General features: G+C 34.4%; 1 protein-coding gene and 1 long non-coding RNA gene across 11 annotated transcripts; one reads left to right on the forward strand and one right to left on the reverse strand.

Annotated features, from left to right (window-relative positions):
- Window positions 1-5,010: 5,010 nt before the first annotated feature.
- On the reverse strand, window positions 5,011-15,005 carry LOC148619155 (uncharacterized). 2 transcript variants are annotated; one of them, XR_015921546.1, is made up of 3 exons: window positions 14,920-15,005; window positions 9,270-9,415; window positions 5,011-9,106 (listed from the first exon to the last, which is right to left on the reverse strand). It is a non-coding gene; the product is annotated as an uncharacterized LOC148619155 (long non-coding RNA). The 2 variants fall into 2 exon arrangements; XR_015921547.1 differs by having other exon boundaries at window positions 14,911-14,992.
- Window positions 15,006-17,144: 2,139 nt separating this feature from the next.
- Window positions 17,145-51,189, forward strand: LOC148619156 (protein phosphatase 3 catalytic subunit alpha-like). 9 transcript variants are annotated; one of them, XM_088578755.1, is made up of 16 exons: window positions 17,145-17,323; window positions 22,195-22,287; window positions 23,538-23,738; window positions 28,730-28,854; window positions 30,411-30,522; window positions 35,295-35,440; window positions 35,884-36,023; window positions 37,282-37,359; window positions 38,381-38,475; window positions 39,149-39,274; window positions 39,807-39,884; window positions 41,358-41,402; window positions 41,781-41,798; window positions 42,572-42,656; window positions 45,078-45,175; window positions 47,775-51,189. In XM_088578755.1, exons 2-16 carry the CDS (start codon window positions 22,275-22,277, stop codon window positions 47,897-47,899), a joined length of 1,485 nt encoding a protein of 494 aa, XP_088434881.1. In that variant the 5' UTR covers window positions 17,145-17,323; window positions 22,195-22,274; the 3' UTR covers window positions 47,900-51,189. The 9 variants fall into 9 exon arrangements, with proteins under 9 accessions (XP_088434881.1, XP_088434877.1, XP_088434880.1 ...); XM_088578751.1 differs by lacking the exon at window positions 22,195-22,287; XM_088578754.1 differs by lacking the exons at window positions 22,195-22,287; window positions 41,358-41,402; window positions 41,781-41,798 and adding an exon at window positions 40,137-40,169.
- Window positions 51,190-70,157: the final 18,968 nt, after the last annotated feature.

Below are 70,157 nucleotides of genomic sequence, written 5' to 3' on the forward strand. Positions count from 1 at the left end.
ATTTTATAGCTATTGACAATATCGGTATTCTGTACATATGTTTCGATGTATAACTTTAATATGAGTCTTTTTCTTTTGTTCTTTTATCACATTTTGATGTTTCCTTGAGAAAACAATTGTTGTATTGGTCAGTTATGGGTCGATTGTCACCTCTATTCCTATCTTCGTGTTTGATTTCTTTATGTTTTGTCATTATCATACTAAGATTTTTATATGCACCAAAATTAAAGAACGTGATCACAATGCGATCCTCCCTTTATTAGCAACTGAAGCAAAAACGATGAAGAAGTTAAATTGCTCAAGTTTTTGTTCACATTTTTGATAACATTTTCAAAAACATCGTATAATTGAATCCTGAACAACACTCTTATCATGGCTCTCTTTATTCCAATGAAATCAAAACAAATAGAATCTACTAATTTAAGTTTAAAAAAGTTTAAGAAATACAGGCATGTACAATATTTTTACAAGAAATGCAATGTATATGTGGAAATCTCATATACATGTAACATTATATGACACTCAGTTTCGCTCTAGGTCTTATTTCCTTTCATTACCATATCATTGATTTCTTGTAATTTTACCATCGTGAGTTAACCCCCACGCAAATGAACTAGATTTTAGACGCAGCTAGTTGGGTATGTAGAAATTCAGAAATATCAATTTCTGATATCACCAAAATCTAGTTTGTTTTCTCTTTTTGTAGTATTGGATATGACGGCAAACAAGTTAATAGGGACACAACGATTTAAGCAAATGAAAACATATTCAAGTGTTAAATCATTTTAGAATCGAATTTCGATATTTTCCATTGTGTTATTGTGAATCGAGGCTGCAGATACCTCTTACTTAATATGAAGTATTTCTTTGTAATGTTGATTGCATGGGTATATATACTCAAAGTGAAGCTTATTTTATGAACAATAATCATTCAATAGATTTGTATTGTACTTGGTTTATTATTGAATAGCGTGACATTGTGTTATTTCAAAATTATTGTATATAGATGACAGTAATTATTCTACTTTACCAAGAACAATGTTCTAGATATTGCAATTAGTATACATAATTTGATATTAACACTAACGTACTTTGTTAAATAACATATTTGACAGTTTTTTTTTACTATTTGACAAAACAAAAATGAAATGAAATTACAACGTTGGTCATGCATTGTCATGCGCTAAAACATGATCGTGCCTCGTACTTTAGAATCGAAATAATTGGTTGGCTGCATTGGTAAAAAATTAAAGAACACAAACACAAGCATAAAAAAAACAGAAAAAGACAAAAGTGCTTTTACCTAATAATTCAAGTAAAAGCCCGAATAATATTTTGAAGCTTTGCTATGTTATTTTATCTAATTGAATCATTCAAAATCGTAGTATCAATCGCATTGCTTGTGATTATCCATATTATATGAATTTCCTTTCTTCATATTATTTAATCATGGCAATGAATAATGGTACAAGCCCACAATATAACATACACATACATAAAGAACCCTTGGGGTCCAATTGATGTATAGTTTCTTGATGATGCTAATATATTTCTACATGTACATAGATCTGTCTCGTTATAAAACTAGACAACAATTGATTTACATCTATGCATTAGTTGAATAACAATTGTAAATAGACGGAAATTCCATGCAACGAATAAAAACAATATCTATTCACTATAACATAATACATAAAGCTGCCAGAAAAAAATGATAATCCAAAGTTGTTTCGTTTCAACATATATGATTTACAGATTCTTGAAATTCTAAGGAAAGAGAAAAGCAAAGATTAACTGCCTTCAGGATTAGCAATAGACTACTCCAGTAAAATTTTTAACGATACTAGTCAACAATAGAAATGATACAACATTTTTATCAAAATCAATATTTTACTGTTTAACTGAAAACAATAACAAATAGATAGAATATTTTTTTAATGTTCTGCGTCACACAGTAACAAAACAATCAATTGCAGACAGTTTCTGGACCAAATACGGACGGATCGGAAAGATCATTTGAACTCAGTTTGCGGAATTAAATAGAGAGATTATTCGTTTTGAAATAATTTCGTTTTTGAAAAAAAAGATTAACAGATGTTGTTTTGTTTGTTCGTTTGTTTTTTGTTTTGCTTACAGAAATGCTGTCAATTGAAACATATATATAATGACAAATTTAAATTCGTATCCTTATTTTGGAGAAATAATATACAATTACTAATAACATTTCAGAGCTCGTTATTGTGATAACATCAAAAAGTCAAAAAAAGGCGAGGTAAAAAGGACTACTAGTAATTTCAATCTTGATTTTTTAAAAGAATATCTAATGTTATATATGATTACAATCAAGTATAAATGTTCTTTGACTTCCATTTAAATAGTATCTTAAAATTGAAATGCGAAAAGAATTATCCAATGCTTAACGTTAAAATTAAAGGAAGTCACAACTCAAAAATGAAAATAAATCAACTTGTATAATGAGCAGATACAACAAAGGGTATGTATCTTTGGTTCTCAAATCTAGCTCGCTTCTCGATCAAGTCATGTGAAGTGCTATTTTAAAGAAATGACACGATTGAGATGGGGATATTATTTGAAATCTCTAATGACGATATACAGGTGATGGGATCGAACATATATGTTTGCTTGAATAAAATGGTCATACATATTTTGTCAGAACAAATTACGTTCACAGAAGAAATGGCCACTACTTACAGTAAAAGTTAATGATAACAAAACAACTAATCACTGTACCAAAATATATTTGATGAAACAAATATTCAGGAATCAAGTCAAACTTTAAATATTATTGAGTTATTCCCGTACTAATTTACAATCGGATTAAAGCTTGATTGTTAAGTCATTATAATTTGCTTGTGTAATAATGTATTTTTCTAACAACTTGACACATTTAATCAATTAGTCAATTGCCTCCAACGCTACATAGAACGAAAACTGGATACTATTCTTATATTACAAAATTGCTGATACAACCTCTAATAAGATTAATCCTGTCTGTATACAAAGTGCCTGTATATACATGATGTGGGGTATGAGTATGTCATTGTATGTTTGTTCTTTCGATTTTCAATTATTCTCCGTCCAAATAAGAACGGTGATTAAATTAATATGTATTAAGGTCGGTAATAATTGAATATTAAGCACAGACCAATCGACAATAATTGCATCAAACAATGATATACTAAATAAAGCTAAATAAGTTACAAATTGATGTATTCATATTAAATGAAAACAACATATTTATCATCAATTTCAACAGGGTGTCTATGGATGATCACGGTAGTGGATAGTACATGCCAAATTTTGTTTCCAAAACAATGTTTATCCTTTAAATATCACAAACTCATGTTTTCTTCAAGATAAATATTGGTTTGTTATTTACTGAAGTGGTAAGAATGAATGAAAAATACATAGAAAGCACTAAAAATTTAGAATAAAATGCAGCGATTTTTTTATCTGTTTATAATTTAGATGATTTATCAGAAAACTATGAAAACATATTCTTAGTTGTCCACTTTTTTACAGAACAAGAAATCTGTGAGCCAATGCCACTTGTGTTACCCCCGATTTGAATCGTTATATAAGGAAAATAAACAAAGACCACGGTAAACAGAAGGTTGTTGTCAATCCAAATGGCATACCCACAGGAAGAATGTATTAAAGTTTCAAGCCGTTGTGATGAAGATTTGCTGAGAAAACTGAGACGGAAAAAAATTGTTAAGGGTAAAACAGTATCCCTGTTTTATCTGACATCATAGTCAGATTACATTACAACGAAGCCACTGCTGGTGGACCTAAGGTCCTTGAGGTTATTCACCAATTTAATAGTCAGACGTGTCTGTCCCCGAATGATATCGCATAAATAAAACAATAAACGAATAACAAAATTCAAAATACATGAAACACTGAGGCTTCATTCCTTGTAGTGTATATCGTAGAATAACTATTCTAAAATTGAAAGTCAAAATAACGCATTTTAATTACATAGTTTATTAAGTTATCTCGGTGAATCTTTTCTTTACGCAGTATCTCGGTGAATCTTTTCTTTACGCATTATAGAAATGCCCTTATCAACAATTACCCGAAATCATATGTTTCAAACATATTTCTTCATACTATCAAATACATCTAATGTTTAGTATTCAGTTTTTGTTAAGCTTCTTATATCAAGTATTGTTTCTTACAGATGATGATCTTCACCATTATAAATGGTAAACATATCCTATTGAATACATTGATTTCATGTACGATAAAACATATTTTTGAAAATATATTCCAAAGGTATTTATTGTCATGATGCCATTTGCAAGAGTAATCAAGGGAAGCAAGGTTATAGCGGTAATCAAAAGATTGCAATCCCGGGACAAAGACCAGACATGAAAAACAGATATACACAACAAAGAACATAAAGTTACTAAAATCATGCATACAAATTAACAAATGCAAATGAGCAACTCGTGCTCCACTAAAAACTGGGAGCATGGGCCAGGTGCACCGGTAGGGTAAGCGTCCTCTGCTTTTCTAGAAATACCCGCCGAGTGAAGTCCGGGGTAGACAAACCAGAAAGGAAAACTATGATCCGTTGAACAAATCAGTTTTTATGGTGCAGATGGATACACCATAACGATCCGCGAGTTCATGATGACGACCATAAAACTTCTGTAGTGATGACTTCAATCTTGTAGCAACATAACCCTGTTCCAGAAGCATATTTGTTAGAGTTCTAGCGTGATACGGGGTTATGTTGCTACAAGATTGAAGTCATCACTACAGAAGTTTTATGGTCGTCATCATGAACTCGTGGATCGTTATGGTGTATCCATCAGCGCCATGAAAACTGATTTATTCAACGGGTCATAGTTTTCCTTTCCTCGTTTGTCTACCCCGGACTTGACTTTTTATGAGCAACTCGGCGGGTGTTTCTAGAAAAGCAGAGGACGCTTACCCTACCGGTGCACCTGGTCCTTGCTCTCAGTTTTTAGTGGAGTCCGAGTTGCTCATTTACTTTTGTTACTTTGTATGTATAATTTTAGTTACTTTATGTTCTTTGTTGTGTATGTCTGTTTTCCATGTCTGGTCTTTGTCCCTGGATTACATTCTTTTGATTACCGCTATAATCTTGGTTCCCTTGATTACTCTTTGACAAACGGTATTGGAAGAAATGATCGTTTTTCTTCATCTTCACAAACTGGTTTAAAGAGTCTGTGGAAACCAATATCCAAAATGATGGCAACAAGTCTGTATAATGATGAGTTTTAGAAAGACTGCTACTTTTTAAAAATTGTGCATGTTTGTTTATAGACTACTTATCATAAACATAATTGATACAGCTACGCGTTATTTAATATTTAAATGATTAAGATTTTTCATAACCATATATTATGTCATATTTTTTAGATTGAAACTGTTCAATAAAAACTCATTAAAACTTTATCAAATATTTAAAAGGGATTTTTTTTTCTGCAGCTAATTTCTCCATTTGCAACAATTCAATACATTGTACATTATTTAACGTACTGAAATAGTTCAATATTAAAGCGTGTTGTACTTGATTGATGCTGTATAAAGTCTTTGGACAAATATTTTTACAGTAACAAATCGTTATTTTTATAGATAAGTTTGCTTTTCAAACTTCCTCTAAAAATGTGTCGAAGCTTTGTTAAGAGTGTAAAATAAGTGAAAGATTCATTTCTTAATTTTACAGACGACCGAAGTTGTTATGTTAAGAGGAGCACATACATCAAGCTCCGAACGGCATCTGACGTTAAAAATTCACTCTAGACCTCTCAGGAAATGCAATAAGTGGGGAAAATTGAATGGTTATCCGATTGTCAAACGACGTATGATTTGAATTACGCCCGAGAATTTCGAAAGGTCTGTCTGTAGCGGTAATAGAAAAAACAAAGTCTGCCGCTGCGTTTAGCTTGCACGTACATATTTGATTATTTTTTTTCAGGAGAACTGTAGTTTCTTATGAAATGTGCAAAAGCAAACAACGCGTATAATATACACATGTAACAATTTCATAACCGCTACCTTAACTCAAACGTCCTTGATTTACTAATGATATACATTTGATTATCAAATGAACTGAGTGTAATATGATTATGCTCCAGTTAAAATTTTACTATCTTATGGTTGTCACATGATACTTATATGCTTTTCCGGTTGTCACGTGATAATTATATGCAAACATATGAAAATTAGATATATAAAAAAAAACAATATTTATATATGAGAATCACATGACAATCATCTTAATCGAACAATATATGATTATTTTATGCGGCATTTTATTTTTTGCTTGTGTAGACCCAGACTTTTTTGTTACATTGCTCGCATAAATGTATAAATAAATGTTTTGCATCGCAATTTGTATTATAAACGATCCTAAGTTTATCTTATCCTTATCATTCCCTTTGCAGTAGAAAGTTGTTTGAGAATCAATGAAAAGGAAAGTCATTCGTGTAAAAAGTAACTTATCACATGTTAAACCATTCCTTATTCTTTACATAGTACCGGTATTATACTCAGATTGTACTATAACCCTGAGAACTTACTAAAATGTTTCTCTCCAATAAACACATCGTGTTACCGACCAATTTTGCTTTCATGACATCAAAAGAAATGTACTTTTCATTAATGACGAGTAACAGATTGAAAGAATTCACTCGAAAGACTTAATAAAAGTAATAGGATTTAAGTAGTAATGATTAGTCGAAAAATCGGCAGTCATCGATCTCCTTACGATCGATATTCCATCGGTGTTATTGCCGATAAGGAAAGAGCGTTAAAACACACTAGTTTTACTCGGTATATCTTTTTTTCAAAGGTCTTATTCATATGGACTTCTTCCAAGTTTTAAGTATCAACAATATGAGTCCTTAGAATGTTTTATTCTCATAATCGAAATTGCAGAGGTATAGAAATTTAAACAATTACAAGAAAGATGTATATAATAAAATTACTTTAATACGTGAATCTCAAAGTTTGTAGTGATACCGGTTGTAAAAATTCAGCATATGCAGCATGAAATTAAACCGGAATTTTCACCGTTATACAACAGTAGGAATGAATAAAAGTCGAGCTGTACAGTTTTGATAATGTCTCCATTTCGTGTTTTAGGGTATCGGCACCAAATTGTCTGACAGAATACAGACACGTGGGACAATGATGCCAGGAAATCCATTGTATGTCTCCAATACGCTACAGTTAAAACCTAACTCAAATTACGATAACCTAAAATGATACCCTAGAGGATTAATGTCTATTGTGTAATAGATGATTTCTGTATGTTTTCCGATAGTCAAATGCAAGTAACATAAAACATTATTATTTTGATGCAACATGATTATAGAGCATTAGTGATCACGTATCTATAGAATGGAATGATTCCAAGGCGACGTTATGATAGAATGGTGAAAATAATGCTATTGTTTTTTTGGAACTTAATCAAACATATTGGCCTTTTTTACCAGGCATAGTGACAATGTTTGACATTTTATATGAATTGTGTCCAGACTTCGTGTCTGTATTATGTTTATACGATTATTAGTATCATGTGTGTTCTGGGTCAAACTTTGTCTCTTTACTCAATAATGTTAGGACGTACGGGTATTATTCTGGTGGTATTTTCCTTAGGTATTGTTCAATAGCGTATAAGCATCATTGCATTCTATCAATGTTAGGACGTACGGGTATTCTTCTGGTAGTATTTTCCTTAGGCATCGTTCAATAATGTATGAGCATCATTGCATTCTATTAATGTTAGGACGTACGGGTATTCCTCTGGTAGTATTTTAATAAGGTAGTGTTCGTTAACGTGTAAGCATCATTGCATTCAATTATCCATTATCTACTTTTTTACATAAATATCCTTTATGTATAAGCACTATATTTACAAACAAATCTTCAAAACTGTTCTGACACTCGATGCAATTTTCATATGTTCTGTCGTGGGTAACTTGATTGTGTATATTATGACGATTGAAATCTCTGAAATCGGACATGACTTGGTAGTTAACAATTTTTGACCACTCAATCAGTGTTCATTATCTATTTCCCAGAGTACCATTCCTTTTATTCCAACTGGATGTTGAGTACGGTTATCATGGTTGTATAGTTTATTTGGTGCCACATGAGATGGCGACTACAGTCATTGAGCAATGTCCACGAGGGGGGACGGGTTGAAAATATAATTATTTAAGGAAATCGCATACGTAACAGACCCATTTCTGCTAATTGTGTGGGATAGTCGATGAGCAAGCGTGGAACATGCTCGATATGCACTTCGATCTCACGAGGAAAATATATTTGTTCTACCCAGTCCTACCTCGTGGAAGTGTATATTGGGCATGCTCATCAACTTAACTCAAAAGGATCTGTATCTGACTTTTGTCAATGGTTTCTATGTCATGTTTTTGTTCTTGATAGTTCTATGAGGTGGTTTCTGATTTTATGTATCTTGAATAAATTTGAATTTCACATTCTTTCAGTTGCACCAAAAATTGCACCTATAGAATTTATACTGGTTGAACAAACTACATAACGCGCAATGTAACAGAAATATAGTACCGAAAAAGTAAGTGTTGTGAGTGATAAAAATATTTCCAGTGAGTTTTCCCATGAAATGTCAACGCAATTGTTTTGCAGTATGTTAACTTTAATAGAATCGATACCTCGCACTGAACTGTCAAAATTGATTATCATACAGAATTAATTTCTGCATCTCAAAGCCATTATATATTTTATACCTGAATAATAAATATCGGTGATGAAATATTTGTTAATGTTTTTTTTCAGGCTAAAATGTTAACAGAATATGTGAATTGGGTGAATTGACTGCGTGCATGGTCGTTCATAAAAAAACATATCCATAACTTTATCATTTGTAAATTGTGTTATTAAAAATTGGTAAAAGACTTAATAAGATCAAAATACTGTTGTGAATAATCACAGTCTTAAAGTTACTCTGGAAAACTAGAGTCGCAGATCTTAATTGCAATTTGTAGTTTTGAGATTATAGTTCATTTTTACTGCAACTTGCATCTCTCAATTCGACACTTATGTTAGGGGAGCGTGAGATTCTCTGTAAAAAAAAAACAAAAAAAAAAACATGAATGGCTCCAAATATTTCTGTCGGTAGTGACGTATGCAGTTAAGATGACGATTGAAATTTCTGAAATAGGGCAATTACGTTTTGAAAACTCAATCAGTGTTCATTATACATTTACCATAAGGTTGGAAAGTACCTTTTTTGTTCCAATTGGATGTTGAGTAGATCTACAGTTGTTTGAACTTTTATTGCAGACGCACATCATGAGTTGTAGGAAGTCTAGCATATTCCCGTTGGTCGAGTCATCGGCGATTAACAACATAACGGCACATTATCAAAGTCCTGCAATGAAAAAAATGTAAGTCGAGCACAAATAGTTCCGTCCCTCATAGACAAAGCCTATTTTTTTTTAATTCAGCAAATAATTTAACTTATATCAAATGCATCTTATATACACATTGTAATGCAGAATACAAGCTTAAACGTTATAGTAAGGCAAAGCTGTAGTGACTGTCCTCATAGTGGTATTAAATCAATAGATATACCATCCGAGAGCCTAATTTCAGTTTGACTTGTGGAACTTTTCTGGATTTCTGGGTTTAATGCAGCAATTGAGAAGCAGATAAAGCTACTTTCGTATCACCATCATTAAATAATACGTTTACTTTATAAGCCTATGATCGTTAATAATTATTTAAATTTATAAAGTTTTTGTTCGTTTCTGATGTGCCATAGTAGTAGGCTTTTGTGGCTTTATCTAGCAATACCTAAACAACAACAATTAAAACTTTTATTATCACTACAAGATTAACATTTGGAAGAACAACGATGTAGAACTTATGATGAATGACATAACTATTGATTATATTGATTATATAGGCCTCTCTAGCTTCTAAATTCCTCCTCTTATGTGCAATAACCGCCTAATGTCATAACAACAACACAAACCTACAAAAACACAACGAAACAATGAACGAGTTTGCTAAATCAGGCCCAATCCGTATAAAATTCAGACAATTCCAATGGTAGAGGTGATTCGTGGTGCAGAAAACCCCACAAAACAAACAATTATTTTTCATTTATCATTTTTTGAATCACCTCTAGTCTGATTTTTATAAAGATTGTTTTTTTTTCTCAATAAGCTCAGTGATATTGACCTTGTTGTACATGTGATTTTTATACTTTCTCTGACTTAAGTTAAATTCATTCATTTATTTATTTTATTTCATTTTAGTATTTTATTTAAGTTAAAAGGTACTATCAATGGCGTCTAGACTCGGAGAAAAGATATATATTTTATTTGAAAAGTATACACGGTATATAAAACTAAACAGTAACTTTATAATTCAAGTGAGACAGAAAAAAACAATAATTACTTTTTCTAATGCCGCATCTATGAAATTATTGAGTACATTGTAGCAAATGGCTAATGCCCGCTGTACTCTCTATTATTGTTGAGTCGTAAGTTATTTTATGATTTAAAACTACATACCATCTGATCTTCCAAATAAGTGATAAATAAAATTGTATACAACAATTACTGAAACTGAAACCAAAATTATCGAAAAAGAATTTAGCACTGAGGAGTTCTACTATGTGCAATACATTAAATGAGGCCTCGATGTTTCATGGGTTTGAGATTTGTGTTTATACAAATATCGATAAAAACCTATGATATTAGATAAATGCTACATAAAGTGTCAACAATAAGGTCAAATAGAACCATTCAAGGGATATCCATCAAATGCCACTGTTTAGACTGGTGAGGCGTAATAGAAGATATTATTGTAGGTCATTAAAGAGGCGAATAGAATGCCTCAACGATTAAAGAATAGTGAATCAAAAAGATGACTGATTGTAACCTTACCTAAAAACTAAGTCATTTTTAGTACTGCCATACACTAAATTTTTCCTGTTTAGTATTTGACGTTACTTCTCCAAATCCAGCTTTCAGTAACTGCGAGGTTCTTTAATTGGATATCTCATTTTGTCTATATGTTGTGTGTTACAGTTTTCCATAAAGGAGTATTGGATATAATACTGAATGATTTTTTTGTTTGCTATTGTTCTTTTATTTTTTATTTATTTTTTTTCAATTCAATTTTGACTTAAAATTAAAGAGGAGTTAGGGCCTTATAAAACTAGTTTAACCCAACCGCAGACATGTGCCTGTCTACAGTCAGGAGATGTAGGTCATTATTGTGTTTTCGTGTCGTTATTTTACTTTTTACTTTATTTTGAAGAGTTGTTATAATTCTGTTACCATGGATTTTAATACATTTGTTGTCGGGGCCTTTTAGAATTTAATTAAAGGTGTGTTTACACTTATTGTTCAAAGACCTTTGGTGATCTCTGGAAGTATTTACCCTTCTTATAAAGGGTATAAGATGGTGTTTTTGTTGCGTTTCACCATCCATTAATTTTTCATATCATAAAACAATGTAGATTTGTTTTGTAGACTTATCTCTGTATATTGCAATATACCTGAAACAATCAACCGTAATGGAAGTGGGAGGGTTAGCTCGACATAAAACCTTCTTTGATCACCTCTCGATCGGAAATGCTTGTACCAGGTCAAGACCATTGCATTTTTTTGGTACATTGTGTTTGTAGATATAGTCTCTCTTTCCTGTCACATTTAGCTCCTGTACATTGATTTTGATGTCTAAATTGCCTTATTTTTAATACTTCGGTAATATTTATTGATATTTTCAACTTTCAGGTTTTTGGTTTAATATTGAATTTGTCATTTGGACTTCTTTTCACTACTATCAGTAGTTTTTTTCAATATCAGTTCGGTCATTTTGTTTTTTTCCTTGATCCATATATCTATATCTCGGGTATCTGACATAATATATGTTTTTCTTTAAAACTTTTAAACTGTTGGCTATGTTTTTATATTGAAAATCTCAACGCGTTTGTTCCCAGGCAGTGTCTGAAAATGAGTACCATTCATTGACTAATCCTACGAGAAGGAATGACCCGGCCAGCAAAAGCTATATTTTTATATAGCCTAGCTGGCCGAGTGGTCTAGGGCGCTGGACTTAAAGCAGGCGGTGTTGCCATAGATGTCACAGTGGTACGAGTTCGAGTCCCGCGGAGGGAACGACCAAAACTTTGACAGTTCTAACATCGTTGGGAATTTTTCAGACCCTTCTATATATATATATATATATAGTTCCCATGTGCCATGAAGACAACATGTTCAGTCTGTTAATCATTGACTTATTAATCATTTTAACTTGATCAAATATTAATGGTTTTATTTTCCTTCCAGTCATGAAGCTCCATTAGCAATCAATTAGAAGTTTGATCAATAAAATTTCCTACACTTGTCCTATGCTTGTTAGATCTTGGTGCAGTTAAGGTGGTGCGTAAAATGTCAAGTGATATAAAAGTAATAGGATTTAAAATAAGCAACCGAGTTCGTGTAGTATGCTTACAAAAATACTGTCATATTAATTCAAAAGTATTTGCTGAGACAATGTTAAGAAAAAACTTAAACATCCATATCATTACTCTACATTTTTCGAATTCGTTACTGAGGAAATGGATCACATTCCCTGTTCATATTTTATTTCCTGTGACGTGGGGGAGACATACAACGATAACAGTAAGAACTATCCTAAAGAACACTACAGACACAATAAAATCTACCTCTCATACTGACTTTCATTCCGAAATTAAAATTGGAAAGCTTTCAACCAAACTCTATGACAAAGTCGACGATGTTGATTTCCTTTTTGTCAACCAACCTTTTCTTTAAAATAAAAAAATAAAGTGGTTTTTGTATATGTATGTTGTCTCTCAATGCATGCATTTTTCTTGAAATTGCGATCATTGGACCGATTTCTTTGAAAAACTCGGCGATGGTAATGCCAATAGATTAAATTCATCAATTAACAAGTTTATGGCCATCATTGTGACAATTCGACTATGAATATAATTCGTTATTTAAAGAAACAAACTATTAATCGCACAGAATTGAGAGATTCCATATAGCCAGTCAAGTAAGTTCCTCTTACCTGCCTTGCCAAATTGATGATCCGCGGCGAATGACAGTTGGATGAGATCTTCGGAATGTTTTGGATGCATTTTTGATAAGACAATCTAATAAATCTGGGTTTGTGCAGCTGAAAGTTCTTTGAATTCTATCAATGTTTCTTTTCATACTATGCTGCTCGATATGAACATGTTAGCACTAAGTTCGGTAAGGCGGAGAAAGCTTCATATAAATGTTCGCTTGGTTTTTGTTTCTATCTTCGATTGCCATTGCGTGTGCAGACTTCCAGAGTTCGTATGTGTTTTTTTTTCTTTCCTTCAGTGTTATCTTCAATGACTTGTTAACCGTACTGAAGTTTTGTTTTATAACTTGTCTGGTTTTCCTTAACAAAATTATTATATACGTCTCTTTTTCTTAAAAAAAATATATCGGCATTTTATATGTAATTTGATTCTAGCGAAACGTTGAGCGACAATCGGTGAGATTTTTTCCCGATTAAGATGTACTCGTTGTTGAAACATTTAAGGTTACAGACCACCAATTCAACCAATGAGCATTTGGAACGTAGGCAAAAATAGTCCTACGCAGAAATTACCCCTGTTCCTCATAGTGCTGTGAAAAAAGTTCTCATCTTATTTAAAAAATTTAAACAGTTTCTGAAAGGAAAAACATTTCTATACATTTTATAGGTGCATTTTGCTTCTTGTGATGTGAAGGCTAATCTCCATAATGATTTTTAAATATACCCCTATCTTGTGAAAACACTGGGATTTCCCATGCTATTTATAGACCCTTCACTTCCGGTGACCAGTACTGCACTGCAAGTCTGCTAACCCCACATGCCATTCTGAGGATTGTGAGCTGACATATGCAGAATCATGCTGATATATAGTCCTCTGCAGGTTAAAGTTAAGGTAAAGTCCAGAGAAGCCATTGAATATTGTGAAATTAGCATGGAATTAGTGGTTTTTAGCCTTAACTTCAAACTAAAAACAAATCAATTTACGTGTTTTTTAAAACGACAATTGCTGCACGTGTGTACCCACCTGGTAAACTTGATAACACTATGAAAGCATCACAACAAGCGTATACTCTCGTATCGTTGGTCATGTTGTTGGTCTGGTTTGCTATTTTTATAACATACCTTAATTGTATGATAGAAAAATAGTGCTATTTTGCCATTTCCAATATCTCTTAATAGTATAAAACAATAAAATTTGGTGACGTTGTTCGTTGATTTTAGATAACCGAGGAACATACTTGTTCGTAGAGACCTACGAGGGAGACTTTTGATAAATGTGATGTATTTTTTTTTTCATTTCTAATGGTCAATTATCCATTGATCAGAAACTAATTTATCGCGTCAGCCAGATTTTAACACCTCACGACAAACTAATGATATAAAGACAATAATAATCAGCTAATTTTTGTTTATGTTAGGTATATACAAATGCAATTAATATATTAATTTAACGGATATGAAATGTAGTTTACTTTTACAAGTATATGTAGTTATAATGTTTGTTCATTTAGTTGTTGTTTGTTTTTCTTCATTTGCATCATCACGATCGTTATTATTATCACCAGCATTAAGAGAAGTTTTAATAGTAACTGTATTCAGTACGAATTTAACCTGATCTCAGAAGCACTTTTAGGCCGATTTCAGTCTAACAGGGAATTGTTTTGTAATACGGAATAAGGATCTTCACTATTTTCGTATCTTTAACAAAAACAAAATGTCCATCTGATTAAAGTTTTGTTAAATCATAGAGATATAAATCCTAGTTGTTGTAAAGGGCACACAATTTTTTTTAATTTAATTCAACATTCTTACTTGTTATACCTGTCTATGACAAAGGTCGAACGGAGAGTCAGAGAGGTTTCTCTGTCAAATCATGAATGGCTCAAAATCTTTCTGTCGGAAGTGACATTTTTAGGAAGTGACGTCAGGGGGTTGGGATACGTGATTGTTTGAACTTATAACTCAGACGTAACTCGCAAGTGTAACTCAAATAATTATGCGTCCTTTATCGGTCACTGGACATACAAGTTAATATAGCGACCGATAGTGGGCGGAATATAAAGACTAAATAATTCGGGTTAACTCAGATGCACATCAAGTGTTTTAAGAAATATCGCATATTCCCGTTGATCGAGACTTCAGTGATTTAACAACACAACGGTGTTTTGTCTTGTATAGGATATCCGCCCTATGATAAGGGTCACTGCATGATCGGAAGGTTACACATGTATTGTATATTATGAAGTAAAAGGTTAAATCCGTGTATATTAGATAAAGTCCCTGGTGAAAACAATAAAAATAAAATAAAGGATGAAGGGCCTATTTACACACAGGGGGTCACCTTTGTTAAAATTAGGTATGGGGTGCAGCTGGAGCTGAAAAAAAAAACCACCCCATTCATTAGTACATTTGTCTGCAAGAAAATCAGTCCCATACATATATTTTTCAGCGCGAAATACATAAATTATATAAAATATAAGAAGACTGGAGTAGAAAAAAAAGACAAACAGAAGGACCAGACAATCCTGATTTGGGACAGGTGTAAAAAAAGTAAATGCAACAGGCAGACGGACATACGCCGGCATAACCAAGAACGTGACTCGAAGGTCCTACGAAAGAAGCATATTTCATGTAATAAATATCTATTATATTTCATTAATTATATCTGTATTGGGCAATGATACATTGGTTAATTTTCTCCGTCTCATGGATGAACTAATGGGATGGGGTAGACATTACATTTTTATTAGATCCATTCCTGGTAGGTTGATTATTATGGTGAACTTTTTTTGTTATTAACTGTACTTTTCGCCGTCACTCAAAAATTCAGACATATATATTAGGATATGGTGGAGATAAACCTTCATTTTCTTATTGCCATTTTGAACTTTGTCCAATATGTAAGTTATGGAAAGTAAAGCAAGAAACGTTCGCGGATTGAAATCCGTAATTTCGGTTTTAATGTTGGATGACATTACATATGAGTTTTTGTAATATAACAGGAATGAAAATTAATTGCAAAGAAAATACCATTATGCCAACCTAGATGAATTAGTATGTAAAATCAAACGTACCATCTTAGACTGGTATTCTGCAGTAAAAGACGTTCTTTTTTTTTAATTTTTGTTGATTTTTTCGATGTGTACGTGTGTTTTTTGCGTATGGGGAGCTACGCCCCTGCAAATAGCTCAGTTCCTCAAAGCTAAAAATTATATTATTCTTCATTTTTAAAAGCAAAGACCTATAATTAAATTTATTTACAGGTCTACGTCTGTGTCAAGATTGTCGTGAGAAAGTCTCGTCCGCATATTTGTATATTTTCAACTGCGACGTCGTATTGCCCGTGACGTCGCCGTGGACGGAAGTGAAGAATCTAGATAAAAATAACTATCCTGGTTCCCGGGACTACGTTCCAGGTATTAGCTACTAGCAATACACTCTCATAATTGTATATGCGTAACATACTGAATATTGCGATCGGGAACCAGTCTAAAAATAAACCTACACGATTGTATTCTGTCCAGCTTAAAACGCCCCAACTACGATATTTGTGAGTCGCCATGTGCGGAGGTGAAGAATATAGAAAAACGATAAGTTTCTACGCGACTGTATTCTATCCAGCCTTAAACGCCCCAACTACAATATTTATGGTGCCGTAAACAAGATGCTAAGTATCGTAGTTAGGGCGTTTTAGGCTGGACAGAATACAATCGTGTACGTTTAACGACGTCGCAGTGGAAAATATGCACATACGCGGACGTTACTTTCCCGCGACAATCTTGACATAGACGTAGACGTAAAATATTTTTACTTCTCTGTTTGAGTTTATATTCACAATTGTTATGGGAAAGTAAAAAAATAAATGAAAATGTATTTGCATGAATATTTTTTTTTATTAGAAGGCATTTGGAGACACTTTTGTTTTTGTACATTTGTTTTCTAATCTCTTTTTTTTTTTTTTGGAGAATCTGCTCCTCCATACTTTTGCGACATTGACACCGGGCGTTGGCAAGGTTGCGCATTCAAATGCGCAGCGTAGTATTTTTGTATGCAAATAAGATGTCGTTAACGCCATCTTGATAAGAATTGTTTACTATAACTGAATCGGGGCATATCAACAAAAATAAGTGCCATCTAAGGCACATTTAAACTAAATCACCTCTATAAAGCCCCAGGATGGCTTCAACAGATCCTAAATTGTCAACAAAGGAGCGAATTGTGAAGGGTAAGTCTTAGGCTGTTTCCGTTCTGTATACAACAATATTTATGTCCGCCATATTGCCTGTCGGCCATGACTGCAACTGATACTATCCGTTTCTGGATGCAACGTACTCAATGTTACATATTTTTCACTAACTGGCTGTTGCATATTACCCTATGCTCAAAGTTTCTACTTGTGCAAATTTCATTCCCACTCAATACGTCCTCTTAAAAGTGAAACTGATGCTCTCATTTAACATTTTTTTTTATCTCGTTAGAAGATTCATTGGTTGCAAGCTGGTCTTGTTAGCATGTCACAGCCCCCAAATGTTAGTTCATGTGGACTGATAAGTCTTATTCATGAATCTTCTTCAGACACAATGTTGGGTTTGAGATGAGTACTTACCATAGATGAAATATAGCTGAAGTTTGCCCAGCTTTTCCCAAAAAAACCCTCACACTTTGCAAAATTTCACATTTCCCATACCAGTTGTAAATGTCACCAGTAGATAAGAAAGACTACAAAGCTTATGTAGTAACGAATATGTTCGTTACATTGAAGTTGCATTATAACTACCATTTCAATCGTGGAACCGATGTTTCATACAGCATCTGCTTGCCGTGCAGTGTCACATATACCACATGAGAAAAGAAGAATTAGGCCCAAATCTATGAAAATTTGTTAAAATGCTATGGAAAAGAAGACATTTTCCTAAAAATTAATTGATAAAAATTTGTTTTTAATAAGTGAGAGTAAAAATAGTTGAAAAACATTTAATCTTTAATTTGAAAAAAAAAATAAACAATTGAAATGATGCCTACAAACAATTTTTTGGGAGCATTTGCAGAATTGTCAGATATTTCTTAAGTTGACAAAACAAGGTCAAGATTTATTAAACAATAGAAAAACTATCATTGCTGTTTCATAGATTTATGGAACTAAGCACATGAAAGAACCATATCTCTTCTTCAGTTTAGCATTTTCATAGGAGTGTAACGATTCCATTACATGATGATACGATACATACTTGATACATTTAGAAGATCTCCACATATGTTCATGAATATTTTGCTTCCAGTAATCAGATGGCTTGTTCAAGCTTTATTTATGCTTGTTTCTTCCTCCAAGCAGCAGATTTATACTCTGCTTGGGGACCACAAGTTTTCTGGCACATTTTTGTTTACTTTCAGTACTTATTGTCAGGGTCATTATAGAATTGGATATGAATCCCATGGACGGTTCTGGTATCGATTCCCAGGTCTTAGCTGGAAATATCGCGATGCACTGTTGCATTTATGCCCTAACCCCCTATTGTACATTTAAATATAAAATCCTTTATCTGTAACACTAGAGCAATGTTCATTCCAGAAAATTGCAGAAGAGGGCCACAGGAAACAGGATCATTTTCTGAATAATTGGGCCAATATGGCAGTATTATAAGGGGTATTTTTTTTGTAACAGGAAAGATTCAACCAACAAATAAGTTAACCTCAGGTTTGTACATGTATACACTTTATAGTTTCATTTTAGGTGTTGGGTAACAGAGATTCATGAACTCCAAATGAATGAAGAGAAAGACTAGTATACATTTTGTATGTTGGTTTTTTTCTATTATGGCATTGTGTTGTTTCCAATTGTAATTCAATATGATACTGCAGCTCCACTTAGAATATATCTGTTCTTATTGGGAACGTATCCAACCCAGCCCAGAACCACAGACAATGAACAGTTTTCCGCATCACTCGAAATTCTTGATTCTAGGTTAGCCGGCCATGTGGGTTTTGTTTTTCAGTCAGCTGATCTGAAATTTACTGGGTCCCGTCAATAGGATCGGGAAATTATCGTGTCCCCAGCACACTGTCTGCAGTTTCATGATATTGTTATTGATTCAAGAAAAGTTAAACTTTAGCTTAGATGTTTACTACAAAACTGTCAAGGCCATTGACGTTTTTAAATGACAGATACACTTCCAAACACAGAACCGAATAATCCGGGAATTCAGAGATTGACCTACAGTACTTTTTGTGCGCCAGGCATAAAATACCCGCATCAATGGCGCAAGGGCACGGTCAAGAATGAACACTGCTATAGTATTTAGTATTAAAGTCTTGACTGCATGGACACCCTGTCCAGCTCGGATCCTAAGGGTGTGGTTCATGTTCACTTGAAAGTATATCTGCTAGACTTAAATAATTATTATTGTGACCTAAGAATTTTATTGTTGTCTTACATGCAGTTATTAAGCTTTTTACTAAAATTAATAGGTGCTGTAACCAAATTCTTATCTAAGGCCAAAAAAAAGTCTGTTCTGGGTTACATTTCTCCCAAAAATAGGGTAGGTAGGTAGGTATTTTCAATTTTTTTTTTTTTTTTTCATTTTGTTTTTTCTCAACTAAAGTTCAGCCTATACAGTGAAACTTCTCCAAACTGGACCCTCAGACAACTGGTCTTCCCTTCAAACTGGCCTTTTTCAGAAGTCCTGGCCGATATACCTTAAAACCTATGTGTTTTGTCTTCAATAGACCGGCCACCCCCTAAAACCTTACATCGGCCGGTTGTTCACAGTTTTAGTGATATATTTCAAATAAAAACAACCTCAATTCTGGCCGCCCGGTTATTGTTCACCTGTAATAAATGTGTTAACAAAACTAAATAATTACGTAATTAATCATTCATTCACTGACCTGTTTGCATTTCATCAGTGGACAGATGATAATTGAAGGGGACAGTAGTTTAAACAACAAATTTAATCCAGACATTACATTTTGTCAGTGGTTGGCTGTTAATTGGTGTGTACACAAATCAGGCAACAGGAGTCATTTAACAATACAATATTTACAATCTTTACAACCTTTTAATGTCAATTAATATGACCTGTACCCAAGCCAAAACAACATAGGGGTGAAATTATTAGACTTTGTTGATAGGTAATTTACGAAAACAATACAAATAATTAATTACCATCAATAGCCTTTTGATTTGAATAAACCTTCTTTCAAAACCTTGAACATTATTTTGTCGGCAGTACCGTTTGTAAAGTCAAATCATTTATAAATGATGCAAGCTTTGAAATGTAATAAAAGGCCAAAAGTGTTGAGTTGGCATTAAACATTTTTCAACCAACAAACTGACAAGGTATAAGATTATAGAACACATTAATGGAAACAGCTCTTAGAATCCTTTTCGATTTTTCAAAATACCGGCCACCCCTATAAACCGGCCATATTTTCTTGTCCCAGTGGTGGCCAGTTTGGAGAAGTTTCACTGTATTTGTAAAATAGCATCATGTTTAAGTCATGAAAGTGTATGGTTTTTAGTAGAAAGTTTAATTTATATAAATTAACAATCACACCTATTAATCATGTCTTTTATTACAATACACTAATTTTTTGTAGGAAATTTGAACAAAATATAAGTGTACTGTATTTTAAAATGTTGCCTGCAAATATATTTTAAAAAGTTACAAATTCCTCTGTTCATTGATGTATTTTTTGAAAGATAAACTGAAAAATACATATTTATATGAATAAAGTGTTGTCAGTATGTTTCATTCATTTATTTTATTAAACCTTGAGTATGAAGAATGTCTGACCTGTATGTTATAGATGTACAAATGTATGTCTGGTACCGTAAAATAAGTCGCAACAAGCAGAAACCGCTACCCTGTCTTGAGCAGCTGAGTTCACTCGAACTAATGCAAGTTCATGTTGCTGATTGTAATATGTGTTTCTTCATAGTGTTGTTCTATTTGTCTTCTATGTCTAATAATTTTGTCTGGTTTTGTGTTTTAGACTTCAAAATTCAAACCTCCATAAGGCTTATAATGTTTAGGCTCTTAAAAAACTTTAGTCAAGAACAAAAAAGTATTGTTTAACAAAAATCAACTTTGTCGAAACAACATGGATGTCCTGTTCAACACTTTAAAGTATTTAATGCAATATTTTTGTTGTTGTGTGTTGCTATTTAGGCCATATCAAGTTAATTATAAATAGATTCTCATCCACATATGTTAAAAATATTTGGCAGGATGAGAGGCTTTTATTTTTTAACTATTTTCATTTAAAAAGTCCATAAAATTAAAAGAATTTTGTAAAAATTGCAAAATAAAATAACTCGGCGGCAGTCTTTATAAAGGTTGCCATCTTATTTTCTTTCTTGGTACATGTGAATGCAATGCATTTCATAAATCTGTCTTGCACTTAACAGTTATTGTAAATGTTTTTTTGTCAACTTCTTCATGATAAAACTCAAAAAGCTCCGTAAGTACAATCAGTCTATTTGGAAGTACTGACAGGAGAGATTTGCTTTCTTGGTGACGGCATTTATTATATTTTAGTGCCACGATACTCATGCTTCCATTGTGCTCATCGTCAGTAATACGCTTGGATTTACGTGATATAAATCAGCCTCCTATTGAAACGCTATTGTGACCAGGTTTTAAACATACTTTCGTTTTTACCGGAAATTGGCAGAAATTACTGATTTTGTTAATTTTGGAGAAAAAAATGTATTAGGGTCGGGAGAAAAAAATAGGGTTGGTTAGGAAACTCCAACCAGACATTTTTTTTTTATTTTTTTTTTTGTTGGCCTTATTGCTTTATTGGTAATAATGGGTAATTTTGATGTTGTGAATCATATCCTGAATGATGTCTTGAAGAATTCTTTTTTGACACAATGTTTATGTAAATGCACCCGTAATTCATTTACGTATCCATGTTATAGTCTGTCATAATGGTACCGTAGACTTGTAGACTTGATATAAAAATTTCATTAACACTACTTGCTGTGATTTACCTGACTAGTCTGAAAAAAAACTTATATTTGATTGTATTTTCATTTCTGAGGTTGATATCAAACTGTTATATTCAAATACATGTTCATGTATGTTGTGTCAGAGCTACAATACAGGAAGAAACATACCAAGACTGATCACTGACATGGTGCAGAAAGAAACATACCAAGACCAATCACCAACATGACGGTGTATTGTGAGTGATAAAGTCTACTCTTTAATTGCTGAAAAAATACAGAAATAATTTTAGACTTAAAAGATAATTACATATATCTGTTACTCTTCAAGTGGTACACTACCATGTCAGTGATTAGTCACAGTATGTCTCTGTGTACTGTTGCTGTGACACCACATACACGTACATGCATTTTGTGGTCTGAGTCACACTGGGGCAAATTAACCACTTACCTAAGTTATCTTCCTTTGTTAACAGAAGTAAGAATATGATTCGATTCCACTAGGAAAATTTAGCAAGTGCCAAAAATTCTGTTCGCTTAATCTTAGTTCCATCATTTATTTCTTCATAACACTTTGATAATTTGCAGAAATAAAAATCAATTTTTAGTAAGTTGAATTAATTTCTACTTGAAAATTGAATTGTAACTGGCATTTAGCAAGTATTTCTCCATAAATTTGATTACTATTAGGTTTTTTATTAATCGAAGTACCTTATTTTGCTGGTCTATCACTGGAACTTCCCTACTATTTCTGGACACTTCACAAAAAAAATAGTCCAAAATGTAATTTCTGAAAGATCATTCAATACCTCTTTTATAACCAGTTAATATGTTTCTTAAAATTATTCAGCTCAATAATATTCAGTTATTTCTGCAAGTAGAATTGAGGTCTAGTCTTCATATCAACTAAAGATTTGAGGGACTCCTTTTTGGGCCTTGAAAGAAATTAAGTAGGAAATTTAGTTCTTGCAGTAATGTGTCAAGAAACAATTATTTTCTTAAGCTGAAATTAGTTTTATTTAGAGAACATTGTATAATAAATAATTTGTTACTATAGTTTTATTGGACAATTTTAAAAATTAAGGAAAAAGGTGAAATGGAATAAAATTTGTATTTGTGTGTGAAGTTGGATCAGAAGTATGGATTGACATCCGGTTTATGCATATTAGGAAAAAAAAACAGTTCTTGATATTAGATATGAAAAATGCAAATGTATGATCAATAGTTTATTTTATTTAATGTAATATTCGAAATTTTGTCCTTGCTGCAATTTTCACAAGAATCAAAAACCTCCAGTGCTGACAGCACTTAGAGAAAAACTTGTACCTTTTGATTTAACATTGTGGAAGTCAGATGTCACAGTTCAAACTATATGTTTAGCACAATTAGCATTGCTCTCTGCATCATTCTTGTGAAGTTATTAACATACATTGTTCTGTGTGAACTGTGCATTACATGTACATGTAAATAAAAAAAAAGATTCTTTCAGGTGTTCCCTTCCCTCCAAGCTATCGACTAACTGACAGTGAGGTATTTGATAGTAAAGATAAACCTAGACCAGATGTCCTCAAACAACATTTTATTTTGGAAGGAAGACTACAAGAAGAGGTGGCTTTGAAAATTATCAACAGAGGTGCATCTTTGTTAAGGCAGGAAAAGACAATGATAGACATAGAAGCACCAGTGACAGGTATTTGTGCTACTTTCCTCTCTTGTTTTGTTTTAGCCCATCTTCCAAGACAGAATATATCTGTATAACAGTATGTCATTGTCTGTTCATCATTAAAACATATTCTAATAAACACTTGGACAAGTTTTCATAAACTTAAGTGAATTGTTTCCTTTTGTTGTTGTGAGCTGCTAATGGTTTTCATTAATAACCATTTGTCTTTTTTGAGTTCTGGCATCATTTCATGAAGCACTCTTGAGACTTTAGTACACATAAATCCATAACAAATCATGGGCAAGTGTGTGCACTTAAGTCTTGTATAAGTTTTGTGAAATGATGCCCTTGGACTTCATTCAAATGAAATTGGGATGATTCATTAGTTTCAGATAACACTAAAGTCACTTTAAGCAGTTTTCATAAAAACTTTCTGAAATTGTTAATTTCAATGTAAATATTAAGTCCTCTTACTTTGATGGGGAGACTTTCGTTTTGTTCTGTCATCACATTTTTTTAAGCACAACTCCACAGAAAGTATTGCTCTAAATTTCAGAAAACTTAGTAGGTAATTTGGACATGATGTGTAGTTGTGCATAATACCAGAGATTTTAATCGACTTGATTTTTGTGGGGAATAATGCCTCTTTGAACTTTGAAATTTCATGAATACATAGTCCACTGAAGGAGATTTTATTTAAGTGCAATTCCGCTTAAAATTGATGGGTAGTGAGAATGCATTATGAAGTTGTGCAGAATAACGTGCCCCAGTCCCACAAAAGTTGAAAAATTATTGAAGTCTGAGAAATTCCTAATTGTTTGTGATGTCATTTTCAAAGACTTTGATTGGACTCACCATGTAAGTTAAGAATATTCTCAGATGTCAGTACTTTTTAGCTCACCTGGTTGAAGGTGATGTGAGCTATTGCCATCACTTGGCGTCCGTCGTCGTCGTTAACAATTTTTAAAAACTCTTCTCCTCTGAAACTGCTTGACCTATTTGAATCAAACTTTCAGACAGTACATTTTCACATATATCTCCAAAACTGATAGGCTTAGCCAAATTCTGACTTGGATTAAAGTATTCAGCATGATGAGATCTTCAAATGTTCAAATTTTGGTTTTAATCCATTAGGCTAGGTTGGAGTTACTGTCCTTTTTTTTTTTGACATTTTTGCTATTTCTGATGTTATTTCTTCCAAAAATCTTTTCCTCAGACACTATTTGACCAATTGAAACCAAATTTGGGATGAATGTTCCTTGGGCTTTCCTGCATAGAACTGATGTGGAGATTTTTCATCCGTCGAAATTCATGGCTGTTACTAAAGATGGAACATGGGTCAGACAGTAGTTCACATACATCTCCAAAACTGTCAGGTTTAGCCAATTTTTTCAATTGCTAAAATGATCCTGATTATAAGGCCTACAAAAGTCCTGAGTGATAAAAGTTGTCAGACAACGCCTTCGAAAAGTTATTGCCCTTGAATGGGGGGAAAATGATATTTTTTTTTTTACAGTTTTCAGACAATATCTTGAAAAATATGATAGATAGATAGAAAGAAACTTTTTGTTGGACAATTTCATGTTGAACTTATTGCCTTTGAAAGGCAAAATTTAACCAGGTGAGGTACATACTTCTGGGATCCTCTTGTCTTTTCAAAGTGTTTGGGGAGTATAAGGTGGAATAGATATTGTTTGGGAATTTAGTAGGTTCATTTATAATGTAAATTAGCTTCTTAATGTTGAAAACATCTTGTGATTGTGCAACATTCAACTTTGCATTTATAAATAGCCACATGCTTTTGGCCAGAGTTGAGTCTGTTTTTATTGGTTTAGTGTAGGATATTTGTATCTGATTCACACCTTCCCTAAAATTAATGTGTGCCCAGGTGGAGTGACTGATCAGAATCTTGTCGACAATGTCTTAATTATGATTGGCTTCGGACACCTGTGGGGTCATGCGGTGATCAACAGACCATAGCATGTTTACAGCTACCGTTTCAAGAGCTAATTACCTTGTAGGATGCTGTAAATGACCTAGGCACACACGTTTCCTGTCATAATTGATTTTTAATCCTCATATTAAACTTAATAGCACAATGTTGGTAGCGAGATAGCACAGTGCTCTAACTCTGTAGCGCTTTAAGGGCCTGGTTACAACACTTCGTGCCACAGAGCTTCCTAGTATAGATTTTTTTTTATACAATAATGTAGTTAAAGGTGGTGGTATTCAGTAAAGTAGATGAAGAAAATTTGGAGGTAAAAATTCATTTCAACAAGTTTGAGGGATTAGTTCTCTTAGCAGATAACAGGTTTGCTATATTTTTAGGACTAATTTTGCAGAATTTCAGGACTATCCAACTTAAGTTGGTGTCAAACCCTGTATATTGTAAATCATCAACATTGCATCCGTGTTTCTTACAGTAGCCTGTATAAATGAAGAGGTTAAATTGATGCTGACAGTATAGTTGTAGCAGTAATAGACATAATGACTTTCCCAGATACTTCCTTGGTGAACTGTCTATGAAATACGGCTCATGCTTCAAAGAATTCTTAACTATGCCTTATGTTTAGTGATAGGCAATCAAAAATATTTTATAATCGATTATACAAAATAATCAGTAAGGGTATAAAACATTTTACTAACTGGTTTTCAGAAACCTTGCATACTACTAGACAGATATTTAAGAATTTTTTGGGGAAGTACATTTCACTGAAAATAATTGTGGAAAGGGGCACATTGTTGGTAAAAAAAAAAAACCTTATGCTGATCATAAAATTTATAAATCAACTAGTAACATCAGAGGCATATTTTGATCAGATAAATCTAAACATCACTACTTTTGGTTAATCAGTGTTCTTCCCAAGCCCGTACAGTGCTATTAAGTTTTAGCACTGTGCTATCTTGCTACCAGTGCTGAGCTATGAAGTATGCTCATATTTTAATATGAGGATTAAAAATCAATATTGACTGGAAATGTGTGTGCCTCCCAGATAGTGCTCGCCCTTAGCCACTAGCCCAAAGCCTGGGGCTAGTTAAATCCTTTACAGTCCTCTGTTATTCAGGCTAGTCATTGAGTGATTTGAAGGAAAGGACTGTCCAGGTCATTTATGGCATCCTTCAAGGTAATTAGCCCAACCGATAGCAGTAAACATGCTATGGTCTGTTGATCACCACATTAGCTCACTGGTGTCTTGACGATGGTCGAAGGTGACTCAACCAAAAGGGTGTGGCTGTTTATTAATATATTAATACAAAGTTGCACAATCACAAGATGTTTTCAACATTTAGAAACTGATTTACCTTATAAAAGAAGGTATTAAAATCCCAAACAATATTTAATCCATCTGATACTTTCTTAATGCTTTGAAAAGAAAAAGGAAATGGCCTTTCTTAGCTCACTTGGCATCCATCGTTGTTATCAATTTTTCAAAACTCTTCTTCTCTGAAACTAATGGTCCAATCAGGGCCCCAACTTGTATGAATATTCCATAAGGTATTCTGCATAGAACTAATGTGGGGATTTTTGATCTGTAGAAAAGTATGGCTGCCTTTACTAAAAGTGGACATAGAGGTCAGACAGAAGTTTTTAATATATATCTCCAAAATTTATAGGTTTAGCCAAATTTTGTCTAGGCGAAAGTGTTCAATATGTTAAGATTTATCTGTGGTCAAATTTTTGTTATAATATGTTAAGCCATGTTGGAGTTATTGCACTTTTCCACGTTTTTTTTTTTTTTTTTGTATTATTAATATTATTGCTTCTAAAATCTTTTCCTCTGTTGTTACTTTACCAATAAGAACCAAACTTGGTATGAATTTTTCTTTGGGTATCCTGCACAGAACAGATGTGGGAATTTTTGATCTGTCACAAAACATGGCCACTGTTACCAAAAAGTGAACATAGATGTTGGACAGAGGTTTTTCTTATATATCCTAAAACTGTGGGTTAAGCCAAATTCTTTCAATTGCAGAAAAGATCTTTATGATGACCACTTCTTGTTTGAGTTGCTTTTTACAGTTTTTAGCCAATATCTTGAAAACTATGATAGAAAGAACTTTTTAATTGCTGAAATGGCCCTTATGATAAGGCCTTCAAAAATCTGCATTGGATCTAAGATGTCAGACGACTTCTTGTAAGAGTTGTTGCCCTTGAAAGGTGAAAAATGATGTATTCAGCAGTTTTCAGCCAACATATTGAAAACTGTAATGGATAGTAAGAAACTTTCAGTTGGTAAAATGGCCTTAATATGTCCTTCCTAAGTCTTCTTTTCTGTCAAAATTGTTGGACAACTCATTGTTACAGTTATCGCCCTTGAAAAGTTAAATGATTCGAGCTCCTGTGATCCTCTTGTCTTCTTTACATTGCAATGTTGATGTAAATCAACCTACAGCTCTGTAGAGTACACGGTTTTTGGCAGGAAAATAATTAGTAAAATTCCCCAAGTCTTAAAATAGTACTAAAGGTGTGATGAATGAATATGGACTTAAGTTAGCTTGACACTACTGACTTCCTGAACATTTTTGGCATTATGATTTTTAAGACCAGAGTAGTCTAGCACATGTACCTGTTTGTGATTCTAAATCTATGAATATATTGAAAGTTACAATGACTAGAAAAAGATAGAATGCTCTTAATCAAATGAATATCACATAGAAAAGAGCCCCTAAAACAAATGGAAAATTGTAATATCTACTGGGTCGGCTGTCAGCAGAAATTTACAGGTAAAACATCAATGAAGAACCCTGAGTGTGTATGTGTTAGAGGAAATGTTTATGAAGAATCATAATTTGAGCGCTATCCAAAAATCCTGGCTAGAACTCGGTTAATTTTGTAAAAAATAAAATTTTGTATTGAGAGGGAAGATTCCAAAAATAGGCATGTACCTATACAATATTTGTTTTAAGTAGGAAAATTTTTCTTAGATTTTACTTTTTCAGAATACACCAAAAGTAACGTAACCTCTCAGCTGATGACGATTTGAAATAGAATTTTGTATTTTTATATTTTTTTTTAGTGTGTGGTGATATACATGGTCAGTTCTATGACTTGATGAAATTATTTGAAGTAGGTGGTCCTCCTGCTACAACACGCTACCTCTTCCTTGGAGATTACGTAGATAGAGGTTATTTTAGTATAGAGGTAAGAAAAAAAGTTGTTAATTATAGACAAGTGTTAATGTTGCATGTAATATATTTTTTTTATACTCCTACAGCTGATAAGTTGTAAATACCAGTACTTGTATTAATGTATCAGAATTTTTTTTATTAAATTTGTTTTCTTTGACAATCCTATATAAGCATCTTAGATAGTTGTTTGTCCTATGAGGTATAACATAACATAGACATGAAACAACTGTCTTCCTGAACTTGTCATTTCTCTGTAACATCTAAGTTGTTGGTATATTTTTACTCCCCTACCGGCTTAAGCTGAAGGGTACTTAAGATTTGCACTCTGTCCGTCTGTCTGTCAGTATAGAAAAAAATTGGTTTTCAGCACTTTTTTAGCTCATCTGGCCAAAGGCCATTGGAGCTAGTGTGGGAAACCACCGCTCGCCAGCTTTTTGGATTTTTTTAATGTTGTTTCTTTAAAAAATCTTCTCTGACACTATTTGACCAACTGGAACCAAACTTTGTATGAATGTCCTTGGGGTATCTTGCACAAAAGTTATGTTTAGATTTTTTATCCATCCAAAAACATGGACGCTGTTACTGAAATACAACATAGGGGTCAGACTAGATTTTCAATTATATATCTCCAAAACCGTTAGGTTTAGCCAAATTCTGACTTGGAGTGAAAGTGTTCAGCGTGATGAGATCTTTCTGCAGTAAAATTTTCATTTTTATCTGTTAAGGCATGTATGATCCTTATGATCCTACCAAAGTCTTCTTGGGTCAAAATTATTAGTAAACTCCTGGTTAAATTTATTGCCATTGAAAGAAAATTTAACCAGGTGAGTGATTCAGGCTCCTGGGAGGCTCTTGTTTCTAAATGCTTGCAGATATTGAGCTGATTCTTGGTAATATGTGAGTCAACCTTGATGAGTTACAGATCAATTTTACATTTTGTTCTGCTTCGCTAATTTTTGTCAGAGTTATAGCTCTTGATCTTTGAAAAATTTACCCAAATTTAAGTTTTATGCAGTTTTTTTTTTTCTAAATGGTTACAGATCAAGTTTTGGTTTCATTTTGCCTCGCAGATTTTTCATCTGAGTTATGACCCTTGAATTTACCGCAATTTAAGTTATTAACACTTTTTTCCAACATGCTTACAGATATTTTTTGAAATTGGTGAAAATTTTAATTCTAGTTTTGTGATATCACTAAAAATCATGGTCACTCTGATGAAAAATAACTGCCAACCTTTGTTTTGTTGTATTTTATGGAAGTGAACAATTTTGCATAACTTTAAATTTGAAAACATTTATTGATCAAAAGGTGGGATAATGCTAATGTCATATCTAAAAATTTATGGTTGATGAAAATCAATACTTGAAAGCATTTTCCCATGGTAGGTGGAAATGTTTGATCTTATTGTTTAATCAAGTTGTCTAATCTGATCAAGGTTATATTATTTGACATGTTGCACATTTACTAATGGTGCCATGATTTTTTTTAATACATCTAGCAGTTCCATCTACCCTCAAAAGCTTCAAATATTGATCATTGTTAAATTTAATTATAATGTTTCAATTTCAGTGTGTGTTATATTTATGGGCTTTAAAGATCTTATATCCTAACACATTTTTTCTGTTGAGAGGAAATCATGAATGTAGGCACCTTACAGAATACTTCACATTTAAACAAGAATGTAAGTATCTTCTGAGATTTTTCTTAATTTAATTCATTGCATTCACTTTCTCTTCACTAGACTATGTTATCATGAATACACATATTTACAGAGATTCATAATTGAGTTGACTTGATGACTGATCATTAGATATGTCACATATATATATATTTATATATTGCAACTTTCCATTCTGTTGTGTAGCACCAAGACAAGCACATTATTGATTTTGTCTCTCTCTCTCTCAGCTTAAATGTCAATTGTTCCATGTGAAGAGAGCTTTAATTATAACCACACATATTATGTTAAATAGAAGGTGTTAATAAATATATTAAATAGCATTGATACAGAGTGCAGTTATTGATGTTATTGGTTGATAAACAGATGAATAATTCTGTATTATTGGCAATGGTAGTGTTTGTTTAAATGGTAGCAAACCTTAGATAGAGCAGATATCTATAGTTTTCTGTAGGGGTTTTATTTGAAACAATGAAAAATAGTCATGACAAAATCTATGTTTCTGTAGCTTATTGAACTAACTTGAAAATGTTGATGTGAGATGAACTTGAGATTGTTAATGTTAGATTAATTTGATGAGCTGAAATACAGAAATTTGATTTTAAATTGATATGGAAGGCAAACCAGATGTGTTGGGACACATTAAAAATGTGTTTCTCATCTCCAGACCCTACATTTCAGTATAGGGAAGGAATGGATGAATTTAATAAGCTCCCCTGCAAACAAAGTTCGAGTGGTATATAGGTTTCACCCTATCTGTCCAAAAATTTTACTAAGCAGTTTTAAGCATTTTTGTAAAACTTTGTAGGATGTAATATCAAGCATTGTATGCTAGGTTAATAATATATGTCCATTCAACTGGAATAGGCATCCGATAGGTCAGCAGAAATAGATTTGGGAAGAGAATTCAAAGTGAAAGTAGCCTTTAAATTGATTTAAAATAAAAATGTACACTTAATAAACAAAGAATTTTTTTTTAGTCATTTGCAGCATCTTGATCTGGTAAACTATTATTTTTTTTTTTAAATATGTACAACTGTTTACCTATACAATGGTTTGTTTACTTGTCCTATCTCGACCCTTTCAGCTATTTTTCCTTTTTTCAATGACTATTGTTAAATGTAAGAAAAATATACAAGTGAGATGCTCGATTGTAGGCTGTGCTTTACTCATGTTACAATAAGATGTGCATACTTTTTGACAAAAAATGTAGAAATGACGGCTATTGAACTGAGGTGTTTTTCAACTTGGTCTCAAGGGTTGTCTGCAACTCTTCCTCAAACAATTGCTGCATTAATATGAAATTTCATTTAGTGATAATTTACCATATTAGGATTTGTGTATTGTCAGAAATTATAACCATTTGAACTTTTTTCATTTTTGCATTTTTTCAACTAAACTTGGTCTGATGTATTGGCTGCAATGCATCCTTAATCACTTGCAGGATTGTTATGAAACTTAAGGTTCACCATGCTGAATTGTTTGAAAAAAATGTCTAGATTTCAATATTTTGCAAACTTGTACAAATTATATGCAAATTAGTTTCATCATGGTGTTGATGCTAATTGTTTAATATAAGTTAAAGGTATGTGATCATGGGGTGGGGTAAGGAGGGTGAGTGGGCATGCATGGGAAAATGGGTCTGTTGCCTGAAAATGGTCAATTTTGATGATTTTTGGGTGATTTTTCACCGGATGTGGCGCTCATCTGGGTCAAGACAGTGTCCAAAGTGCAATTTTTCCAATGCTTGTTCCCTCTAATGTTAATTCAAGCCATAAATTGTTCATTACAGTGGTTAGTTGATGGTCAGGGGTCTTGAGAGGGCTCATTCATGACAAAAAATGAGGATTTTTTTGTAATTTTTGGCTTCAGATTGGCCTAAAGCAGGAAGTGGTTGTACATGGGGTTGACATCATGTGAGTGGTCAGGAGCTGCTCTGGTTTTCAAAATTCTGTTGCCAGAAAAATCGCCAGCTGCCAATTTTTGTCGCCAATTTTCAAAAATTAGAGCCAAAATGGGTGCAAAAATTTTTTTTTTTCTAATTTTTTAAATATGACAGTGTTAAGTCCAGTGATGAGTTATCAATTCATCCAAAAAAAAAAACCTTCTTTCATGACATACATGTATCCAAGATTCACTCTTGATGCATGTATAAAGCAGGTTTTTAGCTCTGTTCTCAGTCAGGATATAAAACCATTAGTTACTTTTTATAGGCAAAATAATAAAGTACTACTTGTCCTTTGTGGTCTAATTAAGTTTATCTTAAAATATGATTTTGTTTTTCATATATAAATTTTCAACAAACTTAATTTTTTTTTCAAGTGATAAAATTTCTAGCAGGCAATCATTGACCATTGATTGTCCCTTTTCAATTATCTCGAATACTAATTCTCTGAATATAATTAGAATTTGGGAATCCCCATCTATTTGTTTACCGATTTTCCCACCAAAAAAGGCACATGGCAAAAGTGTAAAGAGATGTCATCCATTTTCTTTTATCAATTTTTGCTTTTCAAAATGTTTTAGACACTTCCTGATGGATAATCATTGTTAATTGGATATAATTTATTATATAAGGTAATTCTGTTTCTGAATGTATCATATGGTTTAACAGGGCTGTGAAGCTTGTATGTAGCCACATGCACATTGCCATGATTGTGTTTACCTTTGACCAGATCAGAAGAGTTTTGATTGGCTCGATAATATATTAACATCTAATTGACACTTCCCAGGGGGATATTGTGAGTCCTGGTCACCTGGTCTAATTACTTTTGATTGGCTTCAGTCGTAAATTGGTCATGATCAATTTACTTTGACCAGGTGTCAACACAATTGTTTAATTGGAGAGAATATCCGTTGCTGACAAACTTCATGTCAATTTTACTACACAAAACCTAGGTGCCAAGAAAATCGCCAACTGGTTATTGTTGTCGCCAGATCAAATAAAAAATCGCAAATGGCGACATTGGCGAAGCCTAGCATGATCCCTGGTGGTGAGAGACATCATTGTTCTGTAGAAACCAGGTGAAATGATGCACTATGGATCCATTCTGCTGTTGTTAAAGGCTGAGAATTGAGGTCTACCCCTCAAAAACTCACAATTTCTTCTGGCCTTCTTACCTCATGACCTCTTGTTCAGCTGTCAAGTCCCTATTTTTGCTAAAACTATATTATGTAGCCTCATTTTAAAGCACATTCACACTGCTTGCATTTTTAATCAAACTGTGGTTTCCAAAGCCCAAAATAAAATTGCCAGAACCCAAAATCGGAAAACAGCCCATGATTGTAATATTACGGTTCCCGCATGGTAAGGGTTACTGGATTGGCACATTATCATATGGAAATGTGCATATTTTCAGGAGTTCATCATATTCTGTTCTTGTATTCTCACCAATAATAAAGTACTGGTTGCTGTTCGAAGTTGGGTGTCAAGAAATGGTAGTAAATTGTGTGTTGAGAGTGCTTAATCTGTCCATATTGGTCTCTAAACGTACAGGGTTCAACAGGTTGCCGGGGTATTAGTCCTATTAGGGCCAGTGTTTAGTTCAAATTTGTTGTGTGGCTTTATAAATAATGGGGCATACGTTGTAATTGATTTTAGTTGCTCTTTGATAACCTTTTCTAGTGGAGGCATGCCTAGCATGAATACATTTATTGTGAAAGTACTATTGTTCATGGAGTACCAATTTTCGTGTTTTTCATGGGTAGGTTAAACCACGAAATCTGGTTCCAAACGAATAGTAAATGTCCACAGATGAGTATACTGAAAAATTCCAAAACCATGAATTCAGACATCCACGAACTTGTGTTTCTTCCATGATCCACGAAAATTGGTATCCATGAAGTAAAGTACTTTCACAGTATCACATTAAGTCTGTTCCATTATTTGATGATATTTCTTACTAAAAATTTTACAAGACTCGTTACCTTTAGGAGGAAGGTTGGTATTTACTATGGAGTCGATACAAACTTTCACAGGCTGACAGCCCCAACCATTTATGAAGTGTGTGAATTCATAAAATTTTAACTATATTACTTGTAGTCATTTCTCTGGGTCACTGTGAACACCATTTGCTGTTCCACAAAGGTCAGTTTGGGGTTATGACCTGGACTGTTTTTCAGAGGTGTTAATTTTTACAGATTCTCGGTATGTTCTACAAATTTTTACTGCAGTAAAAGATTTAAAGATAGTGGATATCACCATAGTATCTATTTTTAAATCATACAAAGTTAAGGATATAATGGATAATTTTCATCAAATGCTGATGGTCATCAAGCAACATGAACAGGTCTTCATGTTGGAAAAGGGGGCTTAAAAGGGTGTTTTCAGGGTTTGACACTTAACTTTTTAAGCTAGGTAGTCTAGAGGACTTTCTGATCTATAAATTAGGTAGTCCTCAAAATAATCTTGCAGTCCTGTCTTTAGGTAAAGTAAGATTTTAAGAATAAATCTAGGTAGCCCAAAGGACTTCCCATGAAAATTTCTAGGTAGTCTTCTCATTAATTAGGGTGGCACAGGACTACTGCTCGTGTGGAACCCTGTTTTTCATGTGCTTTATTAAAATTGGACAACTACATTTAGTTTTTATACCAAAAAGGAATATCTTAAATTTAGATAAAATTAGAAAAGTTTTGGCCCATACTTTTTAGGAATAAAAGGCCAAAAAGCACTTCGTTTATGTTGGTATGAATTGCCTATTTCTCATATCATACTGCCAAAGTTCTTTGACCTATTTCATTTTTGTCAAAATGAATGAACACCTTTTTTTTTTCAGGTAAAATTAAGTATACTGAGAAAGTATATGATGCATGTATGGAAGCCTTTGACTGTTTACCACTATCAGCTTTAATGAATCAACAGTTTTTATGTGTACATGGTGGGTTGTCACCTGAGATCCACACACTGGAGGATATCAGAAAGGTAGTTCTTGCTTATTTATGTGGTTACTGTGGGCCAATTTTTATTTATATATATATAGACATGGGAAGGGTTTTAATTAGTGAAATATTACTAAGAATGATGGGTTTTATTTGGACACCATGGACTATCAGGAAGAACACAATGGTATTCAACTTTTGTTTGTCAGTTACAAAACTGTTTCCACTCAACTTCAATACATTTTGGAGTACAACAATAAAAGAGTCTTGATTTACCATCACTGGAAGGTTCATTGCTTACAGGTGAGAAAACTATCAAAATACAGCAGACAAGTTTTAAACATTTTTAATATGATTTATACAATGAGTAAGCAATGTATATTTTAATTTGGATAGAATATGCGCAGTGTTTTGGTCTTGATTGAAGAATTGTGAAAATTTGTTTAAATACTTGATATACTTAAATATTTTATTTTTCTTTTTCAGTTGGATAGATTTAAGGAACCCCCAGCATTTGGTCCTATGTGTGATCTTTTATGGTCTGACCCATTAGAAGATTTCGGAACAGAAAAAACAACAGAGCACTTTACTCATAATAGTGTCAGGGGTTGCTCATATTTTTACAGGTTAGTTATTTCTGTGTTGGGAAAATTTGTAGGACTCATTCACATATTTCAAAGCCATTTAAATGACATTGCTGTTTATACCCCTCGCAAACCAAGTTAGGGGTATATATATTTCACCCTGTCTGTTAGTGTGTTCAAACGATTATCTAAGCGGCTTGCAGCATTGTTAAGAAACTTTATGGGATGTAATATAACCACATGGAGATTTGCATACTGTCAGGAATAAGGCATTTTTCTGCAAAACTTTGTCTGATGCATTGTCTGCAACTCCTCCTCAATGACTTGCAGGATTGTAATGAAGTTCAATGAAGTTTTAGATTATCATATGTACATGTGCATATTGTTAGGAGTTATATGTATTGCACAAATTTTAGAACTGACAGCTGTTGGTATTATGCATTTTTCAGCATAGCTTGGTCTTGTGCATTATCCACACTCCCCCTTGAGGACTTAAAGGATTGTAATGCAACTGAATAAAGTGTTAAACTATCATATGAAGAAGTGCATATTGTCAGGAATTAGTCTTATTGTCAATAAAAGTAGTACTGATTGCTGTTTTGTGTCAGGTGTTTTTAAAATAGCAGCAAATTGTGTGTCTAAAGTGCGTAGTCTGTCCACCATACAAATTGTGTCCAATATAATTGGTATGTCTACATTGGTCCCCAAGTGTACAGGGTTCAACAACCTGCAGGTGGTATCAGTCCCTTTAGGGGCAATGTCTAGTTTTTATACCTATGTTGAGCAGGTCTTGTGATTTTCATATCTTCGCATACCTTCTGTTTTAATACCCTGCTAAGTGAAGTGGCTAGGTATTGTATACCCTCCGAAAGTTGCCCATCCATCCATCTTTTCATCCTCAAACGGTTTCCAGATAATGACATCTTATTAACCCCAATTTTTTTACAACATGACGGGGTGTCATTAGATGCCCTATTTATGTACAACTGCAAAAAATTGTACTGACCCGCTTTCAAAGATGATAACTTGGGTATGAAATTATACTACAAAAGGAAAGTTTGGATTGATACTGGGTATGATTCTGAACAGTTTTGGAATTAGGGACATTTTCAAGGTGTAGACACCATAGCTTGGCTAAAAGAGAAAGCCATAAAAGAAAAACTGGGATTAAACCATTTTAGAATTAATGGGGCTTTTTGATATAGGTCTAATTCTTATTCTTAGTAACTTCTAACTAATGAATTTCTGTCAGTTTTGTTTACTCTAGAATTAATTTTTTTTTAATTTCATTTATTTTCAGCTATGCAGCTTGTTGTGATTTTTTACAGCAGAATAATCTACTATCAATTATACGAGCTCATGAAGCACAAGATGCTGGGTAAGAAAAAAATTTTATTTGAATCAAAACCATTTAACCACAAAATTGGTATGGCGCTTTTGTCATCCATATACACTTGTTTTTTGTGGGATTATTTGGGTATTAATTGGTTTATCTTTATTAAATTTTATAACAAGATTCCAAACCACAAAAGGAAGGTTCGTATCGATTTTGGGGTTTATGGCCCCATCTGTTTCAGAATTGGGGCCAAAAAGGGGCCAAAACAATCATATCAAATTCAAATTACAGGGATGATTTTACTTCCGAATTTGCGAATTTCCACTTTGTAGACCTTGTAAAATCATCTCTATCAACTCGAGTAAAAGCATAGGAATGTCTGTCCCACAATTTTTCAGAAATAAGGGGCCAGAAACCTTCATTTTCCTGATGTCCTGTCAATAACTTGACTATTAGTAAATGAATCTCTTCGAGGTAACATACCACTAAAGAAAGACAGGGATTGATTTTGGGGGTTAAGACCTGAACCTTGTAAGAATTGGGACCTAGAACAAGCATTTTTATTGTGTCCATAAAAGTGAATGAATGTGGTATAAATTTTACTACAAGGTGCCATACCACAAACAGAAGACTGGGACTGATTATTTGGGTTTTGACTTGAGCCAAATAAGAATTAAGGGCCTGATACATTTTTGTCTTCGGATTAATGGACTGCGTTGGAACTGTATCACAAGGTGCCATATCCCATAAAAAGTTTTGGATTGATTTTACAGCTTTTGACTTGAGCTATTTAGGAATAAGGACAAGAAGTAACCACTTTGGTTCTGGTCAAATGTCATAATAAAAATTCAAAGCTGTATTTAGTTTGAATGGTATGTTACTTAACACAACTGTTCAGGGTTTGACCTCTGCAGTTGTGTCAAGCTGTACCCTGTGATAAGGAATATTGTCCTTAGTAGTATTGGCTTGTGAGTACAAAAATGAATATTCATTCTACAAGAAATTATAATTCTTAATATTCATGCAAAAATCCTTATTGATTATCTTGTTGATCTTTTAACAGGTACAGAATGTACAGAAAAAGTCAAACCACAGGTTTTCCATCATTAATCACAATATTTTCAGCACCAAACTATTTAGATGTGTACAATAATAAAGGTAAGAAAATGGTTTAACAATGCACTGTTGTTATGTTCTTTTTTGAGAAATTTCATCGAATTGATCAATTCTGTAAATATACAGGATGTTGAGAAGTTAAATAAAATGCTCCATGTCATTAAAACTTCACTGAGATGTAGCAAGGAATAAGAGCCATTGCCACGAGACATACTTTCATTTTTAATGATCAGTGTGAAATAACAGCCTTATTCGCATTGTATTTTTAACTTTTCTGTCAAGCATGCAGACAAATCTGTTGACTAATTAAAAGTTGATTCTGGACTGGATATGAAGATTTCTGGATTTTACCGTATTAAAAATCGCAGATGCAGGAGGGTATTTAGGGATGCAGTGGGGCCTGAGAACTTTGCAAATTTTTGTTTAGCCTAAACGAATGATCCATGCACCGGAATAGAACAAGCACCCCAATAAACATATAAATTTTCTTTCCTGAGTCTGAAACAAAATGGTGCAATGGTGAAGAGATATACATACCCATGTTTTGAAATGTATTTGCAAATTAGTGTGTATAATACCCACCAAAATAATGTGCTATTCTAATAAAATGCTATAAATGCTGGGGGATGAGAGAGAAACACCTTTAAAACGAACTTGATAATCTTGTTTGTAGGTACCTTCAAATATGAATTGAATGTAATATTTCCTTTTTCAGCTGCCATATTGAAGTATGAAAATAATGTGATGAATATCAGGCAGTTTAATTGTTCTCCACATCCATACTGGCTACCTAATTTTATGGATGTTTTTACTTGGTCATTACCATTTGTTGGAGAAAAGGGTATGTGATTAAATCCTCTTGAAAATATTTTTTGTCTCACAATTTCAATGGTTTTCTTGTGGGAAGACTTTAAAACGGAAAATGTTACTGAATTCGGTTTTACATGTCTGAATACCATTTAGTAGAATTGTGATAGTATGCTGTAGGGTTATTACAGTAAAATTTCCCTGGAGGATGTGGATCACCACTTCAATATTTAATATTTGAACCTTGGTGGGGATATTTCTGATATTTTACACAATTTAATGCATTGCAAAAATTAAATTAATGCTCATGGTGGTACTGCTTACTAATTGTGGCATTCCACCCCATTCAGGGAAATTGTACTGGAATAGCCCTCCATAGTATTGATGATAAACTCTGTAGTACCTTATGCAAACATAAATGTGACATTTAAAATGCAGCACTTGTTAGGAATGATTGTTGCCAGAACTTGCTCTCTAACCGTTAATAGTATTCTATAAGCTGTAATGAGTAGTATAAAAGTGATTAAAGACTGATTTGACATAATTTGTATTAAACTATTTTTCAGTTACTGAAATGCTAGTAAATGTGCTAAATATTTGCTCAGATGATGAGCTTATTATGGCAGGAGATGAAATTTTGGATGGTAAGTATATATATTTATGGATATCCTCCATATAACTTTCAGTTTAAACATAATTCACAAAAGATTCATCTAATTTGAGTAGGATCAGCTGTCTCTTTTTAAATTTTTTATTTTAAATATGAAATATTGATGTATCAGTTACTAATTAAACGTATGTGTAAGATGCAAAGGTTATTAGATTAGCTAACCCACTTTATTTTACTTTAGAAAAAAAAATACTTGCTTGTTATAATGGATGAAATTCATTACCAGGATTGAGTCTTTTGCCTTCTGACGTTTCTCAAGGTATACAGGTTTGTTTGTGAAACACCACTTCTTAAAGCATCTTTTTATTCATAAATTCACAAATTTGGGCTACCAACTGAATAACTTGATACCAGGTTGTGGGCTGTGTTAGGTTTTGACATCAAATTATAAATGCAAAAGTTTTTTTTAGTGGTAAAACACTGATAAGGTTGATGAAGGTAGTTATTAGATGCAATCTGTAGCACTATTTTGATTCACAAATTTGGTGGTTTGTCTTATATGTTAATTCTAAGATTATCAACTTCAATATAAGTTTACTTATTTATATTGTATATTGTGTTATAGATTATTATGTCATTGCTATTTGAAGATCCCTTGGATATATAGTTCAAGCATATTCTGTGATAATTTACACTTGCATTGAATGTGCAAATAGCTTTTTTTGTTTTTGTGATGATTTAATGTTAGATTTCAAATTAGCTTCTTGTTCACATACACTATTTCACCTTAGGACAGAGATTAAATTACTTAATAGGCTTTCTATATCATCTGAGATAGAGAGTTGATTTTAGATTTTATGACTTCAGTAAAGTTTTTTCAATGCAGTTTCATTCTTACTCAAGTGGAAAACTAGCATACATCACATCAAAAAATAGCTGCTCTTTTCTTTCAGAATTGTCTCTGAATTTTCACCATTCGTTATTTTGATCAGAGATCTTTGTGCTAGTGGCCAGATAATGTAATGCTTTGAAGAAAATAGTTTAGTTAATGTGCCTTTTGCTATTAATTGATATTTTTTTTATCCATAAAACTGCTACTAAACATAAACCAAAATTTAACTGCGTTACGTGTGAGAGTTTTATTTAAAAAAATTAAATAAAAAATCTTTGAACATAGAAAATATCAGTAACTGAGAGCAATTTTGAAAGAAGCAGCTTTTACTTGTCAGCCTTTGTTTTTTTATTTTGCAAGCTAAGCTTCACAGATGTTTTGTTGATTGTTTTGTAAATGTGTTTTTGTTTTCTTCTTTTCTTTCTTGTTGGGTTCCTTGAATATCCCTGCATGTGCTCAATTAGGGCCTCGTAATGGTAAGTGCACTGCCCAGGCTTTGTATTCTCATATATTGCTGCTAGAATGCACTTTTCTAATGGTGATTGTGAGTGATCTTCTGATTTCTCCTTTTTTTCTGCATCCATTCTCAACTCTTTCCTATCTTTAAATTTCTAGACAAGGAGAATAAAGTAACTATAAAAGATGTAGACAGAGAGACAAGTAAGTGACAAGTCCTGTCAATCATAGACTTGGCATCTAAGTGTAATTACACCGTTTGGCAAAAGTAACTCCCCAATAAACTAATGTCATATAACATCTGATTAATGTTTTGCATAACAAGTTGTATACATGAACATGTATAGAATCTCTTTAACACTAGATCACTGTAATTACTTGTGTGTTCTCTATATTTACTGTTTAACATGTTTTTTGCATTTTTTCATAACACCACATTTATGTGATATCTATGACACTTGTAGGTCTTTACTAGTCCCAATAAAATAGTTAAAAATCGTGAATATGAATTGTGCATTTCAATAATTGAAAAAAAAAAACGTAGTAGTCAATAAAATACATTTTTAAAAATTAAATTAACAGAAATACCATTACAGTCAGGTGAGATGCCAGTCTTATTGTTGAAGGACTTCTCCTAAACTTGCATGCTCTGACACATTTTTGTCTACATTATTGCATTGTTGGTCATGTGAGGCCACTAACAAGTCAGGCAGCATTAGTTTGCTTGACTCTCTGTCTGACATTGAAATAACTAAATAATGCCTTATCTTTCAGGATCTTTTCATGCTTCACAAACTGCTATCAGTCACCTGCAGACTTAAGTTTTTTGTTTTGTTTTATGTAGTTGCTAGACATTAGTGATGTGTCAATGCCAGGGTTCATTGTAGGTTGGACTAACCTTGATAACAATCAGTTTGTATGTTTCTTGTGAACCCTGGATACTTCAGCTGTTATCCATTATCCAGTAGGCTGATTCCTTAGCTGTGTTTTCCCCATATTTCCCATGAAAACAAGCTATCACATTCTTATATTTGCTGCAGCTTCTCTAAAGGCAATGTTATGTGAATGAAGGCATTATTGTGTAATATTTAAAAAAGCAATATAATTGTCACTTGCTAAATTAGTCAAGATTTATTATGTTAAAATTATTTTCTATTTGAGTTAAGTTATTTCTTTTCTCTTTGAATGAAATTATTTATACCTTAAATTTGTCTTATTGCTATTGGTATGGAACCAAAGTTGTTTATTGGTTAATTTGACTTACTGGAAATAAAGAAGTTCTAGTATTTACAAATAATGTGTGAACTGGGTCTAGTTTCTTTGTATTAATAGTTTTAAATGGGTAAAATGGAGCTGTTGTGTTTTGATTACAGGCACTACAGTAGCAGCTAGGAAAAAAGTGATAAAAAACAAGATCAGAGCCATAGGCAAAATGGCTAGGGTCTTCACCGTTCTCAGGTATGTTAGTTTTTACAACTAATCTCTCAGTGTGTGTTTGTGGTTACATTGCAGATTGTGCGGTGGCAGCAAGAAAAGAGGTGATAAGGAACAAAATCAGGGCCATTGGAAAAATGGCTAGAGTGTTCACAGTCCTCAGGTATGTCAGATGGTTCCTTCTTGGACGTCTACAGACTATTTTTGGATTCTACTCTGCTAATGCTTTGTCAATATTTACATGCACTTAACAATTTAGTTGTTACAAGGATTTCTTTACTCTTAAAAGTGGATTTTTTATGTGAAAGTGTTAGTTAGAATCTGCAAAATGTGAATAATTAGAAACCTGCATGTCAAAAACCCACTGATCTGATAATAAAATACCGTATTTTGGTGTGTTTAGTGCGCAGTGCAATTTTGAAGGTTTAAACATGTGAAAAAATAAGTTTTTTAGACTTAGGTTGCAGTAAAATTTTGTGAGACAAAAAAATGATATTTTGCATTTGAGCAGTCAATTTATTTACCTTGATGCGGTATTTCCTATGAAAATGTGAAGGAAAGAAACTTCTATGCAGACTAAAATATCATGTAAACATCAGTAGCTACATAAATTGGATAATTTAAATTTCAAAGCGTAAAATTGACACAGGATGTATGAAATGGCGTCTAAAACAAAATCGAATGTCGATAAAATCAGACATTTCCAGTTTTGGTTGTAACTCAAATTTCACAATTTTTCATTTAAAACATACTTTTAAGAATGAAAATTGTAAGAAACAATCACAATAAGTATCAGAATAATCATTTTCAGCTGTAAAACATTTGATAAGAAGGGTTTGACAAAAAAGGAATTGGTTACTTTTTGGTTTTTAGTTCTTTCATATTAATTTCTAACCTTGCTTTATAAGAAGGAAATATTGTACAAGATTTGAAGAAAATATCACTAATAGTTTAATACTTAAAGATGTATTAGGTGATTAGATTAGATAAAATTTCTTTCAGTAGCATTTTACTTCTGGTTGGTTTGTTTACATTACGCAATGTCTTTTCATGTGCCAAAATCTTTAATTTCATGGCCAATGCTTATGTATTGATGTATAATATGCACCCCCCTGTTCTGGGAATAATTTGTATGTAAAAATGTGTGCATAATACACCAAATACGGTATCACTCAAGGATGCTTTCTCTATTTGAAAAGATTATTATTTGGTCTCTTCTTCATTGGATTTGCTCAGAATTTTTTCTATAGAATGTAGAAAAATGAGGTTTTTGACTAAGTTATCTGCCCTTGAAATGTTCATTTTCTATGCATTTCAATGAAATTGTAACTCGTTGGTCCAGCATGATATGGAAAATCTTTTCTGTTTTCCTTGATTCTGATGGTGCAAAAATTCAAATTACACTATCAAATTGATGGGTTTTTTCATACCATATTTCACCTATGTCTGATTCTTACATTTAAAATTTACTTAGGAATATCTTTTTTTGTGCATATATTTTTGAAAAAGCATTAGCCCTTTTTTTCTCTTTATATTTCAGGTTCTTGCACATACTTGTAGTTAATAGTTGTTTCTCATCTATACTCTTTATATACTCTTTGTTTAGATTATGCACTTGGCAGTTTTTGTTTATAATCAAAATATTGTTCCTTCCATTATGTGCTCTTTTTGTTTTCATTATTTAATCATTTTAATTCCATGTTATTGGCTATTTTATTTTCATTTCTCTCTTAACCTTCATACATTCAACTTAAGCAGCCTGTTAACCAATGCTACTTTAACCTGAAAAATTTCAAAATTAAGAAAGTGATGTTGATAAATACATGGGGGGAAACAGAAATCTTAACAAATTTAAGTTTAACTATAGTTGTTTTTGATACATAATAGATATTAAATATGGTTATAAATTTTAACTGCAGGGCTTAAATTTCTAGATCTTGCTGCCTTTCAACAATCTATTCAATCTCCTGCATGACTTCTTCTGCATGAGTTATGAAAAAATGGGTTTAGCAGATTCTGTTGGGTTATAACCGTTTTCTTTTAAGTTATTACTTTCTAAACCAAATGATAAATTATACAGATGTGAAAATCACCTTAGCTAGTGCACACCAGCTTTTTATATGAATTAACGACCTGGTATGGTGATAGTGAAATATAAATTGATCACAGTAATAAAGGTGATGAGCTTGATAAGGAATCCTTTATATGCATTGCTTGGAATTTAATTTGTTATAATCTTATATCATCTGTCATAGAAGTCTATAATCTTTTACCAGATATCTCTTTCATTTGTTCATTCATTAAAAAAAAACAAAAAAAAACAGAAGTCAGATCATTTTATCTTTCATGTTGTTTTGCAGGATTTAGGAAACATATTCAGGATATAACATGTGCATAAATGTAATATCTAAATTAGTAAATTTTTGCATTATGATTGACTTGCAGAGAGGAAAGTGAAAGTGTGTTGCAGCTCAAGGGACTTACACCAAATGGTTTACTTCCTATGGGTGCATTATCAGGTGGAAAGGATACCTTGTCTAATGGTATGATAGTAATATCTAATGTTAATTTATGGTATGATGCTGTTGTCCGTAGACACTTGGCTTTCCTATGATAACTTGAATATTAGTTGTTTTTTAAATTTTATAACAAGGTTTTAAACCACAACAGGAAGGTTGATCAATTATGCAAGCTCATGAAGCAGAAGATGCTGGGTAAGAGATAAATTGTATTTGTATCAACACCATATAACTTGGTGAGATTAAATGTCCAGTCAACCACAAAATTTGTATGGCACTGTTGTCATCCATAGACACTTCGTTTTACTGTGATTATCAGAGTATTAATTGGTTGGTCTTTATTTAAAAAAGTTAACAAGGTTCCAAACCACAAGGGAAGATTTGTATTGATTTTTGGGTTATGGCCCAACCAATTTAGAAGTAATGGCCAAAAAGAGGCAAAATACAAACATCTCACAGAATTTAACTACATAGCTCAAGTAAAAGCATATGAATGTCTATGATGTTCTACAATATTCTATTCCACAGTGGTCAGACTTGTTAATTGATTTTGGGGATTAAAGGCTTTTAAGAAAAAGGGTGCCAAGACGAATTTTCCTGATGTCTAGACAATGAGTTGACTTTTAGTGAATGGATTGCTTTGAAATTGTAAAACAAGGTGCCAAATCACCAAAGGAAGACTTGCATTGATTGTGGGGTTAAGACTTGAATTATAGTTCGAAATGGGGACCAAAAAAGGGCCTGAAACAAACATTTTTATATGTTTGGACAAAAAACATTAGTAAATGTGAATGGACTTCATATATATAAATTTTCCTACATGGTGCCAATGCCACCAAATGAAGACTGTGATATATTTTTAGGTTTTGACTTGAACCAAGAATAAGGGGTTAGAACCAAATTTGTATAAAGTTTGAATGGTGTGTCCTTACTTGTCCCAACTGTTTGGGTTTCATCTTCTATGGTCACATTTAACTGTGCCCTGCAAAGCATTTTATTGTGCACTTAATTATTGAAACATTATCACAAGGTTCAATAAATATAGAAGGGTTGGTATTGATTTCATTTGCTATGGCCCAATATAAGGGGGCATAAACAAGCATTTCATAAAATTTAAGTACTGTATTATTATCTCGCACTAAATTTGTTCAGATTTTTGATCCGTCAAAAAGCATGGCCATCGTTACTAAAAGCAGAACATAGGAGCCAGTTTGCAGTTTTTCACATATATCTTCAAAATCATAAGGTTTAGCCTAATTCTGACTAGGTATAAGTGTTCAGCATGATAAGATCTATCTGTGGTCAAAGTTTCATTTTAATCTGTCTAGTCATTTAGGAGTTATTGCCCTTTTTTCGAGATTTTTTTGCAACTTTCAATGTTGTTTCTTTCAAAAATCTTCTCCTCTGACACTACTTGCTAATTGGAACCAAACTTGGTAGGAATGTTCCTTGGGGTATCTGGCTCAATACTTGTGTGTATTTCTTTGATCCTTCAAAAAATATGGCCGTTGTTACTAAAAGTAGAACATAGGGGTCAGACTGCAGAATATTGCATATATCTCTGAAACCATTAGGTTTAGCCAAATTCTGACATGGGTATAATTGTTCAGCATGATGAGATCTATCTGTGGTCAAATTTTCATTTTGATCTGTTAAGCCATGTAATGGTCCTTATGATAAGTCCTACCAAAGTCTTCTGGAGTCAAAATTGTTAGACAATTTCTTGTTAAATCTATTGCCATTGAAAGACAAAATTTAACCAGGTGAGCGATTCAGGCTCCTGGGATCTTAAATCCTGTTTTAAAATGGTGCATTATGTTTTTTGTTTTTTTTTTTTTTTAAATGAGCAGTTCTGATTGATTTATTATTATTAGCTCACCTGGCAGTAGGTCATGTGAGCTATTGCCTTCGCTCGGCGCCCATCGTCGTTAACAATTTCTTCTAACGTCTTCTCCTCTGAAACTACAGAATGGATTTGGATGAAACTTAAGATGGTTGTTCCTTAGAGTATCCTGCACAAAATGACTGTTTGGGTTTTTTTTTGTCATCCCTTTCATGTTCATCGCCTGAATATAGCTGAGATACTGCTGCTCGGGCGTTAAACCCCAACAATCAATCAATCAATCAAAATTTGGTGAAAATCTGTTGGAGTTATTGCCCTATTTGGACATTGTTTGCTGTTTTTGATGTTATTACTTTAAAAAATCTCCTCCTCATAAACTATTCTGCAAAATTCAATGGAATTTGACATTTTTGTTTTATAGGGTATACTTAACAAAATGACTATTTGGATTTTTGATCGCTGAAAAAAAAACATGGCTGCTGTTTCTAAAAATAGAACAATGGGGGTCAGACAGCAGATTTTTGCATACATCTCCAAATCTGTTAGGTTTACCCAATAGCTTTCAATTTCTGAAATTATCCTTATTTTAATCCTTACAAAAGTCTCCAATGAATCAAATGGAGTCTAAATTGTCTGACAACTCCTTGTTAGAGTTGAAAAGCAAAAAATTAACAAGGTGAGAGATTCAGGATCCTGGGAGCCTCTTGTTGTTATTAAGCATAAAAGGCAAATGTTTAAAATTCAAGACGTTTTATACCTTTTTTCTTTCTTTTTTTCCAGCTCTTAGTGGATTTTCGCCAACTCATAAAATAAGTGGATTTGAAGAAGCTAAATGCTTAGACAAGATGAATGAACGAATGCCTCCTAGGCGAGATCAGCTAAACAATACCCATAATAGCAGTTAAGAAATCTTGTAATGTGACTTTATGCGAGCTGGTCTCCTTATGTGATCTTCTAATTAACCAGTGGGTATGTCCCAAGACATTCCTGACTAAAAGCTGGCCTGTGTATGCATGATGTATAAATTATTTCGGATGTACATTTCTGATCTCGTTTGTATATTGTTGAATACAGTATTTTTATTGAACAAAACAAATTACGACGAAGATACCTGATTTTACTGGAAATTTCTGCTGAAGTGTCGACACAATTATATTGGAATGCTCACATAATGTGTGTACATGTTCTGAAAGTTGTCCCTCTTATGATCTAGTCAATATACATTCAAGTGTGGTAGAGTGTGAATATTTGTTAAGGCCAGCTTCTTTTCAGTTTGTCATGGACAGATGAACGATTCTCTAGAAAGCTCAGTGCACAGTAGCAAGAGGCAGTAGATAATGTCTGGCATTTATGGACTGGCTAAGACAGGGCACCAGTAACCATCATATCTGCCTAGGGAACAGATTGTGCCGAGATGAGTACGCAGATTAATTATTTATACATTAGAACAATTCGATTTTTTTTCTGAGATTTAATATTTATTAACTTTTTACTATTATCCATGGCTGTAGATGTCTACACCGACACTGCTTCATACAGGAATGTTTATCAGTTTGTTATATTTTCCCAGAAGTGGATGTCGAGTAGGAACTTGCCAGATGAATGTTTTTTAAATCCTCTTTAGTCATAGTGCTAGTCCCAGTTTAATTTCATGCCAACAAGTGTATGTGTCATCATTTATCCTCGGTATAATAAGCATCTTTGTGTGCTGTGTTTTCAGCTGAGGTTCGTTAAGATTTTAACCCGTAAATAATGTGTTATGTGATATTCATATTGGATTTTTGTTATTGAAAGTTTTCCTTTCTCCCTTTATTTGTTAAATGCTTGGGTTACTATGCTTTTTCGCAGACATCCCTGTAATTGTAAAGATAAACATGACAAATGTAGCATAATATTTCACATTTTGATAGAAACTCTTTATGACAATTGTAAAAGATGCATCAAATTGAACTGAATAATGATATTAAGGTATTGTTCCTCGTAAGAATTTAAATCTCTCAAAAATATTTATATTTTTGCTTGTAGAAAGTAAAACTTAGCAGTTGTATTAATCTATATAAAGCAGCAAAATCAGATGGTTTCAGGAAATATAATCCCTAAATTATTGTGTGACCTTAAGTCATTCAGGTAATGTTATGAAACAGAACTTCCCTATTGTAATAAGTCCTTTATGTTAATTTGATTTAGTGCTTTGTGTGATGATGGTGCATTAAAGAAAGGTTATGATTGTAATCATATATAAAGATGAGTTTCTACAAAATTTTCTGTGATAATAGCTGTGAAAATAAAAACATCTCAGGATTGTAACATAAAATATCCTGCAGTTGTTAATGTTGAGAAATTTTCATTAATTTGTATTAATTTCCCATGTACATCTGTGACTATTCTGGTTAAAACATTGAGTAAGTAGATTCTGATTGCCATAACATTCCTTTTATGTAAATAGGGGACAGTTATGAGGAATGCCTTCTATCCAAATAAGGATTAGGGAAGGGTTCAATCTGACAAAATGAATCTCATGTTGCACATATTGTAACCTTCAAAGATCTATGCTTGCTACACATTTATCGTAGGATAATGTTGTTGAATGGCAAAAATTGCCTAATCAAGGTTGTTTAAATGTTTTATTGTACTGTAAATTACATAGCTACAGAAAATGACTGAATGAACAAAAATTACCTGAAAAACAAGGTTGTTTTTATCATCATTATTTTTAGCCAGACAAATCCAATCTGAAACCTTGTTATATGCAACTTCCCTAGATAAATCAGTTAGAGGTATTGTGATTTTGTGTAACCAGTGTGCATAAAGTCACTACAAGTTTCTGATATTATTTTATTTCATGTCTATTTTTGTTTCAGTCCTTGAAAATGAACCTCCTTTTCTATTTTAATGTATATATGTATTTATTTGGTGCTTCTTTCTTTTATGCTGTGATGATACAATTAAATTAATTTTTCAGATCATAATTTATGAGACTAGATACAAACTACAAATCTCTTATACTGTAGGCCTATATTCCAGTACTTTCATCTTCAAAAAATAGTTGACAATATTTTTTTTTTATTATAGCAAGTGTGACTAGGACAGAATCATAAGTAGTTTCTTTAGTAGTTATTTTATGTTGTAATGTGCACATGAAGTGTTTGAAGTTCTAAAGGCAGTATTCAGATATAAAACAAACCATGCACATTGTACATATCTCAGTGGCAAGTTGACAGCTGCAAAAACAGAATTTATTTAGGGGCAAGTGCAAGATAGATATAGAAAACACTTTTTATGTTGTGTACAGTATGTCGGTACCTTTTTGTTTGTGTTGTTCATAGATTTGATTTTTTCCAGGGTTAAATGTCATGTTCTAGCAGTTATTTTGTTTTCTTTAACTTATGAATGACTATAAGTGTATATCATACAATTTATTAAATTATATTTTGAATTTATTGAAATCCAAATGCAAGTTGCTATGTTTTATCATTTGTGTGTACATGCTCATGACGGTTGTTAGATATATGAGAGACTTTGTGTTTTGAATCTATACCTATTCCTTATATTTGCAGAATCTGTTAAATTTGCATTCCATATATTTATATTTATGTATAATCTTATATTTTCTGTCTTGAAAAGATAACTGACTTGGCAAATATTTTATACTTCTAACTACATGGTACAAGTAGTGGCTTTGAAAAACTGCCATGTGAAATTCTGTAATATATTTAGAAACAGCAACAAAAGATATGAAAACAGTTAAAAATTGTGAGTTACAGATGAAATTGATTGATTTTTTGTGCTTATTTAGTGAACAGATACATCAGTATTTGCTGTTAAAATGTCTCAAGACAGGATTGGAAATTTCTTGGAAGTTCCAAGTCTTCCAGTCATTACTTGTACCCAGTATACATAATTAAATTTATGGTGTACAACAGTTTTATTGAGTATAAATGGTCTTATTGATGTTCATTAGGAGCAAAAATTGCTCCTTGTCATAAAATACTTTTTAAGATTAATATGTTAACAAGTTATCTGTTGTTTACATAGATTTAAATTTTTTTCATAAAATTTAAATTTTTGGAAATTTTAGGTGTTGTTCCCTATTAATAGTCTTGCTTGAAGTTGAAAGCATATTGTTCCTTCACACCATTTTCTCTACCACCAAAATCTTTTTTTTATACTTAATAAAAATAATTGCAATAATTTATGAATAAGTTTGTTATTCATCTTTTTTGCTGTGGTTGTTTGTTGGTTATTTGTCTAAATTGGCTGTGAAAAAATAAGGATCCATACTTGCCAACCTTTTGATGAGACAATTTTAATGATAATAGTATGAAAAGTAGTTGTGAAAAATGGGGACAATTTGTTATGTGTACATGGTAAGAAGTATCCTTCTTGGTACATGTAGTGAGAACCAATAAACTATCGTTAAATTTTTGTTTTACAATAATTCTATAAGGCTTTGTAATAGATGTGCAATAGCATCATTTCTGATGAATGTGCAGAAAAAGTTGAATGGTTAACAACATAAAAGAGGGGAGTGCCTAGTATACTTTCTGAGCGTCTACTACCAGTAAATGGTTTTGTTAGAAGGTCAAATTCAGCAATACCTCTTTAGATTAAGAGCACAAATAACAAGATAATTTATTTTTCATTGAAGTAGGAACTGATTGACACAAGAAATACAGGTTGGTTGGCAATTATGATGATCACAAGTAACCAAAATTAGCGGGTTTTGGTGCATGTTCAGAATTTGGTACCTCTCCATTTACAACTTGAACTGAATTAAATGGGTCACAAAATATACTGGATGGTATGCAAGTCTTTTAAGCTGCATAATTTCAACATCTGTCGCGCATATGATGCCAAATAACATCAAGTTTATTTGTGTTCCAACTACCAAGACGATAGGTAGTTGTTAAATAATTTTACCCAATTTACTACTAATTTGCTGAAGTTTCCAAGTAAATTCTAACGAGACATGATGTATGTCCGTCTTTTTCCATAATGTCGAGTTCATGATTTTGCTGTCATTTTCATATTTTTTTACTATTTCACTGAACAAATTTGATATTTTCTCATAATTAACTGCATTGATAGTTACGGAATGCATTCCCCTTTAAATGAGATGTGAGGTTCAATTACAACCAAGAATACGTGATATGCGCATTTCGCTATTACAAAAAAATATTTTACTAAAAAAAGCTAACGCAACTATAAGTTTCTGCCAGTGTGTAACATAGAACACGGCAACAGAATACGATACAGACCGTAGCTTAAAATTTTCTTGTATAGATAAGAATGACAATGCCAGTGAGTGAATGGAGGTGTTGCCAGCATTGACCTTCAGGAGTAAATTGTGAGAAATCACTTTGGTAAAGATTGTAAAGATGAAATTGTATATAATCTACCCCCTTGTAATGGCATAGAAAAGATAAAAAGGAGTTCGTTGATGGGTTTTAATGCTTCATAAATTCATATTGCTCAATGCAAAGTCCAGAAACATTTTGGATTATACAACTAAACAAGTATATCAATCTTGATAAAACTGCTCTTTTTTTTTTCGTTATAAACATTTGTAAGGAACTCGAATGAACTGTTTCACCTCGAAAAAAAACTCAAAAAAGAACGCCGAGTAATTTTTTTTAATTAAAAATGAATACTTCTTCGAAGAGTCGCATGGAAGGTCCAAACATTTTTGCATTACAAATTACAAGCTTTTGAGAGGAAAAAACCGGTCCATCAAAATGATGTTGGTAAGAAAAACTGCAGTTTCCTTAAAATGTTGAAGATATATAGTATATGCTCCAACGAAAAAAAAGTGAACAGACAACTTTAGACCGCAGAAAATACGAGGTTGATTAATAGTTGCTGTCCTGATCCGTAGACACCAGGATTTCAAGTGCGATGTCGAATATAGTTGATAATAGATGTTTGTAACAAAGTTCATATTACAATGAATGGAATTGAATTGAGATCACAAGGTGCGTATTATCAAATGGGGGTATCAAGTTGATAATCTTTCTAGTTTTACCTATGAATTTTTTTCTTATCTACCTGGTATTATGGAGTTCCAAGATATAAGCTAAATAATGCTAAAAACATCTCTTCTTTGTAGATGTACGCAACTCAAAATTAGTTTTAGGTAGAATGGTACTATTTATTTCCCAAAGGCGACAATATTAAAACTTATGAAAAATTCACCCCTTTAAAAACTGACGGAGCTATAAACTGATTTTTTCCAGTCATATCTTCATTCTATAACTAAAATTGTGAGCAAAATCATAGCATAACCGCCTCGTTTCTTTGATGTTTTAAGTAGTTGTTTGGGGTGAAAGTTTCCCCCTTTTTCTGCAAACGGCACATAATTTTTTAAAAATCACAATATTTATATGGAATCGTTTAAAAAAAATATAATTCATTTTTTTTAAAGAATAATGTTGGAGCCTGGAATTAATAAAACATTTTGTGTATCAGCACAATTTGTCTAATCACAGCGTCCTGAAGTATACACCTGAAAAGAAAAAAAAAGTACACGAAAGGCTAACCTAAAACAATGAGAAATAGTACCGTTCTACCTCTTCTATCCACCAGGTGGCCTTGAAATAAAGATCATTAACTCCGACAAGGATTTTTGGCGTGAAGCGAGGAGCTAGGAAAAAAGTAATGGTAGAAATTTCAACCAGTAAAACTATTCTATAATCGGATCGGTCATATTCCGGACAGATTCTTCCGCCCAGTGCCAAGGTTTTTCTTCTTTTTTTTGTAACTAGATGGGATGAGGAGTTTCGATTGTATTAAAACCCAAGGTCTCACCACTTAAATAATCAAATGGCTATCCCCTTATGTTATGCTAAAAACACACTAAACCTAGATTTATGCCTTGTAAGTTCAATATTTGTGTGCATTCTGATAAAAAAGCCAACATCAAAAACTTCATGGAAATCCATCGTTAACAGCATGATTAGTGCGACGTGGTGGGACAACATGACATATTCTATGACCCTATATAATCCACTTAATTACATGGACATTGAAAAGTGTTATGAAAGTAGTCCAATTACAATCTGCAAACATTGACAGTGAACGTAATAGAGAGTGGTCAACTGTTGAGTCATATGAGAAAGCAACCCCCCCCCCCACACACACACACACACACACAAAACACACAACTTAATGAATCAAATGAATTTACAAAATTGCGACAAAAGTAATCTATCTCAAGGTACCGACATTTAAAAAAAATATCGTGCAAGACGACGGTGTACGTCTCGCCGACGATGGCATGAAACCTTTTGCTTCAAATATCAGGAGAGCAGTGGTCAATCTTCTTAACTGCGAGAAAACCGGACAATACTGGAAAATATTAATTTCTGCAGTATTCGCAAACCCCAAAACTGTGATTGATTTTAAAAGTACATGTGTTTTAAAGGATTAAAATGCATGTCCTATTGTCTTCTGTTTATTTGTTATAATTTTAAAAGGGGGATTGAAATTGCATAAAAATGAGTGAAAAATATCGAGCCAAAATGACAAAATAAAATGCACAAAAATTAGGTTTATCATTGTTAATTCCACAAACTAACAATAACAATGTGAAAAGAAATGATAACAACCTAGTATAACTTACTTTTTTTTGAAACAGTAATTGACATGTTGCTATGGGCAACGACGCGAAATGACGTCACATCAGTTATGGTTCAATTAGTATCAAATTTACTCAGTATAAAAGCATAGAATGGACGAATTGTTTTTTATTTTTTTTGTGAAATCTACTGGTTTGGGTAAACCAACTTTTCCTCAATATATTCCGGCATACTTAGATTTTCGCCGGTTTAGAAATAAATGACTGTTGAAATAGCCATGAATTTACGTTGCAATAAATGTGTAGCAAATTATTTCCTATCGAAATATTTGTTTGTAACAATCAACTCTGGTCACGATTGTCAGCAAATTATTTTAAAAAAAGCTATACCTAGTAATTTGTTTTATGTTATGCTGAGAAATTACTATTAAACTCCATAAATGATATGAAATAAACCATTTCCCTTATTGGTACCCTTTCAGATAACCTCTCTTCAATTGTGAGGTAAAATAGTTGCAAAAAGGCAGCCCTATTACGGTCTCAGTATCGTATTAATTTTCCCATAGACTTCTATAGTGAAGTGCATATTTTTAGGATTTTTTTTTTAAAAATATGTAAATTGATTCAATAAAACTTTCACTTATGTAGCATTTCTAAGGACATGTGAAAAAATAATTTCCTGCAAAGAAAATAGGGTGAGTCCACGATGATCGGACAGAAAAGTAGTCTTGAACTATAAATAGCCATTTTCTCTACTTTCACTTTCGTTTTGCACTCATCAAACCAACCTTTTCAGTGGAACATTTTAATGTCATTATGTTAGATTTTCTTTTAAAAAAGTTCTTCATCTTACAGTGTGATATTTGCTCTATTTTATAAATAATTGTTCAAATCTTTTGACAAAACATTAGTTTGTAGAGAGGCAAAAAGAAAATGCACTATTTAGGTCTCAGTCTTGTATTCTTTGCCCCATAGGCTTCTATAGTATACCTTAAATTTTCATTATTTTTTAAATAATATACAAGGAGTATCAATCTAACTTTTAACTATGTTTTTCAATTAAGGAAATGTCAAAAATAATTTTAGGTCCATTTTAGAAAAACAAAGGCACGAACTTTGGTACACCAGGACACGTCAAACTAAAAAATAGACTTTTTCTACTTGAACTTTCATTTTGAGTTCATAAAATAGACACCTTTTCTGAAGCACTATTTTTCATGAAAATACTGTTTTTCCTCAAAAACAAGTTTATTGTGTAATAGCTTGATATTTACACTGTACTTTTGATGAAAAATGCTAGCCATTTGCCAAGAAACAGAAACAGGAAAAGGCAAAAAGGAAGCGCACTACATTTTTTAGCCTCCATGTTTTGACGTACACCCTCTCAGGAATATGTAATACAAGACTGATACCTTTATCTATAAACTCCCCTGGCAAAAGTTTTGTTCATCTTTTGGATCTTGTCCATCTGTTTCGCGTTTTAGAGAGCGGAAAATGATTTGTACATGCAGGACAGACACTCTAAAGCACTTAAGAAAGTGTAAATCATTCCCAGTCCATGCACATGTAATTATACCAGAAATCCTATTCCTACATGTACAGCCATAAACATAAAAAATCTGCTTTGGAGGACAATGTACTATTACTCTATAAGATTATTCTGCATCTACTGCACTGTCAGAAGGAGAAATCGGACAAGGGAAGAACTTGTGCAACCACTGGCATATTGTACGAGTTCTGGTAAGTAAAATTACAAATACTTGTATACTTTGGGGTAGATGTAACCTGTAAGAGCATGAAGTAGAGTAAATTGAAAGTTTAAAAAAATTCAAAATGTATGCCTTTTATCGTTTTACATCATCTTCAATTTATTTTTCTTCACAAATTACACAATTTGGTAAAACTTTGTTGAAATTGTATCAGTCCCTAGCTGCAAACATTTTGCCATTGAGGTTGTTCATTTATTATTTTTTTATATTCACTAGTTGTGACCCTTCAAATTACTAATTATAAAAAAAAATGGCTGTAGCTATGATTTTGCAGGTATTCAGAGCACCACACTCAATGGAGCCAGGTACGAAAGTCAATGACATAATGGCCATTTTCACTGAAGTTTAGAGGAGTTATCAACAAGACAGAAATAAAATCTTGTGGTGTTATTTTTACAAGATGCTATTTTCAATCCAGATGTTCTTGTAATGCATTTAGTAGAAACTGAAATTCATCCATGTATATGGGAGTACGTGTAACAACCCCTCCCCCTTTTTTCATTTAATTTAAACACTTTAAGTAAGCTAACTTATTTGAATTGTGGTATTGAATAAAAATAAATGAAAATACTGTAACTGAGCACTAATATAAAAAAAAAATGCATTTTATATAAGATATGCTTTTCAATGGATAAGATATGCTTTTCAATGGAGATAATTCTTTGTTCAATGATTTTTATCATTTTTTTTTTAAATTTACGAAAAAGTACTTAATCCTCAGAACCCGAATAAAACCTTGATACAATGTAAAAAGTAAGTCGAAATCTTTGATTAGAAACTATTGTGAATGAAATCAAGGGGTCCATTCTGTTTTTCATTTTTGTTTGAAGATTGGCACTATTTGATAGTTTTTCAATTTGGAAAATTCATCCTACGTCAAGAGTTATTTCCCTTAAAGTGTAACATTAAATTTGTTATAGTTTTGTTCAGACATAAAGATATTTGACACATTTATATAGTTATAACCTTTGATTGCCTTTTTTTCATCAGGAGCATTTCAATATGGTGTTGAAATTAGGTGATTTTTAGGAATTTTGATAAATTTCAGAGGCCTAAAAGGGGAACCTAGAGATGGTGCTCATTTTAGCCTCTTATTATTGAGAAAAATAAAAAATAAAATGTTACCCAAGCTTTGCTACATTTAGGCACTAATTGGTACAAATTTGGTGAAATTCTGTATACCTTGATGTATTGACCTCTGCCTGAGTCTATCATAAAATGACAGTTAACATACTTTCGTTCACTCCGCCAAGAAACGTAGAGGATGGGAAAACAAACAGCAAGGAAGAAAAGACTGAGTATCTGTTCTTGAAACATTGATTGTCTCGTAACCAAAGATTGTAATAAATTGGAAGGTGGGTTTTTTCTAAGGTGTATCAAAAAAGATGATTTAATGGGTCTTATAGAAACACATAATGTCAATCATTTGGTTTACCTTTTTCAGCTTAGAAAGTCTTATCACTAACATAGAATGCAAAATGTTAAGTCTAAGTGGACGTTTGGCTGTATTGTCCCAACCTGAATCAATTTTGTTTTAAACTTTGTGGAGATATGTTTATCTGTTTCCTTCATATCACACCTGAAAACTCCACCGATTCAAGGAATGAGTGGGGCCAGTTCGATGTCTTAGTTAATGATATTGACCTCCCTATCTCAGAGTCATCAGAATTGTATGAATAAAGCCTGTGAATACTGTTCAAAATGGGGTTTGGAGATTGATTGATTGATTGTTGGGGTTTACCGCCCGAGCAGCAATATTTCAGCTATATTCAGGCGATGAACATGAGAGGGGTGATAAAATGAAAAAGGGATGGGACACAAGGATAATAAGGGTCGACAAATTTTGATTGCCACAAGAAAAAAGGGAGGAATGGGTAGGATCGGACAATTTAGCCTCCTGTGGCGGAGCGCAAAGGTTCCTACTCCTATCGAATACCACAGCAGGGTTCTTTAACGTGCGAGAAACGTGGCATCTTTCCCAACACGGTGCACCACTACGGTTTGCGGTCAGGTTTTCTGTATTATAGCCTGACAACCCCAGCATATACCACGCCAGGGGTACCCCATTCCACCACCCGGGGCGCACATCTCAGTTGCTCTGTGGGCAGAGCGCCTAGCTCCCGGCTAGGTTTCTGAGCACTATTTAGTCGTCTTCTACGACAAGCTTAGCGCTGCTGCAGGCCTATTCTTATGACACCCGGACCTGCACGGGGCGGGTTTTTGATTAATTATAACAATCTTCAACAAGGGCAGCAGGCTAGCCTCAAATAAATTAGATATCAATTCTGTGGAGATTAAGTTCACTGGGCAATATAAATGTTTTGGTGCATTATTTAGCCTCAATGACAACTTTAAATCTGCTAAAATGACCTGCATTTTAGAGGACGAAGGGCGTTTTTCAAACTCCCCAGCCTTTTTAAAAATGCTTCTTTTAATGACAAAAATTTCATGTATAATTTTGATCATAGAGTTAAACTTGTAGTTCTATATGCACAAGAAATTTCGTGTATTTTTAACATGAAAAAATGTGTTCGACACCCAGACCTACATGTAAGTGACCTATTCTGACCAGCGTAGATATTTACTTTTAATATACTAATGATTGTTTGGTCGTTGGTGTTTAACTCCCATACAGCAAAATTAAGTAAGTAAGTAAAGTAAGTAAACTTTATTTAGAGCCGGCACATATATACATTTTAACAAATCAACATGAGCTCTTAAACCGACTATAAAATGTACAAAACAGTAAAACAATACATGGCATCATACAAAATACATAATTATTATAAATAATACGTAGTAAAACATATACTAACCATAGAAAGATATGGTGCTGCAGACAGAAGGATCAAGTACCAGGCAGTAAGCACCACTCTGTATACCGATCCTTAAGTCAGGGGAACCACACTTTATAAGGCTATAGACATAATTAAAATTCAGATATCATATTCAATTATAAAACCATGATCAGATCATAAACTGGGGAATCAGACACGAGACAGCACAGGTTGAAACTTGCAAGCAGTGCAATTACATTTTTAGCCTCCACACCAACTACTTATATAGGTCTTAAACTGGTTAAAGGAAGTAAGTGATTTGGCCTCATTTGGTAAAGAGTTCCAAACCTGTGCCGCCTCGTATCTAAAAGATTTTTTGCCAAAAGATGTAGTTTTTGGCCGGGGCACCTCAGCTGTATTTTTATACCTAAAATTATAATTACTATTTTTAATAATAACCAGATCTTGCAAAAATACAGGACATTCCTTATTAATGATTTTGAAGGTCTCCAAGGCAATAGTGCGCATCCGGCGGGTTTTCAAAGATGTTAATTTCGAAAGGTCCAAAAGATAATCGTATGAGCTGGAATAATCATCATAAATAAAACGGAGCGCACGTTCCTGAATTTTTTCAATTTTTGTAGTATTCTTTTCAATACAAAAGTGCCAGGTCAAAGGGCAATAACTAAAGTTTGACATGATAAATGAATAATAAATGGTAAGTTTTCCAAGTCTGTTCAAATGTTTTCCAATTCTTTTTAAAACGTTTAATTGCCTTGCAGCCTTCTTACAAATGTTTGATATATGTGAATTAAAATTCAATTTGAAGTCAATTGTAATACCAAGTAATTTTACTTCTTCATCACAAGAAATACTAATACCATTTCAATCAAAAGTAATATTTTTGTCATGTGTTCTCTTGCCAACCGAGATAGCTTGGAATTTCTCAGGATTGGCTTGCATTTTATTATCTGAAAACCATTTAATTAAAGATTTACTGTCCTCTTCTAAAGATGAAATAACAGAATTTAAACATTTACCAGATTTTGAAAGGGTATTGTCATCAGCATAGTTATAAAGAGAACAGTTTTTCACAAAGAAAAACAAATCATTTATAAATACATTAAAGAGAACTGGACAAAGTATTGATCCCTGAGGTACCCCTTTAAATATATCCATCATACTACTAGTATTTTGACCAATTTTGAATTTCAGCTATATCCAGGCGATGAACATGAAGTGGATTATAACATTAACATAAAATGATAATTAAGTGAAAAACTGGACGGGGACAAGGATAATAGGGTCGACGAATTTTGATTTCCACTGAAAATAGGGAGAGGTGCATGGGTAAAGTCGGGCAAGTTAGCTTTCTGTAGGGGAGCGCCTAGGTTGATACTCATATCGAACACCACAGCAGGAATTTTTAACGTGCAAGGAATGTGGCATCTTTCCCAACATGTTGTACCACTATATTTTGCGGTCAGTTTTCCGTATTATGGCCTGACGACCCCTGCATGTAGCATGCCAGGGGTACCCCATTTCACCACATGGGGCATACAACCCAGTTGCTTCTGAGTACTATTTAGTCACCTTCTACGACAAGCTTAACACTGCTGTGGGCCTATTCTTTTGACACCCCGAACCGCACGGGGCCTTAATTTTAATTGCAAGAACTGCAACCATTATCAAAAATACCCTACAGTGAAAATTTAGAAAAGGCTAGTCCAGGCAGCTAGAACAAAGAGATAAAATGAGAACATGAAGATCTTCAAAAATCTGTAAACAATGTTTATGACAAGGTTAATATGACTAGGTCATGCCAAGACAAACCGCTCCAGAATCCCACTTGATACCCTGGTGAGAAATAAATACATGTACATTAATTCCTCATCTGTATTATCGCGTTACCAAAAATAATTTAATACCTGTAGAAAGAAGATCAGACTTTTTTGGGGTTTTTCTTGGTACGGAGAAACGTTTGGGAGACTGAATACTTGTAATTATAATAAGAAGACGAAACCGACAAAATAGAATATGTTTTCCCGCTTCGGTTTGGGAACATACTAATTACATATATGCTATAAATAACATTTGCGATTTGTCTGTGGTGATAAAAAGAACCTCGACTTGTTTCGTGTACCTCGGAATACCCTAAATTATATTATAGTATAAAGACCTGTAAAATACGATAGATCAGTATGTCAATAAATAAGGGTGGTGGTCACTTGAGACGATTTTGCAATGTATACTTAGGCTTTGAGGTCTGCCCAGCGCTTGTTCTATTCCTTACACATAGGTTTTCTTTAAGCAATGAAATCAAGTCTTTACTTTTCCTATTTTATACGATTTTTTTCGGCTATTTTTATGAATAATTTTTATTTTCCAACTGCAGCCATGTTAAAATCGTGGCTATTGGGGAAATTTAAATAAGGTCGTCTGAAAGGCCTTGTAATTGTCTATTTATATGAATATGTATATATCTACGGTTCGTTCCTACTAAAGGAGAGACCGATTTCTTTGAGCCGCAACTCCTCTGAAACAATAGGAGGTCGAATATAATTGTGATATGAGGTATAAATGTAGTTTTGTGAACTTCCCAAATTTGTCCTTGAAACAACCTTTTTTCTACGGGAAAACGCGAATTTTGGGGAAAATATCGGAGACCATCATTGGTACGTGTGTTATAACACGCTTTCGCGCATGATCAATCGACATATTGTCCGGATCGTGTGTACGTGTGTTATACCAGTATTGTACGTTCATTATTTTGCTAATTAAAACGACATCCATTATATTTCTGACGTGCAAAACTATCCAGACATGGAAAGGCGCACAACGTATTGAAATAAAACTTCCCCCTTTCTATGTGTAAACATCTGCGCCCGAAGACTCCTTCCCTTTTTATGTATAAACTGGCATGACTGGTAAACCCATTGTTTTGAGTAAAATATTGAAAAAAATAAAATTTAAGGAGTTATTGTGCACCTTTTAACTGATGGAGCAGAACTTTCAGAAAATTAAAGGGTGTTCAACCCACTCCCACCACCTTCCCCCACAAAAAAACGTCTGCGTCATCAATCACAAATAAACAGGAAATGACATTTTCTCACATTTAGAATCATGACATAAAAATGAAGTACCAAGTCTTAAAAGCTTATAGTATATATGTGGTTGTCTTTCTTTTATTACATTGTATGGTAAAAAGTTCTGTTCGAACAAAATGCACATTTCGGATAAAGTGTGAATGAATTCTAAACATAAAAATTCAGTAGAGTGTCCGTCTGTCTGTCAGTTCGTCTCCCGGCGTTTTCCATTTGATAAACAAAACTTCGTTCGATTTTGAGCTAGATAAACATATTTTTGAGTAAGCAGGAGACCACTTTAATAACCTACATGAAAGCATTATTGGGCGCAATTCTTTGTTAACCTACTGGAAAACATTATTGATAACTGACATCAAATTTCGCAAAATAATAGGACAAAACGCTAAAAAGCCCCCTTTCGACTTTTCTCGCCAATTCAACCACTAAAAAATTAGTAGCGAACAAGTCCTATTTTGGGATTTATCACATATTTGTATATACATATTAAAGGTGGTTACGGAGTGAATGTGCGTCTGAAAAAAAAACTCACACCGATATCAAGGAAAAGGGCTTTAATGCCTCTTCTGCGTCTTGATGTTGTACAAGGGTCTTCAACAATAATACAAAGTTAACACCCTCAAACCAGACAAAGAAGGCCCCCTATAACGTGCACATAAGCAGAATTCTTGATAAAATAAAAATAAAGGTTACTCTCTTGCTGCCCACTGGCCATGGAGTGAAAACTTTGGCGAAGGCTCAGGATAACGAGCTAATAGCACCAGGATTACAGGTAGAGACTACTAATGTTGAATTAATCGATCGCTGCAAAAATGCGTCATTGACGCAACGCATGTCTGGAGCAGTCACATTGTTAATTGCAAGTGTATTGTAATGGAGTTCGTTTTCTTTCCTCAACAGGCCAAATCAACTTTTAAAGTCTTCTTTTTGCGTTTGTCGATGTCGTCGTCGTAAAACATCAGCTCCTCCCATACCCCTGGGTGAAATTAAACCTGGGACCAATAAAACAGCTTCTAAGTCCCAGATTAAACCAATTTTTCCAGAAAAGTGCATTGGCACGAGGACACGAATCTTTGCCTAGGGACACACCATTCAATATTCCGGAGGGTATTGTTCTTTGGTTGTTAAAAATATTTCGATCCTTACTTTTGAGAAATGATAGTTTGGTAAAGAATATTTTAAAAGTAAGAAATGTAAATAAAAAAAGAAAAGAAATCGCTTACATGCGTTAGAAAACCACTAAAGCAATTTGAACAAAACTACACCATTGGTGTATGGTAGATCATCTACAACGATTACTAGTACTCATTTTGTTTGGATTCGTCAAATTAGTACCGTGTCCACACTTTGCTCAATTCATCGCGATTACCCCGTAGTTCATACTAAATGTAAAATAGTCGTGTGTATATATATATGTATATAAAGGTCTGAAAAATTCCCAACGATGTTAGAACTGTCAAATTTGCGGTGCAAATTTTTGGTCGTTCTCTCCGCGGGACTCGAACTCGTACCGCTGTGACATCTATGGCAACACGGCCTGCTCAAAGTCCAGCGCCCTAGACCACTCGGCCAGCTAGGCTATATATAGTTCTAACATAACAGTTCTAACATCGTTGGGAATTTTTCAGACCTTACTATACGTTTACATATCTTCCCTGTATCAATTTGACCCGATGGAGCAGTTTAGCGAATAGAGTCGTCACATTCTGAGACGTGTGTATAATATTGATTTGTTGTGACATGCATCATTAATTTGATCCTCTGTCCTACATAATAACATCTGAAATGAACTGTCCCGTACTACCATACATCGTGTACTAAGTTACAGCCCTAGATTAATCCTACGAGGAGGAATGACCCGGCCAGCGAAAGCTATATTTTATCTGGCCGAGTGGTCTAGGACGCTGGACTTAGTGCAGGCGGTGTTGCCATAGATGTCACAACGGTACGAGTTCGAGTCCCGCGGAGGGAACGACCAAAAATTGGCATCGCAAATTTGACAGTTCTAACACCTTTGGGAATTTTTCAGACCTTTCTATACGTTTATGTATCTTCCCTGTATCAATTTGATCCGATGGAACAGTGTAGCGAATAGAGTCGTCACATTCTGAGACGTTTATATATATATATATAAGTCTAAAGGATGGTACAATCGGATGCTAACACTATAATGAAATATATAATGGGCAAAATTTTCAGTCAACAAATGACCTTCTTCAGTGCCTTAAATAAACTGAGTGTGTATGAAAGTAAATGGTCTGTGAACACAACTCACTATCTAATCAGGTGAATACCAGTGACGTATAAAATTTTACCGACAGTAACAAAGATCTTGATCATTGTGCTATAGACACACGTTGTGTGCTGATCTTGAATATTGAACTATAAACTAAAAATATTTACAAACACTGCTATAAGAAACTATACAAAATAGGAAGAACTTAATGTTTTTTGTTAATTCCATGTGGGTGTAAAACACGGAGTTCTTTTATCTAAAATCCCTCCCGCTTCACTCTCTGTAGATCGCTCCAGATCGTGTTTTGTTCCACGATGAAGATTTTCATTTTGTTGAAATCATCGAAGCAGTGGTTATGTAATCTGAATTGTTGACTCACTGGGAGTAAAGGCTTTTTGTTAGGTCGCTCGTGTGTCCGTTCAAGCGCTTGTGATAAGGCTGTTTAGATTCACCAACATATTGAAGGCCACAGATGGGACAGTGGAGCAAATATATTACATTAGCACTCTTGCAGTGCACGTTGCAAAATATTTTGTAGCGTTTCCCCGTGACTGTGCTGGTGAATGATGACGAGTGGTGCTATTGGTTGCATATATATATATATATATATATATATATATATATATATATATATATGTTGCAATTAAAAAATAGTTTGCAACTCAGTTGATATGATTGGGGGTTTTTTTACGGTCTTGACTATCCTTACGGATCTCGCACGACCGCCCCTTACGGGGATTCTGTTAGTAATGCCAGTTAGTAGTAGAAGGTAGCGGAACCCAGCCTTCGGGATACCTGACCGAAGAACTCAGTCAGAGTATGTCCTACTAGCGATTGGGCTGCTGTGTTGACGCTCTGGCCTACTCCCAGACCCCACGTGGGTCCGAGAGCGTTTCCCCACTATTTGGGAGTACGTCAACGTGTAGTGAAACTCAGTTGTCTAGTCAATTATATATATATATAGTATGGTCGTTTTCAAATTAAAGAACAGGAACAGATCTGATTGGTCAATTAGATAAGCGGTAATGAATAATTTTGCCTAATTGATTCAGATAAGGCCTTATAAAATGACATAAAATAAATTTATTACACCCGTCCGTGCGAGACCCGACAGGGTAGTCAAGGACGTTAAAACCCCCTTAGTAGTTTAATACATCAATTTATTCCTTATCTGTAGAATATAACATATGAAAGAGTAATCAAGAGAACCAAGGTTATAGCGGTAATCAAAAGAATGTAATCCAGGGACAAAGACCAGACATGGAAAACAGACATACACAACAAAGAACATAAAGTAACTAAAATCATACATACAAAGTAACAAAAGTAAATGAGCAACTCGGACTCCACTAAAAACTGGGAGCATGGACCAGGTGCACCGGTAGGGTAAGCGTCCTCTGCTTTTCTAGAAACACCCGCCGAGTTGCTCATAAAAAGTCAAGTCCGGGGTAGACAAACGAGGAAAGGAAAACTATGACCTGTTGAATAAATCAGTTTTCATGGTGCTGATGGATACACCATAACGATCCACGAGTTCATGATGACGATCATATATAACTGGTCAATGACCTGGGAGAGATCGAATTCCTATACCGTCGTCTACATAATGCTAGATATCGAATACTACTGAACTCCAAATCTTAATAGGCTTTGGGACTAATAAAACATAAATTTATTGTTATATTTAATCCCACATAGACTGCATTGTTCTGGTGAAGTAGAAAACATGTAAAAAAGAAGCCTTAGAGGATAACAACTTTTGTATACAGACTAGTGTTTGATATCAGTAGTGTCAAAAGGCCGATTCTGCACAACATGCAGAAATCCTGCATAAAACCCCCAACCCCGACGGTCAAATGCAAACGGACGGCATCCCTATTGAGCATAGGGTAAATACAAGAATTATGGCTTTCGTACAGAGCATAAGTCAGGTCGCTCCAGCTGAGGATAGTGGGGATGTGGATAAGGACACCTTAAAGAGAGGTGTGGCATCCAATAGTGATAATATGAATCGCTACCAGGATTTCTTTCTGGAGAATGAAGAAGATTTTGAGGATACCACTCCAACCCCAAACCCCCAAAGACAGCGGGAGTGCTGCGATAACCCCAACGTGATGCAGGTGGATGAGCATATCCAGCAGTGCCAAAATTGCGGTGCACAATCAATCAAGCCGTGATTTGAGCATCAACCTGGGGAGCAGAAGACCACCTGCGGCGTCCCACTCAAAAGAAAGAAGGGGAGTTCTGCAAGAGCAAGCCCGGGAAGGATGGTCTTTGCTGGAGGCATAGCAAGGAACCACGCTAGCAGGAGGAGGAGGAGGTCATACCAATCGTAGATAAGATCGTGGTCAAGGAGACCATGAAGGCACTCCGTAAAATAGCTAAGGAAGAGGGTCTGAGGGGGTCAGTAGGAAAAACAAGGAGGCCTTGGTGGAGCTTATCGAGGAGAAAACCAACCGAAAATTCGCCCGCGAGGAGGTCTTTAGCAGAAAGTAGCTCAAAGCACTCGCTAAGAGCCGTGGGATTACCAAATACTCCCGGCTCAAGAGAGGTGATCTACTCCAGCAGGTGGAAGAGAGCATCAGAAGCGCCTCAGTCGAAGATGAGATTAAGATCACCGATAGGCGGGAAGCGCTGAATGGCGTATTTGGCACGATCATCATCGAACCTTTGAAGCCGCATGACGTAGCTACGTTTCTCAAGCTTAGTCGAAGCACGATCTCCACCACCATCTCAGATGCTCTCGCCCAAAAGAAGGGATTGAAGGTCCACTTTGTGCTCCTAGTGGAGATGGTGAAAACGAGCCTCTCGACCAAAAAGAATATCTACATCACCACTCCCTTCAGATCACGCACGACAATGTTCATGGAATCTGACGACCTCGACTTGAAGATCGCCTCCATGATGGAGAAGATCAAGGAAAGTATGGCTAGTTATATGCGCGAAGGGAGTGGATGGACTTTCAGCAGCGTCGATAAGCTAGAAATCCATCTGAACCAATTCAAGCCGCTCAAGGGGATTCCTTCATACGGACGCCATCGGCACTCGCGAAAAAGAAGGCGATCGTCAATGTGAAGAATGAGGACGATCGCTGCTTCCAGTGGGCGATTCTCTCAGCCCTGCATCACAAGGAGGTGGATCAGAAGCATACCAACCGGGTGAGCCAATACGCGAAATGGGAGAACGAGCTAAAATTCGAAGGCATCGACTTCCCGGTCTCCCTCAAAGCGATCGATAAATTCGAGAGGCAAAATGCCTCTATCAACGCCAACGTCTTTGGCTTCAATGGCGTTAAGAAGGGTGAGGATGAGGAAGTGGATCTTCAGGTATATCCCCTCACAATATCCAAGGGTACGGGCCCCACCCACGTAGATCTCCTCTTCTTGACTCGCGAAGGCAAGCAGCATTATTGCTGGATCAAGAGCCTCTCTCGACTCCTGAGCTCTCAAATCTCAGAGCACGGCCATGAGCTCTTCTTCTGCCGCAGATGCCTCTGCCACTTCTCCAGGCAAGATATTCTGGACGAGCATACGCTATATTGCAGCCAGAAGGATGCCATCAGGATAGTGATACCGGAAGAAGGATCCACCGTAGCCTTCCACAATCACAAGAAGCTGATGAGAGTCCCATTCGCGATCTATGCGGACTTTGAATGCTTCACGGAGAAGATTGATACCTGCCGACCCGACCCGACCAAGTCCTACACGAAGCAGTATCAGCAGCACCGGTCGTCAGGTTTCTGCTATCGCGTGAAGTATGCTCACGGCGACTACAAGGAGTCGGTCGTCTGCTGCGGGGAGGATGCGGCCAAGCAGTTAGTCCAATGCGTGGAGAAGGAAGTGCGAGCGATCAGCAAGATATGCAGGGAGAAAAAGCCGATGGTGATGAGCAACGAGGATAAGAAGAGCTTCGAAGCAAGCACGCACTGCCACATCTGAGGCGGCGCATTGAATTGAGATAAGGTCCGGGACCACGACCACCTCACCGGTAAGTATCGGGGCGCGGCACACAACCAGTGCAACCTAGATTTACAGCTTCCGAAGCACGTGCCCATCATACTCCAGAACCTGAGTGGGTACGATGCCCATCTTTTCGTGAAGGAATTCGACGGGGGGGGGGGGGGTGTAGATCACCTGCATCCCGAATACGGATGAGAAATATATCAGCTTCTCAAAGCAGCTAGACGATGGCCTGGAGATGAGATTCATCGATTCATGCAGATTCATGCTCAGCTCCCTCGGAAATCTGGCGAAGAATCTCACGGCCGATAAATTCAAGGCGGTTCGGGGATGCTTTGGCGATAAGTACGAGCTAATGATTAGGAAGGGGGTCTATCCCTACGATTACGCCGATGGCACTGCCAAGCTGGAGGAGACTCAGCTCCCACCCAAGGAGGCCTACTTCAGCACGCTCACCGGTGAGCACATCAGCGACGAGGACTATGCACACGCTCAGGGAGTCTGGGGGCCTTCGACTGCAAGACGCTGCGGGACTATCAAAATCTCTACCTTAATTCCGACGTAGCCATACTGGAGGACGTCTTCGAAGACTTCAGGGACATCTGCATTGGAAATTATGGGCTCGATCCTGCCCACAACTTCACGTCCCCCGGGCTAGCCTATGACGCGGCCCTCAAAACCACCGGGGTCAGATTGGAGCTGCTCTCCGATCCAGACATGCTGCTGATGATCGAGAGGGCAACCAGAGGGGGCGTCGCCATGATCTCCCACCGCCACGCTAAGGCAAACAATCCCTACATGGCTGACTACGATCACTCCCAACCCACCAAATATCTCACCTACCTTGACGCCAATAACCTCTAAGGTTGGGCGATGGCACAGCCCCTTCCCACGGGAGACTTCGAGTGGATGGAGCCGGATGGAGAAGGTTTTGGAGTATCCCGACGATCACGAGTACGGAGCCATGGTGGAATGCGATCTGGAATATCCGCAAGATCTTCACGACGCCCACAACGACTACCCTCTCGCGCCGGAAAACGTGGAAATTGACAAGGTGCGCAAGATCGTGCCTCATTTAGACAAGCGCGAAAAATATGCCCTCAACTATCGAAATCTCAAGCTCTACTTATCGATGGGCATGAAGCTCGTCCAAGTCCATCGCATTTTAGGGTTCAGACAATCCCCCTGGCTCAAGTCGAATATCGAGCTGAATACGAAGCTTCGAGCCGCAGCCAAGATCGACTCCGAGAAGGAATTTTTCAAGCTCATGAGTAATTCGGTCTTCGGCAAAACGATGGAAAATATCCGGAAGGTGTCGACGTCAGACTAGTCACCACTGCGAAGCAGGCCCTGAAGCTCGTGGCCAAACCAAACTTCGATCGCTGCGTCGTCTTCAACTAGAATTTGGCAGCCGTCCATATGAAAAAGACCAAGCTGAAGTTCGATAAGCCCGTCTACCTAGGAGCTTGCATCTTGGATATCTCGAAGCTCCTGATATACGACTTCCACTACGGATTCGTGAGGAAGACGTACAGAGATAAGGCCCGGCTGCTCTTTACCGACACAGACAGCTTGGCCTACGAAATCCAGACCGCCGACTTCTACAAAGACATAGCGCCACACGTTCAGGAAAAGATCATAGGGATGTTCAAGGACGAGTGCGGCGGCAAGACCATGACCGAATTCGTGGGTCTCCGGGCGAAGCTGTACGCCTTCAAGGTAGGGGATGACGAGACCACCAAGAA

The sequence above is a fragment of the Perna viridis genome, chromosome 4 (genome assembly GCF_037379345.1).
Source record: "Perna viridis isolate PV_CMFRI_1.1 ecotype Kerala chromosome 4, ASM3737934v1, whole genome shotgun sequence".
In the NCBI taxonomy this organism is placed as follows: Eukaryota; Metazoa; Mollusca; class Bivalvia; order Mytilida; family Mytilidae; genus Perna; species Perna viridis.

What these genes read in the sequence shown, in the direction of transcription:
- LOC148619156 (XM_088578751.1), top strand. Translation starts at nt 17,275, where the DNA reads ATGGCTTCAACAGATCCTAAATTGTCAACAAAGGAGCGAATTGTGAAG. An exon ending in AAAGGAGCGAATTGTGAAGG is followed by an intron (nt 17,324 to 23,537) that starts GTAAGTCTTAGG and finishes AGATTCTTTCAG; the next exon opens with GTGTTCCCTTCCCTCCAAGC. An exon ending in CATGAAGCACAAGATGCTGG is followed by an intron (nt 37,360 to 38,380) that starts GTAAGAAAAAAA and finishes ATCTTTTAACAG; the next exon opens with GTACAGAATGTACAGAAAAA.